This window comes from Anser anser (genome assembly GCF_964211835.1).
Source record: "Anser anser genome assembly, chromosome: 5".
NCBI classification, from domain to species: Eukaryota; Metazoa; Chordata; class Aves; order Anseriformes; family Anatidae; genus Anser; species Anser anser.
In genome coordinates, this window is record NC_139725.1 from 43,201,363 (window position 1) to 43,271,642 (window position 70,280).

Consider the following 70,280-nt stretch of genomic DNA (forward strand, 5'->3'; position numbering starts at 1 on the left):
AGCTAGGAGGCTAGCAAATGTCACACACTCTGAGGTGGCTCTCCGGGGGAAGGTTTGTTCTCAAGCTGAAAGAAGCTGCTCTCTATTTGAGCAGTGCTCCTGCAAAACTAGGAGCAAATATATGCTCCTGCCAACACTGATCCATGTTTCTATGGACGTCTTGACACCCAGTCGAGGTAAGACCCCTACCTCTGTGCAGGAGCCACTCGCGCACAGTCTCGGTGACATCGAAGGACAGCCACTCAGGGGAGCCCCGTGTCTGCACATTCCTGCCACTGAGGTAGCGCTGCTTTGCTATGTGCTCATCCGGCCGAAGGATCTGCGTTAGAAGGAGTGGTAGAGAGAATCAGCCAATGCCATGCATGAGGAAGGAACAGCTTTGTGTCTTTTTTTTCTTCCACAGCTTGCTACAAACAAATTCAGAAGGTGGGGCCCAACACATGAGACAGCAGGAATACCCTGGCACACGTGAGAGGAACGTGCTTCACAACCAACCTGAACTCCAGAGATCTACACAGCATCTATTTCTGTGTCCTAAGCAGCTCACCTCTTCCAGCCCATCCGTGCTTCGGGATACATATCCAGAGGCAGAAGCATACAGCAACAGATGTAACGGGTGGTTTTATTTTTGTATTAATGTGTGGGATGTGGGTCTGGATTTCAAAGTAGACCCAGCTGTGGGTAACAGAACACCTTGCCATGGGTCCCTTGCCCAGCAAGCCTGTTGAGTCCTACAAAGTGGTGTTTTCATGTGTCCTCCACTCTTCAGCTTCTACCAAAACACACCAGGGCTGATAAGGTTTGGAGAACTCCCCCCCTGCTCTGATATCCCCTGCCATTTCCAGACAGGCAACCACAGTCTGTGCAAGGTGCACCTTGCTGCAGCACCCTGGGTTCATTCCACAGGACACTGAACCCATGGAGAAGCTTGGGGCTTGCCTTCTTGTCAGCAGTCTCATCTGGTGGAGAACTGCTCTGACTTTTAAAGCTCAATTCCAGGAAGACCTGAAGAGCTAACAGCCAAAGACAATTTTAGCTGTATTCCTCCTACAAAGTGGACAGACAGCAGCCTGTGGGAATGTGCTGCCTGGATGCTAAACTGTACCGTTAGCTGGGCAGTTTGGCCTGGCCTGAGACCACTTCCAAACCTGAGCCAGGCCTTATTGTGCCAGGGGAGCCCAAGAGTTCAAACCAAACTCGAGATAAGCATCTACACTAAGGGTGCCAGGAATTGTGCCCCCAACTGCTGGTGAAAGGAACATTGAAAGTGAGCGTTTCTTTTCCGGTAAGCCTGTGACAAGTCAGAGAGCTCCACCCATTGGATTAGCACCAACTGCATTGTGCTGCGATAGTCAGGGGAACAAAACTGCCAAGGGACCTACGCGTGCAGATGTGACAGGAGGGTCAGGGATCCTCCACTGGTGAGGAGTGCCTCTTCCAACCCCCTTCTCAGTGCAGCAAAGAGCTGCAGCGAGCACCACACCGGGGTGCTCAGAGCAGCTGGGCAACGTGAGTGTGAAAAAGGACAGCACCACACTGTAACAGGGAGGAAAGGTGACTGTATCACCGCGTGTGCTGGAAGAAGCCGAGGGCAAGGCACGGGATTTCTTCTCTCTCTCTTCTGTGGCCTTGCACATGTCAATTGAGGCAGTGACTAAGGAGCCTCAGGCACTGGGGAAGGTGAGGAGGATACCCACCTGGAAGAGCTCAATGCGCTGCTCACTGCGTTTGGAGCTTGGGTTGGGCACACGCAGCACCCGGAACTCGGCCCGGAACAGGTTGGTGCTGTTCTTCTCTGCCGAGGACACGTTAAAGCGGAACACGTTGGAGGTGACACCTTTGGGGCAAATGCCCAACTCATCTAGGAGAAAGAAAGAGGGAAAGACTGAGAACTTCAGGCCAGAGGTGAGGGATCTCAAATAAACAGACTGAGAAAGAGCTTCCCAGCTGAGGCCTGCCACTCAAACATCTCACCACCTTTAAAGTATGATTATATGGTTAGAGGTAAGACAGGATGAATTCACTCAAATTTGCTCTACATTTGGAGTATTTTGCAAAATCTTCCCACTACTGCCACCATTATTTCAATGCTGCAAGCTGGAGAATCAGTGGAGATCAACAGTATTTTTAATTCTCTTCTAACTGTTCATTGCACATTGCTGGTACTCCTAAGTCTCCTGCATTCAAAGCAACAATCCCAGCGAAGGCAACGGGGCAGCCTCATTTGCAGCTAGTAGGACCCATTCTCAGTCGTCATGGTGGCGTCACTCTGACCCTGTGCTCATGCTGGAGAGATGAAGGTACATTGAAGGTGATCCTGTTACAAACCTTGACATTGTCTCCTAAAATGAAAGCCAGACAAGCGTCCACAAAGCATGAGGTGTGGAAGACTTCTTGGGAGCAGTGACTGTTCAGTGCGTACTTAAAGAACTGGGTCTTAAGGTCAGTTCTCACCCATGACCTGGAGGAGGAATTCATGGATAGTACCAGATACAGAGTTCTTCAAGGACAGAATAATAGTGCTGAGAGGCCTGCGGAGATCAGACACATGGGCAGGAAATAGCACAGCAAGTCTCTGCCTGGATGTGTGCCTGCTGAGCAGAAAAATCCACTTCGCAGATGCCCAGAAAGACAGTGGGTAAAAAACACAAAGTCCAAAAGAGTTCTCAAAAAAAAAAAAAAAAAAGCTTCTCTTCATTGGGACCATTTTGGTCCCATGGAGAAGGCTGTGATTCCTGTTGCTCCTCTCCTGTTGACCTGTTAGCCTTCAAGGCTCAGCATCATTAAGGCTTTAAGGTTTCCTGCAGATAAGGCACAGCAACTCCTGCTCTACACCCACATGCAGATCTGTTTGCAGTTCTACAAAGCTTCTCATATGACCTCTGGCTGTTGTCCAAGGCAACACGAGGCTCTCATGTCAGCTGATATTTGTGGTTTTTCTTTTCCTTTCTTGTTTTATATTAAAAAAGAAAAAAGAAAAACTATCACCTGTTCCCAGCCACAGTTCCACTCCGTGACAAATAGGCTGGAAGTCCTGGTAACCTTGAAGTTATATTCCTGGAGTTGGCCCCTCTCTTCACAGCACCACTGTCTCCCAAGGGAAATAGATTCTGAAGATGGACTAGTGTGGAACAGTGCCTGAGAGCAGAAGTTCACTTCCTGTGCCAAATTCTGCTTTGAGCAATGCTGATGCACTTCTGGAGTCATCTACATGAAGATGAACGTCTTCCTCTTGTGCTACACCCAGATTTGGCAAGCAGGAGCCTGACAGTTTACAAAGATGTGTTCTTAGGCTGCAAAAATTCTACTCAATAAGCTAATGACCAGATGCTCCCATTGAGGTTTGATTGGAGGTTTTTTTTGCCATTTCTACTGTTGAATGGAACAGCATTTCTGTACAGGAACATCTCTGCCTGCTATTAAAGACATGAATATTTGGTAGCCCCAGGAGACTGGACCCCATTGCAGTTGCAAGCTGGTATGCTCAGCCCAACAGCCCTGCAGCACAGAGAGTGCACCGAGCCACGAGAGGACACCCACTGTGGGGACTCCACCACTGTGACCACTTCTAGGTTTTGTGCCACAGAAAAGCACAGATCAGCAAGCTCTGATCTCATTAAATGCCCCAAAGCATCTTCGTAGCTGAAGCCTAACACTCATAACTGTTCTGAGTCATAGAGCTAGGTGGATACTGCGTTTTAATACCCCCTTAAGCTGTTTTGTAATCCTAGCCCTATTAATAGTGCTGCTGACAGCCTGCCCTTCCATTGCAGAGCCGCCTGCCTGTCCAGGAGGGGTGTCCCAGTAACCATCAAAATGCCTTTCTAGATCAGACCAGTGGTCAGGCTAGCCCATGATCTTTTTACATTGGCACTTTTATCTGATAATCTACTTAGAGACTGCAAATGTGGTCCTACAGCACAGTGCAGATGAGAGACAAAATGATTTATTGTTCATCAACTCCTTAAAATGTTTTGGCTAAGAGGTGAGGCAGCTGTGCTGGTAACAGATGGCCATCTCATGCACTTCCCTGGTATCTCCACACTGCCACCTACCTACTTCCTTCACCAGTAAGGCAGAGGTGTCTGTGGAGACCTTCCTAGTGGAAACGATAACGGCTATCTTGCCTTTCCTAAGGAGAAGCTGCCTGTTGCCTTCATACCCTGGGAACCAGCACTCTGCGATGGGGCAGTAGAGCTGCATTCTGTTTCATTCTCAGCACTGCAAGGTTGGAGCCTGCTTCTCACAGTCGGACGTCCAGAACACAGGTCTCACTCCCAGAAAGCTGTCTGCTTTGGGGAAAAGTCTTCATTTTAAGAGGTCACAGGCAAGTGCAGCTAGGTGATGTTTTCAGGGAATTTGGTCCAGTCCCAGCTCATGGTGTGTTAACCGTGCTGGAATCTCGACTTGTCCAGATACCAGCAAGGAACAAAGCCTAGAGGCAATATGCTTGCAAGTCTACAACAGTCAGTGGCTGTAACAAAGCCTAGAGGCAGGGAATCCGTGACACCTGTGTACCCATGCCACTCTGTGTCTGACACGACAGGATACATCCTCACGATAGGCCCTGCTATTACTGTGGAGCCCAGCCAGCCTCAGAGCTGTTGACGGAACAAACGATGAGACCAGCAGCCTCCTGGAGCACAGGGTAGGATGCAGGGAGCGTGTTCTTTGGGAAATCCCCTCTTCCTACAACTGCTCTCAGCAAGGTGCAGGTTCTCCATGTGCCACCAATCCCACACAGCTACTGTTTCTGGCCAGCCTCGAGGCAGCTGATCACTGTGTGGTTCCACCTGGATGTCAAGGAAGGGCAGGCTGGCTGCAGGCAGGTGCTGCTTCACTCTGTATCATAGCACCGGTACTTCAAGGTGCTTAATGCCAAAGCTGCAGAACTCAGGAGAAAAAAAAAATCCTTCTGGAACTCTGCAGGTGGTAGGTTTAGAGGGAAGGGGTGCTTGGCCCAAAGACCCATTGCTTTAATTGCCTTGTCTCTCCTGCTGGCTTGGAAAATGGCATGGTTTTCCTTGGGAAGGAAAGCAAAGCTTTTTGCAGGACCATTGCAGATGCTTTCTGAGCTTGAATCTAACCAGCAATCAGTGCTCAAGGGGGCCTGAACCCCCATGAGTTTTAGGAGATCCTTGAAGTGAATGGTTGATCAAGAGGGAGCTATTCTCTCAAAGAATATTCCTTATAATTTAGACAACGTGCCTGAGAGGCACAGCAGCAGGAGGACCATTCTCTGAATCACCAAACAGCTCAGAGTGGGGACAGGGACCTGCTCCTGAAAATCCTTCCTTCCTAGAAGGATCAGGCTCTCCCTGCTGCTATTTTTGCTCCTCAACTTTCCTCACTGTTGGGCCTTAAGTCTTGGAGAAGGATGACTTCTCTGAGCCAACAAACTGCTCGACTAATACTTTGGATCTAGAACAGTTTGTGCGCGCGCACATTTGAGCCTTGCCTGTATCATCTTCACAGTTCCCTCAATGGAGCCGTGCTCCCCTTCCCCCCCGGAGGAGACGGGCTTTGGCTCTGAACGTGCTCTGAGATCACTGCCTGGCACAGTGACAGAGTCATGGGAAAGTTGAACATCAGCCACTTTTGAAGACACGGGGCCAAATTCAGCCATGGTGTACGAGATGAAACTCCCCAGGTCTGAAAAGGAGCATGTCTCTTGACACCACAGCCCGTCTGCAGCTCTTCTCTCCTGCTGGGACCCAACTCTAAAGTTCCCCCTTTCTCTTTCCTCTGCCCACTCCCAGGAATTTAATCTCAGCACAGCTTGGTCTTGCCGTGGTGTCCTAGAGGGACATGGGGCAGGTTCGTTCATTTCCATAGGCATGGAGATGTTACTCTGCACGTGGTGGACAGTGGCTGAGCCTGTGGGACTTTCCTTATAGCAATGTCCGTGCCCACCTGCAGCACCCACTTCTATTGCCCCGAGCTCTCCTTGCACTCACTCACAGACCCTCCCCACTGCCTCCCCGCTCCTTCCCATGCGCATCTTCCTTCACCTTACCCCTCCACTTTATCCAAATCCACTCCTCCGACTTCATTTCCCACTGTTATGCTTTCCCAGTATCCTTCTCCAAAACACACCAGTTCGTAGTGCGGCTGTATTATTTTGCACAGACACTTGGTTTCCCCACATATTTTTAGAATTTCACTTTAGTAGGTCAAAAATGTTGAAATCTGGGTAAGCTGCTAGTACTCTGTGCACTTTCTGTTCCTCGAGTCTTGGTGCCTCCTGAACTAAGAGCTAATCATATAACCATATGGAGTGCCGTCTGCTAGAGATTAAGTGAAATTTGTTGCATTACCACATTGTAGCTCTTATTCCAGCTCATCATATGTCAAGATTAACATAAACCTGGCAGAGTAACTGCATTCTGAGGCTGCCTGCACCGAGTCACAGCTCCTCCCCAGAACTGCAGGCGTTCAAGCAGTGTCCCCAGCACCGCACTACATCACGGGAGGACACCCTGGATGGGGGTATGACTGCATGCCCACCAACATCTTCCAACCCTAAAGAATCCAAAGCACAGACCGAAAGCATTGCTTGTGCCTACATCTGCTCAGCATCTGCAGTCTACTCGGGGTTCATGTCTGCTCACTCTGTCTTTGCATCTGCATCTGCTCAGCTTCTGCACCTGAATCTGCTTAGTGTCTGCATCTGGGCCTGCTCATCATCTGCTCTGCACCTGCTCAACATCTGTCACGTTTCCTCAGTGCCTGTGTTCCCTAGGGGGTCCCCTGTGCATCACTGTCTGCTTTGCACCTGCTCGGCATCCCTGCTATCTTCTCGCTCTCCGATCCCTCGCCGCTGTCAGCGTAACATCCTCCACGGCCGTCCTCCATGCGGGAGCCTTCCCAGCGAGTGCCTCGCCACCCTCCCTGGAGCCGGCTCGGGTGCCGGCTGACCGAACAGGTTGCCTGGATCTGCGGCAGGGACGAGCCCGGCCACCTGCCCGGCACCAGGGACTGGCCTCTTTTCCCTAACCCCATGTGCCGCACACACCCCAAGCCCCCTCTGCATCCACTCCTGCCGCCTCCCCACCTCGCCCTCCCTCCCCTCCCGGCCTTCCCTTGCAGCTCCCCGGCCGGGGACCCCTCTGGCTGCCCCGCCGGCTGCCAGCGCCCAGCCTCCTCCACCTGCGGGGGGCCGAGCCCCGCGCCCCCCGGCCCCTTTCAGCCCTGCACCCCAGCGCGCAGCCGGGCGGGGACGCCCCCCAGCCCCGCCGGGACCCCGGCCCCGGCCCCGAGCTCCCCGATCCCCGGCGGCCGCCGCTCCTCGGCTCCCGGTGCGGCGGGCAGGCTGCCCCCGGGTGCGGCACCCCGCGCCGGGCCGGCGCGCACGGGAGCCCGGCACTTACTGTGCTCGGGGAGGCCCTGGATCATGTCAAATTTATGGATCTCTTTGGCATAGTATTCGGACTCGGTGTTGTCCTGCGAGCAGCTCTCCTCCTTCTCCTCCTCCATCTCCTCCAGCAGCTCCCGGGTGCTGTTGTAGAGGGCCAGGATCTGGTAGGGCACATGAGCCGGCCCCACAGTCTCCGGGGGGCTGGTGAGCCGCAGCTTGCTCAGGATCTGCCCCCGAATGGCTTCCACCCGCTTCTTCTTGATGTGGTCGAGGTCCAAGGTGGTGCAGGAGGACAGCGCGAGGCTCACGGTGGCGAAGCTCAGCAGCGAGAGCAGCACCAGAGCCCTTTGCACGTACATCTTCATGTGCGAGGGGGCGGCGGAGGCCCCCGGGAGAGCCCCCCGGGCAGCGGCGAGCGGGCGCGGGGGACCGGGCGGTGCTCCGGCGGCAGCCTCCCCAGATCCCGCGGGCTGAGGCTTGGCGAGGAGGTGCATGAACTCACCGCGCCGCGCGCCGCTCACGACTTCCAGGAAGAGCTGGCAGCGCTCCGCGGGGAGAAGCGGCGGCGGGCGCCGTGCCTCGCCGCGCCGGGCTCCTTCCCCATGCGCCGCCCCGCGCCCCGCGGAGCCGGGAGCGCCCCGCCGCGCCGCGCCGCCGCACGTGTCAGCAGCGGGCCGCGCCGCCCCGCCGCCGCCGCCGCGGGGGGAGCGCGGCGCCCGCCCCTCTCGCTGCACCATTCATGCCCCCGCCGCCACCGGCATCGCCCCGCCGCCGCCGCCGCCGGCGGCACCGGCACCAGCAGCAGCTGCAGCCGGGCTGCCCCGCTGTCCCCCGGCCTGCCCTCCGCCGCGCACTGCCCCTCCGCCGGCCTCGCCGCCGCGATTTTATACCTCCCTCCCATGACGTCCCCGGGACGGGGCTCGGCCGGGGGGGGGACGGCACCGGGGGGGGGAGCTCCAAGCCCGGCCTTCGCCCGCAGCACCGCGGCTACTGCGGTCGCCGCCCGCCCGCCCTCCGCCACCCCCCCCCCCCGCCACCACCACCCGCCGGGTCCCGCCGCCGCCGCCCCCCGCACGGCCGGCGGCACCGGACACCCCCCGAGCCCCGCGGCCGGGCCCCCCGGCGGCGGGGCGGCACCGGGCGCCCTCCGACGTGGCCGCCGCAGCCTCCGCGGCGGCGGAGCTCGGGCGCCCCCCGCTGGAGCCGGGCGGGCAGCGGCAGGGCCGGGCCGGACCCTTCGCGGTGGTCCGCGGGGGCGCCCCGCCCGGTAACCGCTGCCGGACCGCGGTAAAAGCGGCCGAAAGCGCCCCGCGGAGCCCCCCGGTGCGGCGTCCGGCCCAAGGGGGAAGGTGGCCGCGGGGCCCCGGCGGTGGCAGCCCCCAGCACCTGCCCCGCTCCGCCCGCCGCCCTCCGAAGGGGGCCAGGAGACAAAATGTCGGCCCCCGGCCCGCCCGGAGCTGCCTGGGGCTGCCCGGAGTCAGCGCCCGTCCCCTGCCCGCACCCCGCTCCTGCCACGGCTCCACGGGGCCTCTCCGGGAGGTGGGACGTGCCCCGAGCCCCCCGCCGGGCCTTGCTCTGCGGACATGCTGGGGGCAGCTGGAGAGGGTCCTGGAGAATTGGGGTGGGCTGGGGGCTTCGTGCACGCTGGCCGCCTTCCCAAAGAAACTGGGGGGTGAGTTGCGAAGGTGCGGGGCTGGAAACACCAGGGCATGCCTGGGGTCCTGCTGTGGGGTGAGCACAGCCAGCTCCCGGTGAAGACGCCGAGTGTGGAAGAGGTGCAGTGGAAGTCCACGGGGCAGCTGGGAGCGTTGGACACAAGGAGCGCTCCCTGGGGAACACAGGCTGTGTGACCCTTCAGAGAGGAGACCAAAGGGTGAGCTGGCCACAGCTTGTGTGTGCTTTGCTTGGGAAGAGCACTTTGGGAAGATGGTTCCTCAGAAGGCTGCGCAGACAAAGGTGGAACAAGGTCTGGTGGCTCTAAGATGACTTCAGGCAAACTAAGACTGCAAATTCTGAGCACTGCTGTTAACTGTCTGCGGGATGGGGATGGGGACGGATGTTTCTAATGCTCATGAGGTGCTTCTGAGATGAATTCTGGATCCTTTTCCACTCTGGGAACTCCTCTAAGCAACGCGTTACATTGCTAAATGCGGTAGAACTGATTGCTTTGGACTGCAGCAATCCATTTGCTCCAGTGCCACATGGTGAGTTATTAGTTAAGATGGAGATAAGTGCAGGAATTATAAGAGATTATGAAATGAGTTCCCCAATGGCTGGTCCTGGGCCCAGTTTTCATTAATGATCTTGGCATGCTGAAGTGAATGTGCTAATGAAATTGGCTGCTTGTCCAAAGTCGGGAGGCTTTGTCAATACAGGGGAGGACTGCGATGTCCTATAGGAGGGGGTGGGTAATTCTGATGGCTGAGATGGAAAAAATGGGATGAAATTCAATAGCAGAAAATGCGCGATTTTGCTGCTAATGGCTGCGAGCTGACTTTGCTGTTGCGAATGGACAATGGGATCTTAGCGCTTGGGAGTAGTAGCACAGGAGAAGGATGTGGGAACGGTGCCGGTTGCAGTATCGGGCCGCTCACTTCCCGCTCGGCATGTTGCTCTGTCTAGGTTGTAAAGAGGAGGAGAAGAAGCTCCATGGTCTGACACGCGCTGGAACCGCTGCTGGTGGCTGCAAACAGCAATCGCTAACAGGTTGCACATCTTGGATGTGCTGGAATCCAGCTGGTCTGAGGGAGAGCCTGACAGGGCTACCGAGCATGTGAGTATTGGAGGAAATATTTCACACTTGGCAACCCTGCCTGGGTTTTGTCGGTCTGAGCTGGGGCTGATGTAACTCGAACAGCGGCTGTTCTCGTGGAGATCAAGACAGGCGAAAGCGTGGGCCTTTTCTCTCTACCAAAGGCCCTGCCTCCTTTCAGAGGGAGGAATCTTGTGTTTGAAGCTTCACAATGGTTAGGAGGTACTGGCCCAGAACCTCTGTGAATAACAATATTTGTAGTTTTTCTCCTCCACCAAAAACCCTTAGAGATGGAGCACGTATTTTCAAGTGCTTGGAGAAAAAATTGCAAAAAAAATCAAAGTGAGGTGCTTGGAGCTGCTAGGGTGGTGCTAGGGTGGAGCAGGTCTGGCAGCTACCGTTTGCTCGGCGCTTTGCTTCCCAGTGGGAGCTTAACATTTACAGTGAACTGTCCTGTGCCAAAATCAGGAGTCTGGCTGGCTGCCTCATGCGAGGGGTGAGGAAGAAAGGTGCAGTGCTCTGTGTCACTGCTTGCTACTGGAGGTGCCCCACATCCCATAAATTCTGCAGCTGACTGTGAGCTGCTCGACAAAACCTTTAGCTGCTCTGAATAAGGTTGTCATTGTTCTCTCCCACTGTAGTGCTACCATGTGAGCTTTCCACCACGGCTCTAGCTTTAACTGCATGTGTGTGCACTTGCTTTAAAGGTGGTCTAGGACCAGAAGCATGTGGGAATGCTCAAGCGTGATTGCTTTCCCAGACTCTCCAGGCTTTCTCTTAGGCAGAAGGAGGACTAGACACAAGCTCTATTCATAGGCCCAGTCAAGAAGTAATCAACAGCAAACAGTGCTAGCGGGGGACTTTGTTAGTCCTATTCTGTGTGATTGGATTTGGGTTGAAACCAGATGGATGGAGTCCATGCTTAGGTGTGAGAACTTGTGTGTGAAAGGAATGCTTACGTAGTTCTTACTTGCTGTTCAGAGGAGAGGGGGTGGCAGTACTTTGATTTATAGTGGGGACAAAACCGAACAAGTAAGGCAGGGTGAGAGTTGAGAATACACTGGAAAAGAGAAACCCAGCCACCACAGACCTAAGCTGAACAAAAAGCAAGTGCAGAAGGTGGTTTTAGACAGCCACAGAAGGAACAGAAGTTTGTCCTGTTCATTCTTTCTCCTTCTTGGTTGAGTAGGGGCTGGTCTAGGTCCAGGATCAAACACAGAGGAGAATTACGCTGTTCAGAATGAGTGACATCGACGTTTAAAGCAAGCAAGATACATTTTAACCACAACACAGAACGAGGGATGAAAACTCTTTCTCCTCTGTTGTCTCCCCCAAGCAGGCAAAAACATAGCGCGGGTGACAAAGCCCATTCTGAGGAGTGGATGCATCTGTGTGGGAACACAGAGAGAAGCAGGGCAGGACAGATTTTAGGCTTCATTCTTTCTACATATCTGCTCTTCTCTCCCAGGGAGAATTTCTGAAGTCACAAGTCAAAGTTCTGGGGCAAGGCTCAGTTCCGCAACTGCTCAACTGTTTTCTTTCCCGCGTGTGGACTGCTTCCATCACCTCCTTCAGTCAGCCTGAGACTGGTGCCCCTGCAGTGGGCAGCACCCCACGTCTCTGGGAAGGGCTGGGATGTGCTGGTGGGGTTGTGCCTGGGGTGAGGACCGGGGAGAGATCACGAGGAGAGGGCTGGGAAGGGACAATTCAGGATGAGCGAACCCATGGGTCCTGCTGTTTTGTGATCTGTCAGCTCGAGGTGGCACCCTTTACTGTTCCTGCCCTTCCTCCAGTAGCAACACCCCACCAGATACTTGTTTGGGGTCACAACTGCCCAGGGAATGCCACTTAAACAGATATTGCTGTGGATACAGTCACACTCCTCTTTGGGTGCCATTTTCTGAGCAAGAAGCCAGTGGTGATGGCACACTTGTACTCGGACATCCTGCAGTCGCTAATGCAACCCGGGGGCTGCAGTCCCTTCCCTCTCCTCGTGTCTGCACAGCCGCAGCTCGTCAGAGGAGTGGATGGGAAGTGCAGGGCCATATTCCTGCCTGGTGGAACACGGGGCTGGGTGAGAAGTGCCTGCTCTACCTGATGGGTACCCGAATCTGTAATCAAAAGAGAAGAGCCAAATATCTGGAAGATGATGACTTCACAGAGCCTAACCAGCCTGGCTTCAAAAAAGGAAAATAACCTCTCACTTATTGAATTCTTTGAACATGTCAAGGTTTGTAAAGAGAGATAATATCTTTTATTAGACCAATTGATACAGCTGGAAAAAACAGACAAGCTTTCAGGCACAGAAACACTTCTTGTATGTTTTTTCCCTGGTTATATCTAATAAAAAGTTACTACCTCTGCCTACAGATCTTACTTCACTTAATCCTTAGATCATCACAGTCACCGCATGACTACTTGAAAATGCCGGTGAGGAATGGAAAAGGGGAGAATTATTTGTCACAATTTGTTCCGACTTCTTAAATTCTTCGGCCAGACCACGAGCCCCAGCTGAAGTTGAGCAGGTGTACGGGGCGTGTTGCATTGCCTCCAGCACGAAGTATTCCCGCAGGGCTTAAAGCTGTAGGGCTACGCCGTCGCTCTTTGTCGCTGCTAACAGTACAGCCAGGAGCAGCCCTGTCTGCGGGGAGCGGCGGCCGCGGGCCGCCTCCTCCCCGCCCCGGCAGCGAAACTCCGGGCAGGGAGCCCGGCTCCGGGGCTCCGGCCGCGGCCCGGTGCCGGTTGGAGGCCGGTTGGAGGCCGGCGGGGCGGGCCGTGTGCCGGAAGCACCGGCGGCGGCGGCGGCGGATGGAGGCCGAGCGGCAGCGGGCGGCGGCGCCGCGCCGGGCGGGGGTGAGCGGGGCCGGGAGCGGCCGCGGGAGGGGAGCGGCCGCCCCTTCGTGCCGTGCCCGGCTCCCGAAGCTGTCCCTGTCGGTAACCGTGTGCTCTTCCCGCTCCGCCACAGGTGCCGAGGATGGGCCGCCGGGCACGCCAGGACCTCCTTCGGGACGAGAATGTCAGCAGGAAGAGCTCCTCTTCTGCGTCTGCCGGAGAGGTGGGTGTCCTCCCGGGGGAACCGGCGGCGTCTGCGGTCCTGCTCCTGTCCCCCCGGGAGGGTCCCCGTGCCGGCCGAGAGCTGTTCCCTCACGGGGGGCTTTCCCTGTTGAAGTCTGTCCTAAGAGCCAGTACCCAAGTGGCTGCCCTGCCCCTTTCCCCGTGTTGCCTTCCGCAGGATGTGTGGTTTTCACACAGGCTCTTCCCTGCGGCTGTGGTTTCTCAGATCCATGGAGAGTTGTATCAAGCAGCCTTGGGGCCTCTCCCTCCCATACATGCGTATCCCCATGGGTATCAAATATGAACAGGGTCATCATTTTGTTGCCAGTTTTGCCACCATCCACGGTAGCGAGGCAGAGTACAGGTAAGCAGATGCCTTTCCTTTGAACTTTGCTTTTGTTAGAGCCAGAGTACAGCTTCTGGTGGTCAGTATCAGGTTTGTGCAGCAACATTACTTTTACTTTCGTCCACACACAGCCACAAAGGTCATGCTAGGAGCCAACTTCGCAGCATGAGACTCTGTCTCATGGGCAGTCATGTGCAAACTCAGTTCCCACTTGGCTCTGGAGAAAGACTTTTGTTCAGGTTCTGTTCTGTCGATACCTCTTTGAAATACAGAAGACTGTATAGAACCCCTCTTTCACAGGAGGGTGAAGCAACATCCCGGAATACCCAGAAAGATAAGATCTGAACCCTTTAGATTCACTCTCTTGCTTACTGCTGCAGAATCCTGAAATCCTGGAGGTTTGCTCTCTGTTGCTCCCCACAGGCATCTCCTGCTGAAAGGAGCATCTATCTGTCAGGAAATGACATACAGACAGTTCTCCCTTACACCTTCAAATGGATAAAAGGGTCATCAGACTTCCAGCACGTTGACAGTGGCATTTGTTTATATGAGATAATACTTAGCTTTTTGCAGTACCAGTAGTGTTCTCCAACATACTGCATTCTTGGTTTCTTTGAACTGCAAAACCACTTTGCCCTGCTGACTACCCTGGCACCAACTGTACTTGAAGCTTCTGTGCTCCCAGCCGTGGGACGGTCTGTCTGAGGAGTGGCTACTTTGATACTCTGTGTCATGACAAAACTCTCACGTGGAGTAGCTGTGTCCCAGTCATCTGTGCCAAAATGTGTTTCTAGGGGTTGTTTCCCTGGAGTCCCTGCTATGCTGTTGAAAACACACTGTTACAGCTCCTCTTACAATTACACTTCATGTAGCTTTTTTTTTATTCCCCACTGGAGAGAGTATGCTGTTTTCTCTTTTAATAGGCATAACAGAGAATCATCTCCTCCCACCCATGCACTCTTCCTTCCCTGGTTGTATTAGGAGCTCAGGAGGAATCCTGTGAGGGAGTTTCTGGAAGGAGCAAAAGGCCCATGCTCAGAGGTCACCTAAACTCTGCAGAGTTCATCCTCTTTGATGTAGCAGTACTTCTCTGCCACGTTAGCCAAAATGGAGTGCTCTGGTCTCTAGGGTTAAATCCCTTTCTACAGGCAAATCAAACCAACTCCTTTTGGCACAGTTGTGGGTACTAGAGAATGAGGAAGAGCATTTACAGTAAGTGGAGTAACTGATACTTGCCTAGATGTGATGCCCAGCCTGTTTAATGTGACTGGCAGAAATTATACTGAAATTTTAGCTCCTGCATAGTAAGAAGTTGAATATACATTTGAAGAAGTTCAGGAGATCTGAGGTGATCCCCCAGGCTGGCTCTGTGCCTCATCAGTGAGCCCTGTGAAACTCCTGTGAAGCAAGGGACACAGGGACACTGACATCAGATGGTTTTGCCTTTGCTTTCTTCCATCCGTCCTTGCAGCACTGGAAAGACCTGATAGGAAATACCAGGTCTGTGCAAAGCAAATGGAGCTCTTTATCCACATCCAGTAGTAGGATCTTTTGTAATTTAAGCAATCAAATTAACAGTGGGGCCCATAGGTAAAGAAAGCCTTGAAAAAAACAGCCGGTGCTGCACGTGGGTGTTAACCTTGGTTAACCTCCAGATGAAGGCGGCTCACTGTCAGATTGTTCTCTGCTGGAACTGCCCATCCTCATTTATGGACCGAGTCCCTGGTTAGAAAGCGACCAAAGCATGTTGTAGGGGTACCGACTGACTGTACCTTACTGCAGTTGTACTTGGTGCGTCTCACATCACAGCCATCCTAATAGCTGTGAAGAGATCATAAAGGTTCCAGTCCTTGGGCATCCCTGGAGAGGCCTAAGAAATAGTTAGAATCTTCTGACTGAAGGCAGTGAGCTTTTCAGCAGCAGAAGGGTGAGGCCTTCCACGCCTTAAACGATTCAAATATGTTATTACTGGATCTTAACCACCAGGAAGAAATGTTTGTGTCAATATTCTCCCTTCAGACAGTTCTTTGTTGCTAAGTGTTGCTGTTAACTGGAAACCTTGGAGCTACTGGAGAAGAGACAAAATCTACTATGTATAAGCCTCAGCCTTTTCCTTTGCTTCAGAATCAGAGGCCTTTCATACACGGTCATATTTGATACCAAAATGAGCATTTAATAGATCTAAGCTTGCATTTTCCTTCACCATGGGTTGGCAGCCACCTTTTACTTTTCTGGAAGCTTGGCCTTGGCTTGCCTCCATGGTGGGGTCAGCCGTTACAATGGATGTCTCATGCAACCATCTGGTCATCCTGAAACCCTTTCAAGGAACCTTCCCCAAAGAAACTCAAAATAAAATAACTACATAAAAACCATACTTTTACTAGAACTGGCCATAGTGGCCAGTAATTAATTTCATCACAAGAGGGTTTATTCCTACTAGTGATTTTGAAGACAAAGAGATTTGTCCTAAACCTTTGCCTATTGACACCTTCATGGGCAGTTTCACATTCAGGATACGAATTCAGTTCTTGGTTGTTCCTCAAGGTTTTAAAACTGTTATAAGATTCATCTTGACTTCTTATTTTTTTATATTTCCATGTCAATCCACCCAGCTTCCGCTTAGCTCAAGCTTTTGATGTGAACATCTCATTTGTCTTAATGTTCTGGTCTTTTCTTGACAGTGAGAACCATCCTGGATGTGTTTTCCAGTCAGAGCAGCTTGCTTGAAGGAAGCAGAAAGTACCTGTCTGTCTATCTGTGTTTCAACATTTGGGCTTATTACAAGGAAATCACTTTGAGATGTGAACAACTCATTTAACATAATTAAAAAGATCTTTGTTTTCAAGTCAATATGCAAATCTTCTGACTTGGAGCGTAGATCTTATCAGATTACTGCTGATTTCTTGTTGACCTGGACTCTGTCTTCCAAAAGAGACCCCAAACAATGGTACATCTCATCACCTGTCTGTCTTCTTTCACAATTGTGTTGTGAAAACCTTTTTCCTAGGGCACAGCTGCAATCTCTTGTGCCTTGTAGCAGGCTATATGTCCCTCAAGCTCTATAAAAATATAGTATTTTAGTGTCTTTTGAGTGTCTGTTGTATATATATATGGTGTTCACTCTCCCACAATAAATTCCTTAACTCTATTCCCATTCCTGTGTGAAAGCATCTGCATTACCTTCAAATTCAGACCTCTGGCTCCTCAAAGAGCTCAGTGTCAAAAAGCTCGTAGCCTGCCATTGACACGCAGAGCATTCCTGCCTTTTCAGAAGTACAAGTACTAACAAACAACATTGCAGCTAGGTATTATTTCAAGAGGCAAGAAGGAACATGATTATTTGCTGTAATTGGTACAGTCAGCATCCTTCTGCAACAATGGCTGTGTGCGTTCCTGGCCTTTAGAGCTCCTTGGCAAATTAGCAGGCACTTCTCGGGCACCCTGGGGAATATGCCGTAAATGGGAATTCCTAGAGATAAATCTGCTAGCAGCATGCCAGAACTCTGCATTTCAAACATTCATTTTCAGAGGGGTAATATAGCCATTTTTCCATTGGGAGGCCTTTCCCATCCCTTGGCTTGCTGTGTTACTTTTCACTCATCTTGATGCTATCAGGTTTCTGACAAAATCAGACAGACTCAAGCTGGCCATGTTATTTGTATAATGGGAGGGGCAGATCACATGATGAGATCTATTGAAGATCTTTGCTCTCGCATTCTACCAGGACTTCTGGACGCTTGTCTAGAATAAAAGTCAAACCTTTTTCCTGGCTCTAGCATTGCTATGTCCAACAGCCTGGATGCTGGCTTGATGACATCCACCAAAAGAAGTTGTTCAGCCAGGTTTGGAGCTCTTGATGGGATTAATTTGGAAAGCTGAGTGGAAAACCCTTTCATTTAGATATATCAGCAGTTTTTTCCTTTTCTGTGTCTCCTCTCAGCAAGAGTGAACTATTTGTTGTTCCATAAGAAATTAGTATGCAAAAGGATTTTCATGTTATTCTGCTTCCAGTCAGTTTTCTTTTTATCCTACAGTGACGGGATTCTCTTGGGACTTTGTCCAAGACTTCGTTGGGTTTCTGCCTCTTATGAATTCAACATGGTGTTGTTGATGTCCCTCTGGCAGCACTTTGTAGATCCTCTGCTTTTAACAGGCAATGTATCAGCCTAAAGGATGAGGGTTTTCCAGGCTATGCTGAGGATATCTCCATACGGGTAGGAGAGGGTCTCTTTTACTTCATGTCACGGTTTGTTCAAAATCATTTAAGATCCCTGATGGGCTTCTTCCACATGTTTCACCAAGGCCTGCGGAAAGTCTCTGTGCTCTCACTTCTGAAAGTATGTTCTTCGCTTATTGTCCTACCTAATATCTATAAGCCTGCTTATACAGTTCTGGTCCATGGGTGATACTTAAAAATGATTATTTCTTTGCTGCAAAAATATAGGCAAGGTTCATGCAGACAGACAAAAGCTCGAGGTGATTCCACTGCACGTTGGAAGGATGTTCCCGCAGGTAGCTTTTGCAGAGCAGCTATTTGGATTTCTACCACCCAGCTTACAGATACTCATGGTAGTGACTTTTGGCCACGTTCCTGAGGCTGACATCCAAGCTGCATTTAAATGTTACTCTGGTTATCTAACCCAAGTGAACAAACAACTGCACAGCAGTTGCTGAGGGTGAAATCCAGATGGAAGATTGCTCAAAGAGGTGGTTATTTAAATGCTTTTATTTAAATGCTTTTTCAACACGCGTTGTCCAGCTGGATTTCCTTCAGTGCGACTGTGAGTCCTGTACTGCCTGGGATCTGTACGTCCAGAGAAGTTTAGGTCATGTTGGGCCCTGCAGAAGCCTTTTTGCTCTCAGGTGGGAGAACGAGGGGCCCCTGGTTGACAGATACACAGTTCTGACAGATTTTACGAGTTAGGTGAATCCGATTTCATTTACACTGCTCACTGATACGGACACTTCAGTATGCCTGCTGCCCTAACCTGCATGTAGCCTCCCTCTGTTCTTGTCACAGTAAGACCATAAGGCCAAATGACAGCACAGAGACCAGGTGAACTCAAATACCAAAACACTTTAATCAGAGATACAAGGAATTTGTAAATTACATGACTTCCCTGTTCCAGAGGAGAGAAGATGCAGTCCAGAAGAAAGGTAGGTTAGCATAGTGGTTCCAGCTGTGCTGTGCTTAGTTCTGGTGCAGGGTTGTGGGATACATTATAGTCTCTCCCTGAATGATGTGAATGCTGTTATTCTAGGACTGTGTAGAGATTACCAGATTCTTAATTGCCTCCTCCTCGTATTTGGTGCCTAACAAGTGGTTGCTGCTGGTTCTGGCAGTCTGCTCGTCAGAAGGTTCTCAACCAGCTCACAAGTTTCGCAGTGATTAAGAGGCTGCTTTACTGCAGTTACTCATCTGCCCCATAACTAAGCTGCTCCCTTATACAATGGGGTTAACTGAAGTTCGTGCACTTACACAACACTATCGTCAGCTAAGGCTAACTTATGCTAGCGGCTACAGCTCCTGCTCCCAGTGGAGGATCTGAATTTGGTCTGAGAAACAGTGGCTTCTGAAAATAGAGGTGCAACCTGCTATGGTGTATAACCCCCAGCATGACTGGTCTGGCATCCTTTGTGGGCTCTGGCACGGTTGCAGTGTCTGTCCGTTCAAACCTTTCTAGCATCCTATGTGACTGAAAAATCTGGGTTTTCTCATGCTACTAGAACTAAGTTTATTCTCCTCTCACTTTCATTTGTAGTTGTTTTTTTTTTTTTTTCCTGTTAGTATTCCTTTCAAGGATATGACTGCTGGCAGACTTTCCTGTCTCTGCAGTCAAACAGGCATGCTTTGTAGTATTACAGTTTGTATACGCATAGATGACTGTGGATATAAAATCTTACAACAATGGGATCAACTTTGTACTTCATTCAAGCGATGAAGGTTGCAAAGTGTGTGCTGTGGAACAGCCATTCACATCGATCTTCCACACTATTTTGCATAGAGTTATGTAGCTTTTCCTTTTAACTTCTTTCTCTCTTTTTCCCTCCTTATCCTTCTAGGATGAAGACCCTGAGGAAAAGGTTGACCATGTAAGACTAGAGGCTTTCTAGATAGATGCTGGCTCCTCTGGAGGGGACTAGTAGGACCAACCTATCCATGTGTCTGGAGACTACCTTAGGAGGGGACTCTAGCACTGGAGAATAAGAAAAAATCATGCCTGAGATGCAGTACCTCTCCTGCATCCTCTGTTCCTATTATTGACAGTTTTGTTGTTGTTATTTTTGTTTTTAATTGTCTTTCTAACAGCTGCTGTTATCAGCTGCTGCATCTTGTACTGGGGTCACAGACCTACACGTGGCCACTGGAAAGATGTTCTATTTTCATTTTAAAAGTCAGGGCAACAATTAGCTAATGAAGTACAGAACCTATCTGAGCCTACCTAGATGCCTGTCCACTATGTTTAGCTTGCTCCCATAACATGAAAACTTGTCTTAAGGGATTATGGAGTCCTGCTGGTGCCCCAGAAGAGAAGGCCAGCTGGTAGTAATAGGGATGTGTGCTTGTCTGTTTCCTGTGAGCCCTTCCTCTTTACTGTACCTGCTCTGGAATGTTTATACCTGTGGTTAACGGGATGGCATAATGCTTCTTACTACCTCCCGCTACACAGAGGAAAGGAATACACTTATCCTTTCTTGTCATGCCGCAAAGCTAAAATACATCTCGGCATTCATTTGGCATTAGGAGACAAGCTGGTGCTGTTCAGAACAAACTACGAACTAGTGCCTGTTTCTGTTAAAGTCTCCGTGCTAGTAGTCTTGCACTCTTCTGAGGGATGGAATTGGTGTTGCTGACTTTTCCTGGCTGGAGTAGCTCTCTGTATAAGTTAGATAATTAAAACATCCTTTCCCACACACTGATTCGTTCTGCTGAAGCACCAGCCCTGTAGTGGTAGTGTACTAGGTCCATTTGTGAAGTTTAAAGCCCAGAAAAGAAACCTGTATCGACCATCTCATTATTTCTGGCCTTGGTGGGGTATACTTATCACAAGGAGTTAAGACTATTCAGATACGCTCAGTTTTCTCTCGGTAGTGCCGGAGATGATACTGTAAGAAAGATCCACTGAGTTTATTAATCAGTGACGGATGGTTCACAACTATATCTAGCGCACTTTTCCATTTATCAGACAAACAGATCTGTGGATGGGTCTAGTTGGGGGACTGGTCACCCAACAGATTTTTTTCCTCATTTTTTCCTAATTTTGACCTAAGCCTTTTTTTTTATTTTTTTATTTTTTTACCTCGCTGTAACCAGTCCTTACAGTCATTTCATTGGAACTAATTCCGCCTCCTTGCCTTGTCCTAATTCTTTGATTCCCAAAGTCTGCTGTACTGAGTGGTGGCTGGTCACATGTTGCAGGTGTCTTCTTGCTCCTGGCTGCTGAATTTCTTCAAAACAATTAAACTGATGTGACTTCTGCATGAGCAATTGTTGTTGCTTCACGGATGTTGTGCAATGGTCCCTGGGAAGGAGATTTTCCTTGGTATGAAGTGATCTCCTCTTTGAAACCCCTCCTGTCTGAATAATTCCTGCACCCTTTATTCAGGCTTATGCTCTTAAGCAGCACAGTCACCCTTGAAAGTATTTTTCCACTTGGACATGCCTGTGAAGGGTAACAAAATGGTTAATGGAACACTGAGAAATCTGACTTGTAACTTTTAATACTTATGACTTTAAAATGCTTCCTAACTTCTATTAATTGTATCGCAAGCCCCTTCTGAACCAATTATTAGTGGAACTTTATAATAAAAAGTGTGATCCAAAACTTGTTTAGTTGCAGTATATCCCTCCCTTAGTCATTGCCTGGTCAAGCTGAAATACTTGGCTTCTTGAATCATCTGTCCGAGGTTGGCCCCTCTGTCCCCCTGATGGCTCATGCAACCCTTTTCTGAACTCCCTTTGGGCTGTGCTGAGTGTTACAATCTGAACTCTTCCTGGATTTGGTCCCTTTCCTCTTGCTGCTGTGCAGATAGTTTGTGGCTGCCCGAATAGTAGCACGCAGCCCCATCTGTGCTGTTGATGTGAACGTACCTGCTGAAGTCCTGCCCTCCAGCCATCTGCCTGCTCTGAGACTCATTTTGCATCCCCTGGCAAACCACTCATCTTGCATCTGAATTTTTGCCAGCTGAATCACTCATTTGGCTGCACCTTCCAAAGGCTGTAAGGCTGATCAATGGTATAATAAAGGGTGTATCCTAATATCTCAGTTAATTTGCAGAGGCAGAATAAGCAGGAGGAGTATGAACGTGGCTGGGAGCCAAGATTTTTGCTGGGTTCTCTTCCTGGCTTTGCCACAGATTTGCTCTGGGGCCTTGGAGAAGTTCTTTCTCCAGTTTACTTTAGCTCCTGCCTGAAAGGAGGGATAGAACTTGGTGCAGGAAAACAGTGGGGATTCCCTAAACACAGATCCACGGAGGGATTTAGATCCCTTACCCTAACAGCAAGATCCACTATTTTATCCCGTTTAGGTCCCCAAACTGTGTGGTATGTAGACTATCAGGATGGGACCATGGATCTGTTAAGGTGGTAAAGAGTGACTGGGGACTGCAGTGTGGCTGAAACCCTGCTCTTCTGCGGAGTCCTGGCATCTCTGTGAGAGCTATAGGAGAGCAAGTCCTTGCACTAGCAAGGAGGGATCCTGGTCCCCATCCTGGTGCTTTGTAGCCATCAGCAGTGGAGCAGGACCTTTTTCTTCAGGGAGCACCAGGGATGGAGGTGTTGATTTTGACATTGAAGCCACATGTTTTATGCATAAACTCAAAGATCAAACCCACCATCTCCTTTCCAGGCTGGAAGATACTGATTTTATTCCCCTCTTTCTCCTCCTGACAGATGTATCAAGTCATGTTTCCCACTTCCCTAGAGAATATTATGTCTAATGACAAACCTGTGAGCTGTTCTGGTCTGAGAAGGCTCTCAGTCCCTTCTCTTGAAGCTGCTCTGCTTTGCAGAAGGGAACTGAAAGAAGTTCTGGGCCGCAGGGAAGGACTTTCTTATCTCAAGATAACAACATTTGAGCAGGAAGACATCTGGTTTAGTCCTAGTGAATCCAGCTGGGACTTTGCTCTATAGTTCTTTTCTGGCAGGCATGCCATAGGTAGCCTTGAGGTGTTTCATGGGCTATAGCAGGGAGAACACCTGATTTCTGCCCCGTAACTAGGTGGATGCTGACATCTATGCCTCTTTATCACTCAAAGTTTGAGCGATGACATGCTTTAAAGTGACAATTGCAAAGAGAATTTGAGGATCTGACCTTTCCAGAGGGGCAGTGAAGTCCTTCTGGAGCTCTAGGTCCCAGTGGTTGCTTTTTAGGTTAAGAAGACATGTCAGGAGCAAATGCTTTCAGTGAGTGGTTGTTGGAAGAACAGTTATCAGATGTTTAAGTCCCTGAAATGTGAAGCCAGTGGTGGGCTTATTTGGCGAGGTTTGTGTGTTTGCATTGTAAAACACAGCGTAGATGACACGGATCCCCCGGTGAGAAGCAACCTGCACCAGCTGGGCAGTGCTGTGGGGTGGTACAAGCGTGGTTACCAGAAGCAACTCAAGCCAGAGCCTTTCCAGACTCGAGCTGACTCACAGGGATCCTGCTTGCAGGTGTGTCTGCACCTGTGGTGTAGACATGGCCTTGGGCTTTGTATGATCAGGGCCTTTAATCAGAGCGGTATTTTCCTGACCCAGTTCTTACCCTCGCACAGCGGTTGGCACCCAGCTCCAAACTCTCATTGCTTTGTCTGGTCTGGTCTCAATCTGCCTAGCAGCCGCTCCCCAGGTGATCTTCCCCACGTTTCCTGCCTGTGGCTCAGAGATGTGGGACGGAGGAACCCAACACTGGATGCACTCAGCTGTGTGTTCACTGGGGGACATTATTTAGGCCAAAATAGGCACTGTCCAGCCACTCTAGTTAGAGAGTTCGTTACCTAAGAAGACCTAAAAGGACCTGTATAATAATAACACAGTCTCTTGTAGCCCTTTTGGGATCTATAGCTTGCGTGGCAGTAAGATCTAGGGAATGGTGGACAAATAGTTCACATCCCAAAGACATTGCGGTCTTACTGTGTTTTCTCTAGCATCCTGTTTTCTCTTGTGATCTTCAGCTTGTGGAACAGCTCTCACCAGGGAATAGCTACTTTCTCTGTATGGTTTGTTGCCAGGGTTTGCCTTCTTAGGCATGCAGTTGGGAGTGGGGTGGACTGGCAGTAGGTAGCTCTTGAAGTGACAGGCCTTTCTGGGAACCTGGGAGGGCTCTCTGAGGCAGATTTTCCTGTAGCTGGTGCACGTTTTGAATGCCATTTTTGTGTGTTTGTCCTGGGCTCGGCTGAATTTGTCCCTCTGTGTCCAAGAGTCTCTGTCCTCTGTTTGGATTCTGTTAATAAACACCCTCCACTGATGGGAACCGGCATCCAAGGAAGCACTGGCTTTTTTACCTGCTTACTTTTTATAGGGATTGCGTCTTTTCTTTTTCATTTTTTTTTCCAGTGGTCTTCTGGTTGCTTGTAGAAATGCCGGACTCCGAGCCTGTTCCCGGGGACCGCTCAGCTGGAAGTTGGCCAGATTCTCCAGGAGGAATCTCAAAAATGCAGCTGAACTTTTGTTCCCTAATTAGGCCAACTTCCCCAGTGTGAGCCCCAGCACTGTGTGGCCCGGAGCTCCCCAAGGCCTCGCGCTGCCTCTCTCCCGTGCACCCCAAGTGGCTGGCAGGCAGGGCAGTTATTTTCAGCTTTCTGAGGTTATCTGCTAGCCTTCTGATGACATCTACTGAAATAGCATTTCTGGTCAGCTGTGTTTCCCAGCCTTTCTAGTCGTGTCCTTCCTGCTTGGCTACCTTGATGTGGATTAGGGACAGACCCTGACACTCGCATAGGAAATAATTTTATTGAAAGCTTTTCCTTTTCTTTCCACACATCTTTTTCATGCTTTGAATTCTCCCAGACCCAACTGAAGGAAGTAAAAGAACTGTAGAAGTGGTGTAGATGGATGGGAACGCTTCTGTTAGTAGGTAGCACAAGGTAGGAGCAAATTGGGTGAGAGATGTTTACATCTAGGGGGGATAGAAGGGGCATAGCCCTGTAACCGTGGGTTTTGAGGGATTTCCACCTGGTAATGCCCTGCTCACGGAATCAGGTTGTTGTGTGATGCTGTGGTGGTTTCATGCACGAAAGAGCAATAACTCTTGCGGCAGGTTAAGGTGTCGGATGTTGCAATGTGCCAACTTCTCAGCAGGTACACACGTAAAAGGACTAGTTAGATGGAGCTGACCATTGTTTTAGGGAAGAAACTCTTGACAACTGTTTAACAATGAGCTCCTCCATTACCTGCTGTGGTGGATAATGGAGAATATTTGAAGCCCCCCCAAGAAATGTTTCCGTCTCAGTAGCAGTTTCCCTTATAAAGGAAGGTCAGTGACTATGAAGAATGACACATCATGAAAGAAATGAAAATCCAGTCTTTTCTACTAGGCATTTAAGACATGCAGAAGTCCTTGGAGGGGATTCATCACAATCAGATGTGTTATTTCTACTGTCTATGGAAGTGATAAAGAGGGCTAGCAGAGATGGGCTGCTCTTTGCAAAAAAAACTGGGCTTGCCTAGATCTGGAAATTGAACCCTTTTTGATATCATTTGTGCTCTGAGATCTGTGTGGATTGTGAGTGTTATGTAGCTGCTTAGAAGCTATTTGACTTACAGCTCCTTAACTGGCAACAGTCAAAACTAATTAATCAGGCTTGTTTGTGAACATTTGCTTTTCCTCAGTCAGGGGAAACTGTGGCAACCTACTGGAGAAAAGGAAGCTCTAGTCTGGACATACTCCTTTCTTTCTTTCTGCTCCATGGTCATGACTAGGTGAAAACAGGACACAAACCACACACAAATCTCACCATGTTTTCATATGGGGCAGACCACAGATCCTACACATTTTAAGGAGATGTACAGCATGACAGAAAGATTGTATGTCCTCTGTTGCATACTGTCAATGTCATTTGAGTCCCTGCTTCCCTGCACAGGGTGCTTGCTGTTACAAAGGAGTTGTCATGTTGATGAAGGTAAATTAATTCACATTTCCAGACCCTCCTGAGAATCTGAGGGACCCAACGTGTCCGTAATCTGCCTGCGTTGTGGTGGGTCTTAACAGAAACTTTGCTGGATCCTCAGGACCCACAGAGACACGGGTTAGTTGCTTCCGTGAGGGAAGCGATATCCAACTAGCACCTTCAAAACAGCAGACATGATCTGACAAGTATGTTGGAAATTTCTGTCTTAATGAGGAAGCCAAATTAGAATCGAACACCTGTCTGATAAGAAGGGGCCTGACTACAGATAAAGAAGAAGGTAGCGTTTCTGCATTAATGCAAGAGAGATGGAATTCAGGCTCACCGAGCAAGGCCAGTCATTTTTCAAAGGGAGAGATAAAATCCTGATTACGGTGGTAGTATGAAAGTGTTGGGAAGAAGGCTTGGGAAATCCTGCCTTCATGAAAATGGCACTGAACTGAATTTCTGAGAAGAAATAAAATAAGACCATGGCAACATGCCCATACAAGCAGACAATCTGCAGAAACTAAGGTACGGAAAATCTTCTGGAGATAACTGGAAAACTTAAGCAGAAAAGCAAACCACAGCAAACAAGTGGTTAGTTAGTGGTGTGGTTGAGAGAGGACATGAGAGGACACTGTTGTCAGGAGCTGGTGGAGTCTCAGTGTTTTGAATGCTAAATTCCTTTGGGTTCATAGCTTTATATAATAAAACTCTTGCCCAAGATATAGCACATAGTACCAACAGGTGCTAATCATTTAAAGCCCACAGTCTTTTTCATCAGAAAAGTGTGTTCAGGAGCCTGTTTGCTCCATTACAGAAGAACTACATCTGCCATTTCTGCCCTGCTCCCTCTGGGCTTGACATTCTTCTCACTTTCTCCCTCAAGCTCTTGCTTGCAGCTGCAAGGTCCCTAACCATGACCACATTATCGCCATGCACGACGTTGCATTCTCAATTGTAAATTACATTTTAGAAACGGGAAGGCATATGAAGGTAAGTTTATTTACTTGACAAAAGTGCATGTGGCGTGTGACCTTATTATGGCACTTTACAGGCAACCGACGAAGAAAAACTATTTATCCTCGGCTGACAGTTAACATTGCCTTTCCTGTTGCTAGTGCTCCTGTGGGCAGTTCGAAAAGAATTGCCTGATTTATTGCAAGAGGAATAGAAGGCCTGTAGGTATATGTGAGCTGTTTGTCAGGGTCTGACAGACATTCGCGGTTGCCTGATGCGTATGATCGTTGGGAAAACTTTATAAAATTGGGCGGATGCTGGAATCAAGCCCCTAATCACAATGGAGCCATGTCCTGCGCAAGCACTGGGGCAGTCATTCTCAGCACCCTTTCATCTGGAGTGCCCAGCTTGACTTATCTTGGAGTTAAAGACTAGTTTTGGGGATGGGGTTTTTGAATTTGCAAGTACATGGGAATGCTCTGGAGATGCTGTTTTCCCTCAGCCTTCTGCCCAAGCTCTTTGGCAGCACGTGTGTACCTCGGTGTGCCTTTGCGAGGAGTTGTAAGGGAACGTGGGCCGCTGCTGATCTGGGGGATGGCGTGCGGGGAGGAGGGAGAAGAGTTGTTTGCATGGGAAGGATCAGCGTGGGAGGGAGTGTGTTTTTGAGGTAGGGGTGTGTGTAATGGGAATAGGGATGTTTATGTGGGCACGCACGCCCATATGTGGTGTGTTTTTCCCCTTTTTCCTGGGCTCTGGGTGTGTCCAGATCAACCGAATTCAAAATGCTCCTTTTTTGGCACTGCAGCCTCTTCTCTGGTTTGGCATCTTAAGAATCTGGGGGAATCATTTAAAGATCAGAAAACTCCATTCACTTGGGCCCCCGAAGGCTTCACATTCTGTGACATGGCCATTCCAGTCGGCTGAGCTCTGTCCCCTGCGGATGAGCCCATATAAGGAGGCTGTTTCCTGCGTTTCACGCTCCCTGCCTGTCCCTCTGCCCTCCTGTGCTCCCTTTGCCGAAGAAAGCTGGTATTTTGGGACTGCGGCTCCTGCCTCATTCCTGCTCCCTGTTTATTTTTGGAGAATGACTATTTTTGCTCCTATCAGGGAGCTATGCAGGGTCGTGCCCCTTCCCTGCAGCAGGCAGCGGCTGCCCCTGGCAGGCTCTCTTCATTTCCCACACTCACAAACAATGCTTCTGCTTCAAGAAATAAACACGGGAGACCCCTACCATCAGGGGTTAGCTCAGCCCCTTCCTCATCTGTGGCAAGAGACAATTTGGCTTTGGCTCGGGGCTGACCCCACCACACATGCAAGCTCCCCTCTGTGAAGTCAGAAACCCTCAGGAGTCACCCAGTCCGTTCCCTTTCTTAAAAGCTGTGGGAGCCACATGTCCCCTCTCCATTTCTCTAGCTTAGACACCTTTGCATTGACCATGTTTTCCTCACTTTCAGACATCACTTTTACCCAATTATCCCTTCTTCCAATGGTCCTTTCACAGGTCTGTGCAGCTGGGCACCATCAACTGGAAGCTACATAAACTTAAGTTCATCCACGGGGTTCACCTTGCTCCCCTGCTTTCACCACTGCCTGCCACACAAAACACTGAAGACACTGCTGTACGAGGTGCTTCAGGCAGGGGGCTGAGCCCCAGACTACAGAAGACGATGGGCAGCTCCCACACGGTGCGCCCAGTCTTTGAAAATTCCCATCGTAAGCCCCAAGCTGAATGCTTGTCTTCTCTTGCCATGTGGCGGAGTGCCACACAAGACAGTGCAAGAACATAGCAGGGAGTGTCTTTAAGCTCCAAATGAACTTTCCCTTTAGCGTTTCAGAAGTGGTGGTGGTGTTAGGGTTCGTCTCCCCTAATTTTAGAGGTCTTTGGTGTGTCTGTCCATATCTGAACTTGTCTAACTTCCTATTCTAGCCCATGGAGAAAAGCAGACACTTTGAGGGAACAATTCCTCATCTAAAATGAGTTGTCTAAAAGGTGTGCTGCCTGACCTGTGCCCTAGCAAACATGTAAAATGCGATGCTCCCAGCTGAAATGTGAATATAGGTAATGAAGGTGTTCCCCGTGAAACGTGCCTTGAACAGCGCGTCCTCTGCAGATCAAATCTCCTTTGTGTCTTGGGCAAGTCAAAGACACACAGACCTGCAACTTGGCAAGATGTTGACAAGTGGTACATCTTTTGCTTACAAAGACACTTAAAAAACTGTCCTGCAATATATCTCTTCCTTTTATTTATGATTAAACAGCATCTTAAACATTGTCTCTCAGTTTGGTAAGTTGTTACTTTAGTATGTGCGAACCTGGTGTCAGAAATGGCTTGACTTCGGCTTGACTGGAGCTGGCTGTAACGTGTCTCTCCTCTTTTAAAGGATCCACCACCCAAACCCCCACGCCGGCAAGGAGGCTGGGCAGATGATCCTGTACTGGCACCTACCAAGTGAGTACTCACCTCTTTTTTTATTAAGAGCTTAGGCATGGATTAACTGAACATCACTGGTTGGGCTTTACTGCCGCAGGCATTGGAAAAAAATATTCTGAATCTTGCAGATGGCCTGTATCTCCGCTATCCTTGTAACTCCTTGAAACCATTTGAAGTGTTGCTCCTGCACGGTTCCACTAGCAAATGCTCTTTATAATTTGACACTTCTGGCTGGGCTCAGAAGTGTGTACACGCCTATGTCTGTGGGAGTCGGTGTGTTCCTCACCTGGTGTAGTAACTGAAAGGAGCCCAAGAACATAATGAGCATGTTAAATACAGGAGCTGGTGGGGTGGGATTTGACTGCCTGCATCCTTTCCAGGAGAGTGACACATGACAGTGTCCCACTGACAAGCGTGCAATGAACAGTTCGGGATTTAGTGATTAGCCTTGACAGTAAAGGTCAAATTTGTCAATGTGTATGTGTGTATGGGGTTGTGCTATAATGGAGATGGATGGAGATGGTCAGAGAGAAGAGATGAAAGAAAAAACTGTACAAATGGTGTAATGTATGTTGAGAAGCCTGATGCTTATGAAGGACATCTAATAGAAAGGAAATATTCAGACATGCTAATAGAATGGGTATCAAAACCAAAAGATAGTTCAGACTAGGAGGAGATTTCAATCTATTAATTATTTTTTAAGCTGTGAAGTTATGCTGGTGTTATATTTTCTATTCACTGAACTGAAGGCCTCTGCCATGGAGCGGTATGAGATCGCTTGTATACATTAAGGCCTATAGTAAGAGTGTATATGTCTGGACATGTGCTTTGGAGGCACTCAGATTTCTGGAAAAGTCATATATTTTCTTTCCTGGAACCCTGAGAATGGGACAGAGCATCCAGAGACCTGTTACGTAGTCAGTATTTCTTAGGAGGTGAGAAAGGTTGTCGATATTCTGGAAAACAGTACTTTTCTGGGAAAATTATCGCTCTTTGTTTGTCTCCGAAGAATAAATCAGCTCTTTGTAGAACCAAGTAGAAGCTTTATGGAAATGTGATAGCAGAGAACAAGGGTGAATTGCATTGCTTAGGAAAAATAAATCATGTAATTGGTGGCTACGTGAGGGACTGGATAGGAGCTAATATAGTTATTCAAGACTGAGCCTAATGTGCCCTGAAGGACAGTGTGTGGGTTCCTAATGTAATGACACTGTGCTGTGTGCTACTCTAGGATGTTTTCCATGGTTTAACTTCAGCCTCATCTGATAGATTGCAGTAGCTGTCAGTGATACCTCTCTAGCATCCCAATTGCACGGTTTATAGATACAGCAGGTGCTTGGAGTAAACGCTCCTACGAGGTTGGACACAATTCAGCTGAAGAAGCAGAACAGGAGCTAGGGGGCTGCAGACCTTTCTACCTGTATGACCCTGCCCAGTGGGATGTGAGATGAAGACGTGCCCCTTGCTCTTTCACGCATACAGTATCATGCCTTATCTGACAGCATTCTCTTCCTTTGTATTAAGAGCTTTTATGGAATGCATTTTATGATGGCAAGTCTTGTTCTGACTTTCTTTAGGCATAGGAGGGATGAGACTTGTACAACTGTTTCCCTGACAGTTCTTTCCTTCAGCGGCGGATTCTCAACAGGGTGATCTCTCTCCCTCTCTCCTTCTCTTCCTCAGAAAAGTCTGAGATGCTGGCCTGTGCGGCTGTCTTTGTGACATATCCCAGAGTAAAGCCCTCATGTGAAAAGTCTGAGTCATCGGCTGATGTCATACCAATGTTGCTGCAGCTTTCTTGTTTCTGTTTTCTCAGGCTTTATCTCCCCACAGCTTTTCTACCAATTTGACTCAGTTTGGAAGCCCATCGTGTTGACTTGCTCCAATTTCACTAGGGGAGATGTAATTACACTAGAATAACATGCTTCTTTTGATATATCTGGTGCAGCTATAAGGACTCCTGTGCCAGTGTAACTGAGCCTACGCTTGGGAAGCATACTGCTTTCAGTAATTTTAAGTAATTTCAAACTGACAGTATTGAAATCCGTGATCTTTTGCTTAGAAAGAAAGGGTGAGCAGAGTGGCTGCAGTTCAATTTTCTATGTTGTGTGAATATGTTGTAGGTCAGATGGGATACTGCAGCCACTTGTGAAGTACTCTTGTCACTGTCTGTGTGTTCTCTTCCCTATTTGAGGTCTAAGCTTTTAGTTCTGTTTCTGACAGATTCAGCCAGTTGCAACTGCATACTTGTTGCTTTCCCTGCAGGGATACTTAAACTCTTTTCTGTTGTATTTCTAGTTCAAAGTCTTATCAGTGTGAAATGATGATTTGAAATTGTATTTCCATTTGGGACGTGTTAGAGTAGAATTTCATTTGCAATGTGGTTTTCTGTTTTTTCTACCTTTGCTGCTCCTTTCTAGTCCCTTACCTGCCCAGATCTTGTCATACCTAGGTAAACTTGCAGATATTCTCACCATCTTGCTGGTTCCTTCCATCAGACTAGTGCTGTCTCAGACTATTCCAAGATAAGAAGAGACGGAGACCCCTTAAAGTTTTCCAGCCTGTAACTGGTTTTAAAATTAATTTGCACAGATTGTGTGGAAGTAGGATAAAGTAATTTTATCACAAGTCCCCATAGCATAGTGTCAGATATTTAAATTCCCAACTATTGAACTATTGAAATGGTGTCTTTTTTTTTTTTTTGGATAAATTTTCAAAAGTCAAGCATGGGGAGATTTCTTTGAACTTCCAGAACCTCTGTAAAACATCTGTCATTACTAGGAGTTCCATTTTGTAAATATGGGTAATAATGAGCGCTGCAGATAAGCGTCTGAGCAAACCCTCAGACTTGGCCTCTGCTATCAGCAAATAAATGGTGCAAAATAGTGACAGAAGAATTTTTATTCCTTGCTGAGAGGGCCCTCTGCAACTGAAGCTGCTGTACTTATTTTAATTTGTACAGAGAGACAACAGCTCTCTGTGAGAAGAGGCAGTCCCCTTGCTGCCCCAGCAATATTGTAGCCGCAGTGTTACAGGAAAGGGGATCAGCCAAGAACCTAGGCAGCCACTTGGGTCCTAGTACCCTGCTGAGATTATATAAATAACAGTAATTACATCAGATTTTTTCTAGAGAAGCAGCTCTCCAACCACTGGATGGAGCCCAAGTGCCATTCTGAAGGCTGTGCTGATGTCCTTAATGACATCAGTGTTGACACTTGTGACAAGCAAAGCAGAGGTTTTATTGTCGAGTTATCTCCTGCATCAGAAGGAAGAAACACAAAGTGCCTGCCAATGGGAAAAGGAAATGGGAACTCAGTTTTGCACACTAGTGAGGATTTGACAAAGGAGAGGTGCTTCCAAGATCCGTTTAATTCCAGCTTGTGCTGATCTCATCTATCAGACTTTACTTATAGCTGATTATCCTTGCAGAATTTCTTCCATTTTTGTCCCTGTTAGTATGTTTCTTTCTTTTCTTTTTCTTTTCTTTTTTTTTTTTCTTCTTTCTTTTCTTCTAGGAACACTTCCAGTTTACCTGGGTCCTTGTTCCCTTTGGTCTTGAAACCTCCCTGTGGTGAGCCCCTTAAATTTCATGCAGTTCTCCAGGCAGCAGCTGGGGTTGTTGTGGAATAAACACAGCTCATTTCAGGTGGCCCTCCAAGCAAAAAGCAAGTGCTGCTTTCAGGAGGAAATCCCTTCCAGCGCCTGCACGTGTATCTCCTCTCTTCTATAGGGATCCTGGCATTTTAGCAACAGGTGCTCCAGCCACAGCTGAAATCTCTCCCTTCTGAGGGGTAGGTCATACCGAGTTGGAATAATCAAGGCTTGTTTAGGAGAATGACCAGAACAATTTGGAACGTGTGTTGGTACAGTGTCCAGGAATGCATTTCACAGGATATCAAGGCCCTGTCAGAAGGAAGTGGATGCAGTTGGGGTGACCTTTAGAGCGGAACAGTTTTGGTAACCCAAGCAATGTGTAGACATAATTTAGGGCTCTGGAGGGTGGGCAGTGGTGAGATTGCACCCTGGAGCTGGAGGAAAGTTATTTAAGAGATTAAGGTTTTTTATGATTCAAGGTCTCTAGAGGTAGCTAAAGTTAAAAACCTCCTGTTTCAAAAAGATGGGCTTAAACTATCCTGAGTTGTATCTATATGAAATGATCCTCAAGAGTGTCTGGTTTATAGAACCTCTGGCCATCCCTGTCTTGCAAGTGGGAGTAGTAAAGTGCTCATGAGTTTCTCTATCTGGCATGGCAGGGGAAAGCTCGTGTCATTGCGTCTGCCCTCTACTCCCAGTCCAGCAATGTTGAGATAAATCTCAGGCTGGGCTTCCTTGTGACGCTGCCATGTTAGGAGCAGAGCCAGGCTTCTGGCTGTGGGGAAGACAGCAGCTTCCCTCTGCATCCTGCAGCCATCTGTGGATGTCCTCAGAGATGAGCACAGTAGAGGTACAAAGGACTGAGGCTACCAAGTGAGGGGGCACAACTTAGAAGGAGACGAAAGAAAAGGAAGTCTGATTAAGTTTTGTCTTGAAGTGTCTGTTTTTGGGTTTGTCCCTGCATTGATCTGCAAGGGAATGAGGCAAGTAATGGCCCCTTGGGGACCTTCAGGACTTTCCTCTCAATGTCAGCCGTCATTTTCAATCACCCTCTCCCTCCCAGCCATTAATTTTGGCCCAGGATCATGGGGACTTGTCCATCTATCACTCCTAATTGACACTAAATGATCTGTCAGTTTATTGATGAACGGCAGGAGTGGAATTGTCACAATATATTTTACTTTCTAACAACTCCTCCTGACAATTTTACCTTGTCCATCTCACTCTCCTCACATAAATCTCCATTGGCCTCTCATTCCTTCTCTTGGGCTGTTCTGGTGCCAGCCGCCTCCACACCATCGGCACGCATCAAGGACATCAAGATGGCGGTAAGCTGCAGGCCCAGGGTGGGTTTTTTCCTCTCCTTCTCTCTCCCTCCTTTTTTTTTTTTTTTTTTTTTTAATAAGCTGGATGTTCCAGGAATGCTAACAGGCTCTTGTCCTCTTGTCCCTCCATGTCATTGCTGGGGTGAGCTCTCCTTGGTGTTTCTGTTTAGACTCAGTAAAGATAACTGGCAGAAAAATGAAACTCCCTAAAAGACAAAAGAGTCACCTGAGAATCCCTCAGTAGCATGGCTGTGATGGGGGATTTTTTTTCCTTTTAATCCTGCACAGTGTGACTTGCAAGGGTTTCCTGCAAAGGGAAAATGCTAGGCTTATGCCCATACTTGTGTCTTTGCAATGCTCAGAGGAACCTCGAAAAAGAGTTGGGCTTTTTTCTTCTTTTTTTTTTTTAAGCTATATTTCTGCTGATGTTTTTCTTTATTAGTGAAGTTTTCTTTGGCTTTTTCCTGAAAGATACTAAGCAGCTGAAGAACTAATAAGGTTGTAAAGTCTACCTACCCTAGACAATGGAATTTGCATGACAAAACTGGGAGTCTGACATTTTGGTAACAGTCCAGGTAAGCTGCTGAGGTGGCAAAGTGTGCTCACGGTGAAGTCTCTCTGATTTTCCTTCCTTAGTTCTTTGCATCTCCAAGGAATTTACCAGCACATCCACGGGAGACCATTCTTGCTCTCCCAAATATTTTGAGTTTAAAAAACCAAAATCCTCTTGAAGACAACTTGCAACCAACCCTTTTGTATACATCAAAGCCAAGGCTAAAAACTTGTTTGGCCTTTGTAGGTCACCTTTAAATTGACTGTGAAGTCTGACTTAATGCAGTGTACCTGTGGAAAGAGACCTAAGATGATCTGATCTGCTGCTTTGACCCTATTTCCCTCTCTGTCCTCCCCTATCCCCATATCACCCCTCTACTATTCTGAAGTCCTTAACCCAAGTTCTTAAAATGCCTTCTTCCAGAACTGTGGCTCTCAGATGATAGCACAAGGTGGCACTTGGTAACAAATGCCTAGTTCTTTGGATTTTTTTTTAATTTAAATGTTTTCAGTGAGGCCAATCACAAATAAAAGGACTTTGGCCAGGTCCTACAGACTGAAGAGTTTGTTTTCTGTTGTGGGATTTGGAAAAAAAAAAAAAAAGGCAAGCAAGCTTGGGTTCTTTTTCTTTCCTTTCTAGTTCTGTCCCCTTTAGCAGTCAGTTTTTCTGTGTAACCATGGGGATCAGCAGTGTATGTTTCCCTTTAAATGGAAACTGCAATGCTCCTGTAACCTCAGGAGCCATTTGGTGTGAGAGTTGGCCCTGGTGGTTACTGGAGACCGAAGACGTGATCTCTTGGACAGGAGCCCCTGTTCTCAGGGAACGAAGATGTGTGGTGGATACCTCCAGAAACTGCAGCGCTGTTTTCCCACACAGCAGGAATTTGTATTGAGTGTTGTTGTTTTTTCTGTTGCTCGGTGGGAGCTCTGAGCAGCTCTGCTGGTCAGCTCTTTACCAGTGAGCGAGTTGGGGAGCCCTGGGAACATCTGTTACGGGGCCGCTGCACTGAGTAGGCTGAGGTTCAGTGACCCCTGTGAACTCCGTCTGTCCGCTTGTTCCCTTGTGCCAGTTCCTAAAGTCCTGCTTGCCAGAGCTTTCCTCCTTACTTGCTTCTGTTAAGCAAGCCTGTGTATTAGGACATGAGGAGAAAGAACATTTTTTGTTACAGTTTGAATAATGAGTGCCTCATAAGCTCGTTTCAGCTCGAGCTGGTTAGCCACAGCATCTATCGGGTCCTTCTTCCTCCCATGCAGTGCTCTGGGCAGTGTGCTCAACATGTGGGCCAGGCACCCCAGGGAGCCTGTGAGGTGCTGGAAAGTCATCTGTGGGACCATTGCAGGTTCCACACACGTGTGTCTGCCCAAAACCCCACTGAGGAGATGCAGACATACATCCGTGTGTCCCAGTGTCTGGAAGCAGAGGGCTGTGAGGTGCCACGCAGTGACAGAAATAAAGGCTCCTTGTAGTCCTGGCTCTGCTGAAATTGACGGCAAAGCCTGCCTTGATTTTAGGAGATGTAGAGATTTAACTCCCTGATTTTATCATGACAAACCTGCCTTTTCCAGGCTGCCACAGGAGAGGGGATAGAAACTTGAACAACTGAAGGGAGCCCCAAGGAAGGTGAAATGGAATAGGGGAGAAGATGGGCTGTGGTACTCCTTTCCAGCATGGGCTGTGGTTCTGTACAGCTCTGATGAGTGTTTTTCACTCCCTGTGCCTCAGCAAACAAACAGTGGCCGAGGCCCACACTTGGAGAGCTGGGAGAGCCGATCAGTTCACGCCTGTGCGTCACTGTGGATGTGTAACTAGCTGTGCCTTAGGCTATTGAACAAGCTGCAACTCGTGGCTCACCACCCAGTCGCTGTGGTGATGGGCACTAAAAAAATACTTGAGCAAGAGCGTACAATGTCCTTTTCTTTTTTTTTTTAAATCATGTTTTTCCCCTCCCTCAGGCCTAGACCTGAATTACAGTCAGTGCCCCAGAGGCAAAAGGCTTCGTGTCTCCCTGCAGATCAAGCCAAGCCATACCGGTGGGTATGGTTTGGGACGGAAGCACGCAGGCAGAACGCTGCCCAGAACACAGCCCCTCTCTGCTCTCCCTTTGATCACCCTGCTCTCTCAAAACAAGACACATCTCCAACACCAGGACATTCCCCCCCCCCCCCCCTTTTTTTTTCCTTTTAGCAAGAGGGCAGCTTGAAGCACTTTTCTGGCTCCGCGTGATTCACGCCGAGAAGCGGTTCAGACACGCCAGGCCCTGTGAAACACCCGCACCCTCCGCCCTCGGCACGCCCGCCCCACGGCAACAAGTCCCCTCACGGCCCCGGCAGCCGCCGCCGACGCCCGGCAGAGGGCGGCCGCGGCCCGCCTGAGGCCTCCGCCGCCCCCCGCCGCCTCACGGGGCTCAGCCCCGAGCGGCCGCGGCCCGGTTCTCGCCCCTCCCCGGGGCCCCGCTGCCTCCAGGCCCCGGGGCGGAGCTGGGGGGAACCCTATGCGGTGAGGTGCCGGTCTCCGGCCCCCCTCAGCCAGCCGCGGCCCCCGCGAGCTGTGGGCATTAGGAGGTTTCAAGGACGTTTCCCCCCATTCATCCCAGTTATGTCCCCTGCTTAAAATAGGTTAACGGTGTGTAATTAAGGACTGCACATTGTCATGCCGCATAAAGATAGCATCCTGGCTGTTCTCTGAGCCCTGCTACTTTATCTCCATTTAGATCTCCGTGGTAGGCCATTAAATGAGAAAGAAACAGTTTAACGGAGATCATGTCTACATTAGACCTGCCTTTCACCCTTCAGCACGGCTCTAGGAAGCTCCCAGCCGGCTGAGCTGGGTGCTGGGGTGCCGCTGGGGGAAAGCCTCGTTTTTGAGACTCAGCCCCCTGGCATTAACACGGAGGGAGGATTCCTGCTGGCCACAACTGAGCTAACTCAGCGCTCGAGAGTGAGATCGGATTTGTATCTTCTGCCGCAGCACACAGCTTGGAGAGAAATAGGTGCTGCGTAGTAGGAGTTGTATAGCAAGGTGAACTGGGGTCTGTCGGGGGTCTTCTGCCCAGTTTCTCAGCCGTCCGACACCCTGAAACAGAGAGGGGATCAGCAGCTGGCCAAAGCCTGAGGGAATACTCTAGGATTTTGGTTCTGTTTGGGAGCACAGACAGCCCTGAAATGAAACAAAGTTTAAAGATGACAGGGTCAGTCCATGTTCTTTGGCCATCCAGAAGCAGTGGGCCTATCAGAAGGAATGAGAGAAACAGAGGTATCACTCTCGCAAAAACTGATGGTCGTTGGTATATAATATATACCGGACAATGCATTTCTGAGCACTGCTCGCAAGATTGCTTTATTTTGTTTGCCCTTACGTGAATGGATGTATCTATACACACAAAGCCCTGCCATGGGAAGTTCAGGCTGGATGTAAGAAAAAGTTTGTTACCATAAGGGTGGTCAAACACTGGACAGGCTGCCTAGTGAGGTGGTTGATGCCCCATGCCTGTCAGTGTTCAAGAGGCACTTGGAGAATGCCCTTAATAATCTGCTTTAACTTTGGTTAGCCCTGAAGTGGTCAGGCAGTTGGACTCAATGATCTCTGGAGGTCCCTTCCAGCGGAACTGTTGTATTGTGTTGTATTCTATAGTTCTTACACAATTGTTCATTTTGTGGATGCTTGTTGCTGCCTTCCCTGTGCTGTGCCTCCTGCTGGAGAAAACAGACCAGGGCAAGCGCACTTGCTGCTGAGAGCACAAGAAAAAGGTAGGAAATCTATCGATATTGGCTTGAGTTTACAGTCTGGATTCTTCAGTGCCTGCTTCCACTCATCACTAGAAAGCTGTGCCCTTGTGGTGGATGGGGAGGATGCTGTGTAGCCAGGCATGGTATTCCTACAGGATGAAATGTTGGTCTCAGCATGTTGCAGTTGGCATTGATAAGCTGAGACACTTCTCAGGACTGGGTACCCCACTATACTTAAAGCAGCATGGTAACTTCACAAAGAATGCCTGCAGGGCTTTCAACAGCACCTGGAGACCAAAGGGACAGGCAGGTGGCTGGTTCTGCCAGAACAGTATCTCCATCTATTGCTTAGCCCTCAGCTAAGCTTATGAAGTCCACAGGGTTGGAGGCAGAGCACATTTTAAGGGTCTGTTAACACCTTTCTTTCCTTACTGCCTTGAAGGTTTTTAACTTTAAGACATCGGGCAAAGCTTGTGTTTTCTCTCAGGGTCACTTTGTTAGGTAGATTTAGATAATGCAGTAGGGTCAAAAAAGCAAAACATTAGTCAGGAACAAATCAAAAATATTTTGTAATTGTTTTCCAGCCTGAAACAAGGAATTAAGTAGTAACATGTCATTAAACAAAACAAAAGGAAGACTCTGTGTTTAAGGCTCCATAAAAAAAAAAGAAAGGAAATAGTAAGCTGGTTGGTATCTTCTTTACCTAGTAGCTTGGTCATCAAGGCCACATAGGGTTTCCTGCAATTTCTGCCAGCACTCCAGAAATTTCATACCATAAATCCCAGATAGTTCTCTACCTGTGAGCTGGTTTGAAATGCCAGTTTCATCAATTGATGCTGTTCCAAGTCATATATTAACAAACCTCTGTAGTGCAGGTGACTGAAAGCAGATGTCTCTCCTAAACAGAACAGCAGTCATTTCTAGCTCCTGCTCTACTTCCCCTGGTAGTTAAATGCTCTGTGTAAACCACGGTACTGTCAACACGAGAGGCTGGCATCATCCACTGCCACCTTTGTGCCCTGAAGCATGGGGGCTGGGGTATTCCCCTGGAGGGGCTGACAGTGGGGCTTTAGCGTGCCCAGGAGAGAACTGTCCTGTTTGATGGGAGAGAGTCCTAACACCCAGACTCTAGCATTAAAGTGGGCAGTACTCTTGTCCTCTCCTTGCTTATGACTTTATTCCCCAAATTACCATTTTCTCCAGTACAGTGCAGCTATCTCATAATGAAGTAAAGCTATCTGGCAAATCTGCAGATAGTTTTGGGAATGCTGAAACTACACTACTTGAAATGTGTAGAAGTCTGAGTGTATTGTACAAAATATGAAAATGTGAGTGAGAGCAGAAGATTAAACCTAAGCAAGGGCATTGGGACCTGCAGCAAAGCTGCCCAGATTTGGAGTCATCTCGAACAGTAAGGTGAATTCTCACTGTGTATGTTTGCCTATTGCCCTCGATGAATCCTTTTCTAACATAACCAGGAAAAGCTGGGAACGTTTTAAGTCTGAGAATGAGCGTAATAGTCTCTGCCTCTAGGACTAACTTACAACTGCCTTCCCATTGGGCCACCTGGATTTCTGCCATGACAGGGAGCTCAGGAAAAAGAAACAGAAATTGCTTACGATAGCAAGGCCCTCTCCTGGGAAGTAGAAGCATCTGGAGTGTTGCACTCTTGCCTGGGGACAGGCAATGAGCAAGGATGTAAGAAGTGTGAGTACTGATGGAAAGAAAAGGGTTATTTGGGGCTGGACAATTATCAAGAGTATGGGATCATGCTAAGAAGAGGCTAGATTGAACCTCCAGGAAATGATCCCACTGTGAGGGCAAGGGTCCGAAGACAGGGTGTGGGAAGCAGTTCTGTGAAGGCAGAAGGGGGAGAGATAAGATAAATCTTGCATCATCTTTTCATATCTGTCTTTTCAGATACCATACACCAGCATGAGCTGGCAGTGGGCTCTCTAGAGCCATTCCTTCCTGTCTCCATAGTATCAGGGGCTTCACAAAACTGGGGAAAAGGATGCAACTGGACAATTGCTTCTCACTGAAAGAACGCTCCTGAATTCCCCAACTCCATTGTACTTCTGCTTTGTCGTGAACCGAAGTGTGCAGATGTAGCTGAAAGCTTGGGTGCAGATGTCACTTATATGGCTGCAGTTCTGACCATAGCAGTGGATGTTATAGAGCTCACATCACTGATTTGGTCTCATTTTTAGCTTCTCACAGACTGCAAGCTCCAAGGAGAGCAGTGGAGACAAAGGGCTTTCTCCTTCTCATAGCTAGATATCCTCTGTATCCTGCTCCTTGCTCTTACAAGAGCAGACTGTTCACAGGAGAACTAGATGAGGATGGTGGCCTGCCAGAACAGAGAACTGATAAAAAGTCTGCCCCATATCACGCAACTGCTTTGAAAGGAGCTGTGCAAGGCAATGAAGCAGCTTCTCTTGCATCTTGGTGTGTCTTGGGACAGTGCATGTGGTAGGGGAGAGCCCCATGTATCCCTTGTCATGGTGCCCTGACTTAAGGGAGGGGAGAATATTTATTCCCAACACATAGAGATGAAACTTCACTCTGCAAAATGGCCAAAGCAATCAGCGAGTGATGGAGTATCTGCTAAAAAGAAACCTGGCATTTAATTAACTTTTCAAAGTGCTGGTTCAGCAACCTCCATGTTTTACATTTTGAATATTGAACAAGCGTCCCTAATTGGAACTGAATTACTTCTGGGCTTGCTGGGGTGGAGAGCAAGGGAGCTGCCATTTGCCAGTGCCTTCCCCCCTCAACGTTATTATTATGAACTCCTGTTAACTCAGCTGGATCAACCCTGATTTACTGCAGCGACAGCGTGTCTGACCTGAACTTGGCCAGCTCAAGTGGGGCTCCTAACCTGCAAAGGCAACCAGATAATCTTTAAGCACAACCAGGGGCAGGAAGAACCTGTCGATCTCTCGGGGGTAGATAGACAAAGTATGCCTTCTTCTTCACTCCTAATATGCTGACCTCCGTACTCAGGTAAGGCAAGCTTTACCCACAGCTGATGGCAGAGAGGATGAAAAAGGATCTGAGAAACTCAAAAAAAAAAAATAAAAAGACAACAAAAAAACAGTGTGTGTTGCTCTCACTGTACCCGTGTCTGGCTGTCTTTGGGATCTAAATGATTCAGCTTTAACCTGATGCATTCAGGGACTTTGGTTCAGTGATTACTCAGAACTACTTTTTAAAGGAGCATTGTGTGGTATCAGACCCAGGTGCAGGAACTGTTTTGCACATTAAGAGTGATATAGGGAAAGGTGTGCTTTTTTAAAAAGTTTTTCTAGCCTTTTCTAAACATAAGCCTTTCCTTGTCTTACAGGTCAGGAAAAAAGCATGTGGAAGAAGTAGAAGAGTAAGTTCCCCTTGTTGCTAAGACTTCTTTTACAACTTTATATCTGTTTTCATGGAGAAGGGGCATGCAACTCTAAATTCATGTACACCAAGATCTGGAACATGGGAAGGATGCAGAACCTGGCATGAATTCATGTCGTGTGTCCCAGTATGGGTCAGGACTGGTCACTCTGTAGTTCCCTGGGTGTGGAGTAAGATGACGGCTCTGTCACTCCCATATAATGGAAAGAGGGAGAAGCATCTGCTTTCCCAGCAGATTCACACCAGCCACTGCTGTCTAAGCCATTGTGATAACCTAGGGGTTTGTCTCAGGTACAAGGCTTGTGGGGAAAAAGGGGTCACAGGATGCTTTTCTGGCCTTGCATTTGAAATTATTTCCTTCTTGTGTTTTGCTGCAGCCATCGTCTCAGACAGCAGAGCCTGGAGGTATCAAGTGATGGAGGAGGTAAGGATTACCTACTTGACTGCAAGAATTGCCTTCATGCATGTCTGGGGGTTCTCCAGTAAAGTGATCAGAGGCATCTGGTTAGAAATGGCAAGGGAATGAACCACCCTGGAGGGAAACAAATGTGGTAGCTGCTTAAGTTTCCCAGCTGCTGAAATGGGGAGAGAGAGCAAAGGAGATAGAGAGGAGGAGGAGGAAGTGAGCCTGCAGTCTAAGTCTGGCTCTTCATTAAAACAGAATAACAAAAAGCCTTGGGGAAGAAGGAAAGCGTCAAGGGGACACTTTTCTCTGTGATTACTTCCATATGGAGAATAGTGCACTGGGGTAAGAAGAGAGCTAAAAGACCAATAAAAGGGTAAGAGCAGGCATAGAAAGCACTGCTGTCCCCTAGTTTAGGTGAGAGCAGGCTCTACTTAAAGCCCCTCTTGTGTTTTATGATAACACCCCAGTCTTGTGCCAGTCAGGACGAGTGCCTGCACAGTTCTCTTGGGGCCTCTGTCATGAGAGAATTCTTCATTTAAAGAATCCACTTGCCAAATGCAATATCTGAGGGCATAAGCTAAACATATGTACTGGTAGGTTATCCCACCCCATCCCTCTACAGGCTGCTGTGTAATCTACTGGACTCCTGACTTACCACTAGTTTTCTTTATAGTTTATATCACTTACTCTTCTAGCACTGGATAAACCAAGAAAATGCTCAGGAAAAATCCACAGTATGAAGTACTATAAGACTATGGACATAGAAATTCTTTAAAGTCTCTAGGAGCTTCCTAAATTTTCAAGGGCTAAGAATTTTATACTGTGTATAAAATGTTGCGTCTGTAAAATATCTTCAAGTATTTGAAGAATTAGTAGGAGTCACAAAGGATCAGACATCAGTATGGTTAATGAGACTGAGTAGAAGGCTTATTTGGGTCTTCCAGACAAATTAAGCATTACAACATATGACTGCCAGAAGTGGCACCTTCACAACACTGGCATCATCAGAATAGACTTAATTTCCCCTCTGGGAAGTTTCTTGGGCTTCATAGACTTCAGCATACATCAGTGAGGCTGATAGCCTGTTCCGAATAGCCCTTTGACTGTTTGCATATGTGCTGTCCTTCTCACTGAAACTTGGGCTTATATGCAGAGTATAACTTTCTTTGCTAACTAAGTGTAAAAATGCTTGCCACATGTTAGCAGCATGTGACTTTTAGTGCTCCCACACCTCAGGTAATAAGTACAGACTAGAATTGATACAGAATGTGCCATGAAGACATGGTAAGTCATAATACACTTATTTATCTGTACATAACCTATGGTTAATAGTTGATTTTGGATTGTTTGCTATTCAGAATTCATTTTTAGATTATATGTATGTGTTAGAAGGATCCTGCTAATCTTGCTGTGGTTCCTACCCAGGCAGTTTCTAGTACAGTCAGGTACGCTGGGTTGTAGATCTAATTTCCAGATGGAAAATCTCTAAACGATCAGTGCATTGCATGCTTGCGGTCCTATTTCTACAGGGAGTGCAAACAGGCTAATTCTGGGAGAGCTGCTTTCTGTGTGGGCTTAGTAATTGCAGTCAAGAAAACTGATGTACAAACAAACTCCAGAACCTAATTAAAATTAATTTTGTGAATAAGCTGAGAGATATAAATAATTGCCCAGTGTAGAAGGCAGGGAGCAGCACTGCGCAGTTGTGCTGTAAATTGAGCCATATAGGCCTGCCTTCACGCAGACCTTCCTGGTGTGGGGGTCCTCAAGGATGGGTCATGGTTATTTTGTGCTGCATAATGTGTTAGCTTGTACGCCTTAATATGAACAGGTGTGGTTGCCTGCTGATTGCTGCTGTCAACCAAGACGTTTGGATTGCCTTCCTTTAACCTGTTAGAAAGGTTAGCTCTACCATTCCATTAACATTGCTTGTCCCCCGTCCAACCTTTTATTGAAAGAATGAAAGACAAAACTGTGTGCACTTAAAATGATAGCGCTATGTATCTGAAGTGTGCTCAGTTTTGATCATTTGTATGGCACTAATGACCAGAGGCTCAGAATTTGGAGTCTATTGGAGGAAGCATTAAAAAAGCATAGGCCCTGGACAGAGCCTACGGTTCGGCATGTGGAGAACGGAGGGAAGGTGTCACAACCAAGTGGAGACTTTAGGTTTTATTACGCCTTGTAGTTTCAGAAGTAAAACTAGAATTCTCTCACTACCATTCGTACTGTGCATGAAATAGCATCTGATTACTCATCTCCATGGGATTTTGGGAGAGGACAGTTGCTTCACAGACTGTGGGAAGGCTGAGGAAAGACCAAAATAACCTGGAAGGTCGTAAGTGGGTGGTCCAGACAGGGACGTGCATGGAACCATCAGCAGTTCTAGCCACTCCTTGCAGGTGCACAGGGAAACCCAGAAGGTGCAAGTCATCCATAATGCACAATACAGACTGTCAAAATCCTACAAGTGCAGTAAGTACCTTGGCTCAGGCTTTGCTCAGAATTCATTTTCTTTAATCCATATTTTTTCTTCACATAGGAAGATAGGAATTCATATAGGAATTCTTCTTATCCAGGCCAAGAGAGCCATTTTAAAAAGGAGCCAGTTTTGAGTTTATAGGAAGCAAATAAATGTGTTTTACTAAAAGCACCATTTGCTCCTGTAAAACTCCAAGCTGGAAAGACTGATTTGAAAAAGTCTCTCCAGCAATAGTTCTGGTGTGTCCAGTTGACGGGTTTTTGGGTTTCCTACAGCACCTGCTCTGAGCTCAGCACCCATCCTCCTGAACAGACACTGGGACCTGTTAGTACATAGGCATAGAAAATGGACAACATATTTTTGCTAGGCTGATGCGTGTCCAACTGAACCCTGGCATGGTGGGGCCCAGCTCCTCGGCACCATGGGCTCCTGCTTTAACAGGATTTAATGCAGCACAACTTGAGGAATAATAAACCTTCATAAGCAACAAAAAGGTGTTTAATTCCTAGAGGACAGGCCTAGTTGAGTCACTTTTGGCCAGGGGCAATTGGGGGCTTAATGCTATGTATGTAGCAATCTGGGCAATCTGAGAGAGAGGAGTTTAAGGGTAATTGCTCAATTTTCTGTCCATGTCAACAGGGAAAATGGGCAGCAGTGACTGAGCGCTGCGCAGCAGGGAAACTGCGTGAGATGGGAGATGGGAGACTATCAGCAGAGTTTAAGAAGTGCTGTCTGCAGAGCGCTATTTCCTTCTCTGCAGCATTCAAGATCTGCTTCTCCCCAGTACAGACTGTTTGTCATAAAGTGGGAGAACAGACAATTGAGTTCACGTTGAAGGGCTTTCCCTTTCCTTTGCTCCTTTCTCCAGCAGGACAGTAGAGTCTCTGCTTCTGCTTTGCTTGGGTATTTCATTTGGCTTTACTCGGTTTGTGTGTCTCATTCTGACATGCAGCTACAACGGGCTGTTTCCTGTTGGGGTGAGAAGTACTGGCATTTCTCTCTGCCTCTCCGCCAGCTACGTCATCATGCTGGCTAAAAGCTTCCCCTTTGTTCCTTTCTTGTCCACCTGTTCTGCACTGCTGGGTTGCACTCCCCCAATGCCTGTATCTTCAATACATTGCCCTTGGACTTTTCCCCTCAGCACTGCAGTGGGGGCTTGTTAGCTGAGATCGGCACCTCTCTGCAAGCTCTCCTTCCTGCACAGACTGTTTCCCCGTCTTCAGAAGTCCCTTCCCCTTTTCTGTCTGTTACTCAGGGGATGCACAGCTCCTAGTACAGGGCTTCTCTCGGAGGACTGGGCTGTGACACGTGCGATTCTCTGTCTGTGGGAACAACGGCTTGTTATTTTAAAGCAGATAGTGTGTGTGAATGAGAGAGCTGATTGAAATGAAAGCCTGACTATGCTATGCAGACAACCTGAACCTGACCTGCAGGTGAGGAAAGCTGCAGGGAGACAGTCACTAGATCTGTGCCCTCAAGGCAAAACCCCTTCCTGCCTGCTGGGAAGCCTCCTCAAGGAAGCAGAGCTAACGGTGAGACCTCTCTATACAATGTCAAACTTTTAGAAGGACTTCTTACCCTTCTAGCATGTGGCAGTAGCTCCTTTGCATTTGAACAGAATGAAAAAAAAAAAAAAAAAGGAAGAGAGAGAGAGAGAGGGAGAGAGAGAGAAAGAAATGGGCACATGCCATGGTCCCTGCATCCTCCTGGGGAGTGACATCTGCCTGTCAGGTGGGAGGCAGCCCTTACGGGATATCTGGCACTTGGAATAAATAGAGCCATAAAACACCAAACACCTCACAAACTGCATGCAGGTATGCACCAATGATGAAATTGCTCCAAACAGAGCTGAGAGTAAGAGCAGGGTGTGGGTTATTGCTGCCTGCATCATTCCTGACAAAGTTTGCTGGTTGCTTCCCCGGAGAGCTGCTGTTTTTACAGAACGCACCAAGTGCTGGTGGATTCCAGGGACTGTGACTGCAAGGAGTTTGTGACAGAGAAAGCAGCTCTACTGGCCAAGCATTAGGCAGAAGGGTAAGAGGAACTGCAGGAACTGTCAGGGAGATGGTGAGTGGGAGCTTCAGACGCTCGGGAGACAGCACTGGGAACAGTTTGAGCAGAGCTAAATGGACTCAAAGCACTGTGCATCAGTGCAATGGAGATCGAGAGGAAAACAAGGTGTTTGGGACGTTGTGTGAGTGGGCTGAGAGGAGCCTGGGGCAGGGTGACAGAAACTGCTGGGTTTCTTGGATTCTGCACTGTGACTCTGTGTGTGGCGCTGTCAGCACACCAGCACCCTCCCCTTGGCTGCTCCCATACAGCACTGCCCTGAATCTCTGTGCAAGGGCAGTGAAGGGCAAACTCAGACCAACCTGAAGGTTTCCCCTCTGCTGCTGGTCCAGGCCAGCCTGAACTCCTCCAGGGACTGCTGACAACATTGGGATCTAGAGCCTCTGGTGTTCGGGGAAGTCTCTGCCTTGGCAGGCACAGTGAATGGGGTGGAGCAGATAACATATCCCAAGAGATGTGGCTGAAGTGCTGTTTGGAGTGGCTAACCACTTGTCAGGGGGGCAGTGGGCAGTTTAATTGCAAGGGAGCAAGCACAGCTTGTTTGGGGCTGAAAAAGGTGGTCTGGGTGAGCATCTTCCACCACTAATTTTGCGACATGGTAGATACAGAGCCATATTGGTCCTGTGATTGCTGAGTCCATAAGTGTAGTTGACGGACTAGGTTTACCTAAAACACCCTTTAAGAAAAAGCTCTTGAAAGATGATTACAGAATTGAGACACCATCATTTAAAACTGCCTAGGGCAAACTTCTTTGAAAATTGCAGCAGTGGAGGGACAGAGAGAGAACCGCGTAGCCCTTGATTGTAGTGTCGTTCCCTCAGGACCCGTTCCCCCTCCCCCTTAGTTTCTCATCTGATATGAGAGAGAGCAGCAGTAAGATTCCTCATCTGTCTTATGAAAATCCGATTCTGAGTGGCTCTGATCAAACCCAGCTGGCTGTCAGCAGCGGTGGCCTTCTGTGGAGGGAGGGAGGCTTCTGAGGAGTTGCTGGATGTGGAAATGTCATGGGTGCTGCCGATCAAAGAGGCATTTTTTAATAAATATATATAAGAAAAAATAAAAAAAACCTAAGGATTTAGCATAAAAGAAATGTAGTTTGTCTTGTTTTTCCAGCGTTACATGAAGAGGATGAAATAGAATCAGATACGGCTGCTCCTGAACATACTTCCACGGGAGCATTTGAGAAGCTTCTTTCTCTGCCACACTAATGCTCTAACACAAAATCACTCATCTCCAGTGTTATTGGGGAGGATTTTGTGCTCCTGAGTCCACCAGACCCTCCCTCGGTACCTCATGCCTTCTCATCTGCTGCCCCACCACCTCCTAAGTGTGTTCCAGCGGGGGAATACTGCAAAGGAGCTGGGAACAGCTTTGAAAAGAGGAAAGCAGATGTTACTGGAAAGGAGGGCAGGGACAGTACTCTGTCAGTGGGCTGTTGGTAAGGCTGGGCGGTGTCTGGGCACTGCAGATGCTGATAACCTCAGGAATATGTTGGACTCTGGGTCCTGAGCCTGGCCTCCACTCCATCTGTCCTATGCTGCTGGTGAAAAACCCGTGCATTAAGAGGTTCCTCGTCTTTTAAAGCTGCCAGTGCCTGGTCTTCTTGCACAATACAGCACAGGCTACTGCCTGTTGAAGCCCAGCACAGAGCTCAGGGACTCATCTGCCACGGCTCCTTGGTTTGCATTGTAGCGAACCATTCCTCGGTTTGCTCCTGGCATTGCAGCAGTGTATCTCTGCATCTCTCTTCGTGCTTCCCAGGGGCTGAAACCGAGCAGAGGCTTTGTGGCAGTAGCAAATGTGCCTGCCGCCTGTCCCAGCAAAGTGTCACATGAGGCAGAAGTCATACTGTGCTGGGCAGTCTGAGAAAGCAAGGCGCTTCATCAAAGCAAGTCGGATGTCTCAGTGAACCACCCGACCTCCCAGGCAGTCCTCCATCTAGCTAGCAATATCCTCAGAGCGTTGTGGCTGAATTAAAAATGATTTTGTCTGATGCCTCTGTAAGGCAAGGCTGGACGGTCATCACTGCATCTACTGCATGACCCACATACGTCCTGTGAGTCCCCTGACAACTGCCCACTGGGTGACTTTTCCCTTCAGCTGCCTAGGTTGTGCTGTTACTGTTCTCTTCTCAAAAGGGTGTTTTGGGGCATGGGACAGTCAGGTTATCCTCTGCTTGTCTCAGCTTTTAAGGCAGCGCCGTGGCAGCTGTGGTACCGCCTGCTTTTTTACCCTGCTGTTTTCATCTCCCTGCTGGCTGATCAGGCACGTACACCATTCAGTATCAGCTCGCTGCTAGGGCAGTTTCAATCAGGGAAAGGTATCCCCGTGAAATTAATGTCCCAGCGTCCAAAGATGTATTCTTTATCCTCTCCATTTGCCTGCTGCTCTCTTGAGAAAGCTTCCAAGAGGCTTCAAGCTTGTTTGTGTGTTCAGCAGAAGCTGTATGTGTCCCTTGTTCCTTATGTTTTTTTGAAGATTTTTTTGCCTGTTGCTTTTCACTTTTTTCTTTAAAAAATCCTTTTTGTTTTTTTAAATTCTCCATTTTTCCACTTAGAGAGAAAAATTATTTCTTGCATTGAGATGCGCTAATTAAAGCCATTTTCTGGTATTTGGTTACTGAAGTGTTTGATGTCTCTCTGACAAGACCATGAAATGCACGGAGTGTCCACAGGGACAGAATTTGCTGAACACGGTGCTTTGTAAATGAGGGGACACAGTGTCGCAGCAGCTCATGAATATGAAACGCCCATGATGCTACCTCAGTGGACTTGAGAACACAGATGAATCCTGTCATGTGCTAAATGAGACCAATTTCTTTCACTTAACTTCATCTTCAATCAGACCTTCTTCCATTTGCCTGTTTAAAATTCCCCAAACGTGATGCAGAAGGTAACAGCGTTCAGTAAAACAAAGTTTTGCAGCAGCAGAGATATTGTAATTATCTCGTTTTTACATTTTAGGAGCAAGTAACTTAAACTAAAGTTAGTTTCGTTCTCATGCCTGCTTAGCGGCAGGGGACTGCCAGCTCCAGAAGCCGCTGCCCTTTTTGTTCTCTGGAGGTGGCAATGTGCAGACAGAGAGGACAGCTCAGTCCCCGCTGCAGGAATGCCTGCTCTGAGCTGGCCTCTGGAAGACGCACACGGCTGGAAGAAGTGGATCAGACGAAGTGCGATGGAGGCATTCTTTTGGAGGCATTTTGAGGTGTGTCAGGGTTTTGGCTCAGGTGACTCTTAAAGCAGCTCGGTGAGCAAGTAAGTGGCAGCCACACAGCTGAATAACTGCAGGCCTGACCCGGGACTTGCTTTTTACGTACACCGATTTATTGCCTGACCTTGAACAGATTCCGTCTGCCCCCGCTTTGTCTCTAACAAAGAATTCGGTTCTGTGGGGCTAGGACCAGATCTTACCGTGAGCTTGCAGCACTTTGAGGGACCCAGCCTGCAGGTGTTGCTACTAAACCAAAAATCAGCTCGACCTGGGAGGGGAAGTGCAACTCCACAACCTGCAGGAGCAACTGGGCTGTAGGGTGGTACAGGCTCTTCCATCTCCTGCTCATCACTTCCTGCCGTTGTTGTCCTCGGCTGTCAGTAAGTCGTTTGCCAAGGGGCAAAAAGGTGATGGTGCTGGCACTGTATGCACTCTAGCATGAACACACAGAGCCCTGCTTTAAAAATGTGGCTTTAAAAATGGCTATTCCTTGTTTATTGTTTCGCCACCCATTTACAGCATGGATCACCCTCACTTTTTTCCCTCCATCTTTTCCTCCTTCCATTTGTACACTTCTGCCTTATGCTATTAATGTCTTGCCGTAACTTAGCCATGAAGTTTTTGGGTAAGATCTACCTCAGTCTAGCTATTGTAATAAAAATACTACTTTTAATTATACCCTGGGATTTAGGTGTTTGGAGACAGTATATTACAACTCCCCTGTTAGCCAATAATTGGTCCTGGTGTCTCCTACCCCACCATAACGCTTCGTGGATGCACTGATTTTGGTTTCATTTCTTGATAGTTTACTCTTGTTCAACATATCTAGGGGACAGAGGGGAGTCTGCAATGGTCATCCAGCATTTGGTGCTCAGTATTTTACATCTCTACCACGAGCTGTTTCTGAAGCTAATATCTTGTTTCTTTTTGGGCTGAGAAGTCTGTGGGGGAAGGCTTTGTTTTATTGTGTTCACAGTCATTTTGAGCAATAAGGAGAAGCCTCATCCATTTCTCTCTAAGGTCACTGTACACACTGAGTTTTTTGTTACCCCCTTCACCTTCTATTACATACACATCTCTTCTGCTTCTAAAGCACTACCTGGCAGGTGTGCCCACCAGTTCTCCCCTCCCTTCAACTAAAATGAAATTAGGATACTCAGGGGGAGTTGAGTGCTATTTTTAGGAGCATTCTCTCTGTTATCTGCCATATGAAATTGGGATTCACAGTTCTGTCTGGGGAAGACCGTCTGAGGGAGGCTGCATAGGAAGAAGCATTCCCCTATAGCACAGGGCTCATAGGCCAGCTGGAAGACCAAGGTCAGTAATGTGGTTTGTACCCAGTTTGTTTCCCTATTTTAAATTCTTTACTAGTAACTCAAGTTTTATTTTAATGTTTCTTACTATTATTATCATATCAGTTTGTTCTGATTTCAAAGTCTGCAGGAAAGAATGTGGAAGTGAGAGAAGAAAAGCTGAAGCTGTAAGATTTTCATGTGGTTTCTGAGATTTGCCTACAGTTTTGATAAAAAAAATAGTTGTTTAAAATGATATGGGGTCTTCTCTCTTCTCCAAATGCAGCCAAATTACGCAGAAAGAAATAGGAAAAAGAAAAACCTAAAGCTAGTCTGCAGAGAATCACCTTTCCTTTCCAGGTTTTGAAGCTATCCCTTCTTTTCAAGTTCAAAACATTTTGTTTTCGTAATGCCCAGGCCATTTGTTCACTTGCTTGCAGTGATGTGGTAGCCATGAAGGTGTTCCCTTTTGCACACAGGCAGCTCCTTAACATGTAGGTATGTTGTGAAATCATTTCTAAAGCTTATGGGGACTTACACGGGGACTGAATCCAGGCACGGGAGCCTGGCAGTAAATTATGTGGTAAGATTCCTCACCAGAAACACAGGCTTGTCAGTGTTTTGGAGAAGGAGCAGAAACCCACATACTCAATAGGAGGGAGAACAGTGGGTCACAGGGCAAAGTACACAGAATGGGAGTTTGTAATGGAGCCTTGTTGTTGGAAAAAGCTAAAGCCTTTTCCAGCTGAATGCATGCTGCACTGCAAGACTGGGAGAACATGGTCCCGTGAACGTTTCTGTAGGTACTACTATTACATTTAAGTAGTCTCACTACACCTAATGGGAATATTACAATAAAGAATATACATATATTCTTGCAGCACTGTCGCCCATGTGGTACAGTTGACATAGTGCCATGACTTGGCTGCATTACCAGAAAAAGCTTACTGGAAAAAAAAAAAAGAAGAGATGTAAACCCTAAGAAGAGTAACGAGAGCGATCAGGGGGCTGGAGACTGAGTGAGGGGGAAGGTTGGCTACTTGTTGATAAAGTGAAAAAGGAGACATTTTGAGAACTGTAAGGAGAGAGAAAGGAGAGGAATTGTGGAGACGTGGCACCACAGGAATTGGCAGAGGGAAGGGGAGGTTATGAGTAACAAGTGAAATTAAGACCCAGATATTTCAGGCCTGATTTGCTATTGATAGCAGTTAGCTTATGGAGCTGATATTTTCTTATAATTTGCCATGTTTTTGTTCTGTTTCCTGTCAGTCTCTGTCAGTCCTAAAGGGCATTGCCTCAGCCTAGAAATGGACAAAATCGCCTGCACTTTGCAGTAAGAACAATCGTGCAGTTGCCTTTGTTGGAGGGGCTGGAAGGAGCCCCCAGAGCATTTCTACTTTTTCTGTCTGTAGTATTTTCAAAGAGTCTATAAAACATTGGAGCCTTGAATTTCTTTTGGAAAGAATTTCTATGTGATTGCCTGCATTTTGGTAATACAGAGCAGAGGATACTGGGCAAAGAGTTTGGGAATCTCTCCATGGAATTCAGCGGCAATGAGATAAAGTCAGCACTGGCAAATCCAGGACTCTTCAGGAACCTGCAAAAATGGAGGGTGCATCACTGATCAGGACACACTAACTTTACGGTTTTCTCTAGTTCAAAAAGAGATCAACAAAAGGAAAAAAAAAAAAAAACAGGAAGAAGGGACCCCAAAAAGAGCACTGAGTGAAGAAATTCAGTTTGCTGTGAACACCTTCCACAGCTGTGCTGCCAAAAGAGGATAAGGATCTGACCCTCTCCTTTTACAGGAAATGCTGCCCGGTGGTTGAGAGTAGCTCGGCTCCCAGGTTGCTCTTCATTTACTTTTGTTTGCTGAGCACCCTTCACAGTCTCCCGATGAAAGGGGTGAAATAGATCTGGAGAGATTAGGGTGTTTCTCACCCCCATGCTCATTTGCCCGCCCCTAGCAGGGCACGTAGGCACAGTGCTTGCTTCCTGCCCTTGGGCCAGCCTCACCGGTCTGTACCCCCCTTGGTCTTTATTGCTTGTATACAGGGACTTTCTCCCACATTATCTCAGAGCAGCTTCTTTCACAGGTCAGTCTCTCAGACAATGGAGATACTTTTATCCTGTAACTGCATTTTGTTACAAGTTTTACCCCGAGCTGGGAGCCCCTGCAGGGAAGAGCCGGCAGGACAGCAGCTTCTGCTGGGTATGTCCCTACATGCAGAGGGGGGCAGACGTATTGCAAAGGCACAGGGACACGCTGGCGAGGCATTTCTTGCACGCACCATCTAAGGGACAGCCTGCGGGCCTGTTGCTGCAGTTTTCCTTTAAACGTCTTTGGGAAGTTCGCCGTAGCCAGAAAGCCGCTTTGCAGACACCTGTTCCTCGGGTGGCTGGGGAGCTCGAAGGCACAGCTCTGCTGAGATCGTCCAAGCTGTCACCGCCGTTTGCCTCGGCCTGGCTCTCGCCGCAGCCGCTGTCCCGCTCAGCCCTTCCACCAGGCAGCCAATTAGTGAGAAATCCCACTGTGTGGCCGGTGCCGAACGGCCGCCGCGACGAAGCCCAGGCTGACCCGTGGCCCGTGCAGCTGGGCCACGGCTGCCTCCCACCCCGGCGGCCAGCGAGCCTGGGGGATGGAGAGGGGACGGCAGGCAGGAGAGGGCAGCTGAGAGCCTGCGGAGCTCTGACAGGCGGCCGGACAAGGGGCTCTTCAGAGAGACCCTGCCCAGAGCGCCACAGGTGGGGACGTCTCTCCAGCTCCTGAATATTCATCTCAGCCTGGGCTGCAGAACTGGGCAAAGTCAGGCCCGGCCGCTGCTGTGGCCCGGCAGTAACACGGCCCCGCGCTGCTGGCAGAGGCAGGAGCAGCCTGCCTGCCCCAGCGCTGGAGGGGCCAGCTTTGTCCCCACCATGTGTGAGGGAAACCTCTTCCCAGAGCTGACCACCAGCATCTCCATGGTCTGAGTGCTCAGGGACCATGGAGAACTTTAGTAGCCTTCAGTCTTGAAAGGAGCTCTGCGCTGGCATATTCTGTCCTTTGCTCCTCCAGTTACTTTCCTTTTTCTTCCTCTCTCTTTTTTTGCCCTCTCTATCTCCAAATGTTTACAGGACAGACCAAAAAGCATCCAGTGTTCCCTGAGCCTTGCTCTTTTGGCAGGATTCACTGTGCACCCAGTTTTTCCTGCTCTCCATCCTTCTTTTGTTTCTAGCATCCTTTTTTGGTGGAGCAGCTATGGTCCTCATGCTGGGAATATCTAGTGACCCTTATCAGCTATTCCCGATTCACACTGGAAAAAAATAAAAGATTTATGACATTACAACTCGGTGCATCTTCCCTAGGCTTTGTATCAGCTGGACCACCAGCACTTCCTTCCTCAATTATCATGAAGATCACAGGTCTCTGCACAGTCTGAGTCCCAGCCAGCATTTCTTTCAACATGTAGGTTCACATGGCTTCTCCCAGTTTCTGCCTCATGTCTCATTTCTAACTGATTCTAGGAAACTGGTGGCTGAGCTAAGCAAACGATAACGCATCTCATAGGAGGCAAGTTATTGCCAGTCTTAGGACAATGGCAGGTAGGCAGCCAGCTTTTTTCAGCTTCAAGGTTGTCTTCAAATTCAGTCCATGGCTATTGAGTGCTACCCAGCCTGAATCTGCTTCTCTTGTCAGATTCCTTTTGACTCCAAGCATTAAAGCTTTACCTTCCTTTAATATTAAACAATATATTTTTAATCATTGCTAAATAACTGCCTCATGTTTTCCTCTAATAAGAGACAGGCTGTTTCATATCTGTGAAGCAAGGGAGCCTTTGTCTCTAGCGAGAGGAGAGCACAACACTTCCCACTTACAGCTGCTGCTTTCTCTTGTTGCAGACATTCCTGTGATCCCTGACTTGGAGGAAGTCCAGGAGGAAGATCTGGCCATGCAAGTGGCAGCTCCCCCCAGGTAAAAGCACTGCCAGGTGCTCTGGAGGCTCTCATCTGCAGTGCAAAATGGCTGGTGAAATTAAACTCCATTTTATCTCGTGTGCTGTGGGTGTTGGTGGCAGTGCCATTCAGCAGCAACTGATGCTGTGTGTTGTGGCGGTGGGGCTCCAGGCTGAACAGGGGAAACTTGCTTCCTACTACACAGAGATAGAAATTACTGCATGTTCTCTCTATATATACAAAAAAATACATTAGAGCAACACATTTGATATTGCAAAATCTAACTGAAAAGTTATGAGTTGCTTGATTTAAGGTTGCATGTATAACAAATGCCTCCGGTACACACGTATTTTCACGAACATTTTGTTTACACACTGTTTTGCCCTCCACAGGATATCCTTCTCACTCAAGTGCCTGGTTAATTTGCAAAGTGCAATCCTGTTTGAAGGTGTTATTGAAGGTGTTATCACAGTAGTCTTGGGATTAGCTCTTAGGAGACCAGTCAGTTTAAAAAAAAAAAAAAAAAAGTTTGGGGTCTTTTATCTTAAAAGTATCAGAAAATTCTTCTTTCTGCTATTGGGCCTATGGCCAAGATCATGGCCTAGGATTTCTGTTGAGCTTTGTCTGGAAGAGGTGGATATCTTACTCCTGACAACATATGCCTCTCTTACAAGTATGGAGTGGGTATTGTAATTAAATAGCTGTTATTATCATTCTATGATTATTATAATTAAGTGGAACTTTACAGTAGTGAATCAAAAATTACTTTTTCTCTCACCGGAGTTCATTTATTTGTTTTCTCTTTGTATAATCCCATCTGCTCTTCCTGTATCCATAGTCACTCTGCAATAGAAGACAAGTAATTTTCACGGGCAAACATAAGCAGAAGATAAATTAATACAGGTCTTCTCAGCATTGCATAACCTGCAAAGGGAAGCATGGCATGCCAGTATATTGCCTTCCTACCCCCTGACTGTCTTTGGAGCCTACATTTTAAGAAATTGTATTTGATAGCTGTTACTCAGCTCAGACATGGAAATTTCAAAGTCCCTACTGTTCTATAGCTTGTATGGCGAGGCTCTTAGGGAATGCTTTACTTCCCAGCTAGGAGAGTCATTTTGGCTGTTTTGTGCTGAGTATGTATATTTGAATGTTCACTACCTTCCTATTTTCTTTCTGGCCCTTGCATCTAGTTTGTGGATTTTCTCTCTGGCATGCCAGCTTCTCCAAAGAAGTCCTTGGTTGCTCCACGTCCTGTTTTTATGCACGTGTACAACCCAGCACACAGATTTGTCAATGGCTGTTTGTTTGCTGAATGAGATGTGCTTCCGTCTGTGGACACCGACCTCAAGTGTCCATGTTGGGTGGTGAATTTGAGACGGGTGTCCCCAAGACTCCTGTTGAAGCCACCATTCTCCTCAGATGTGATTCCACACTTACCCAGGCTTGTGTTTTGCCTATATCTGGTTGCAGTGTGCAGGTGAACCGAGTGATGACCTACCATGACCTGGACAAAGATCTTATGAAGTTTGCTGCCTTTCAGACTCTGGTAAGTGGTTGTTGCTGTGGGGTGACCAGTGCAACTCCCTCTCCTTCAGTTCCCCTTCATCCTTGACAGTGATATTCAGCTGCATAAAATACACAGCCAATGATCCAAACACCTTCCGGTCTGCCTGCAAGTCTTTTCCTCTTAGTTTCTTAGTGTCTGCAGACGGTGTGGTTATAGTATCTGTTGCTTGTATGAGGTACCTGGTATGAGGTGCTGTTCTAGATAAGGCTTATATAACTTATGGGGCAAAATATTGTGTCTGTATCTCTAGCAACACCATCTCTGGTGAAATGATGCTTTCTCTGTGTCTGTAAAGCTATGACTGTGTGTGTTTTCATAGGATGGCGAGGTTGACCTGAAGCTTCTCACCAAAGTTTTGGCTCCAGAACATGAACTACGAGAGGTGAGACTTTTCTGGAAACACCAGTAAGATAAAAGCTTCTTATATGTCTCAGATTGTACGCTGAAATTAGTTTGGTTTTTTTTTGGTGCGATGGAGGAGGGAGATGTGAGGAGGAGCCTGTGAAGAGAAGCTTGTTAAAGCTGATGTAGGTCTGTATGTAGGAGATGACAAAATCTCTGTGTGAGATTATGGCATCACTGTGATTGACCTCCTTCAGTCTTAAAGAGGTAATAAGGAGCATGTGAAGAGCCTGGTACTGCCACAGATCCCTACAGAAACAGTGCTCTGTTGTATAGTCTTTTGGTAGCCACTATGCTCTCCAGGTGGTTCTTCAGAGTGGTACAGAAGAACCAGGCAGGCGGCATTTAGGGTTGGTGCAGAGGGCAGTTTTAAAGCAGAACAGAAGAACCTCAATACAAACGGACAGGCTTGGGACTTGAAACAAAGGATTTCTGCAGCCCAGAACTGCAGATGCTTAAGTAGCCATGTAAAAGGGTGGAAGATTTCTATGGCTTCTCCTTGTACTCTGCCTGAGAGTATCTAAGCTTAACGATATCAAAAACATATCCTTTACTGAATTTGAGAACATGAATCATTCTGTCAGAATCTTTAAATTGTAGCATGGACTCACCTTTCATTCTCACTAGGGTTCCTATCCTAGCCAACAAAATCTTTGCCTTCCATGGCAGGGGCATCATTCAGAGCGAGTCACTAGTTTGGGAGTCACCAGCAACATTACAGCATGTTTAATCTTTTTCCTCTTGGTAGGATGATGTCAGCTGGGATTGGGACCATCTCTTCACAGAGGTATCCTCAGAACTAGTGACTGAGTGGGAGCTGGGACAGTCTGAGAGAGAGGACCACCTCAGTCTGCCCTAGAGCATTGGCACACCAGACATCTCCTCATACACACATTCACTGTAAATATTTTATCACTTTAATTTTCTATTCATGTGTTTGTATTTGAGAATTAATTTCAGACTGGAAATAAATAGGAGCTTGCTCCATAGGAAAACTGGCTCGGGAGGAGTTGTGGATATTTTATAATGAGACTCTTTGTTCTCCAAAGAGATGAAGAATTCCAAACACAACAAAATATCTGCTTATGAGCAGTCACTTCCACCTCACTGCAGCACCTCTGCAGCTAACTGCAGCAGTCAATCTTTCTTCAACCAAAATTTCAGCCTCTCTGGGGGACCATCTTACAAAGCCACAGAATGGAGTGTGGTTTTCTGTGATAGCTATCAGAGGAGGTTAGGTTGATACAATTTGTTTGCCTAGGACATCAAGATTATCATCTGCCCACAACAGATGCCACAAGTTGTCAGGATATGTGCTTTACATTTCATCCAGCAGCCTCCAGCCATCCCTTGCTAGTTTAACCTTCCCCTGGGACATCACCTCTGTATTGACTTGAAGGAAACAGCATCACGGATTGAACTGCCACCACTGCTTCTTCTAGCACCTCTTTTTCCCTTGAGGAATCCCAGCCAAGGGCTGACCAGGCCTCACCTGCTTAGCTTTTGCAATCAGATGAGATCGCAGTTTTGAAAGGAGATGGCTCCAGGCAGTAGGTAGCTTGCAAAGAAAATACCGTTTATTCCACACGTGAAAGAATGAAGCCTGCTGCTCTGAAACAGGGTAACTCCCTGGTGTGTGTTTCCTTGGAACCAAGTAACCCACTCTCATTGTCACCTAAAAAAAAATCCATTTAGCTGTTAATGCCCTGTCCCCACAGAACTGTGGTCATTATTTGCAGGAAACAGTAATATTACTTCTAAGCCAATGTCCTTCAGAGCCTTGTCCCGCTGGAGGATATTGGTATATACTTCTGGGGGCAGTGCAGGTGCTGGGAGGAAGGCTTATTGTGTTGCTTTTCTTAGCTTGTTTGGTAGGTCGAATGGAGCACTGCATTCTTATTCTTGCACTGAGAGCAGGACAGCTCAGTACTCTGCAACATTTCAGATCGGAGTTGATAGGCCAAAAAAAATCTACCAGCAAGAGAGAAGCAACTGGGTCCCAGTCTGGGGCCACCAAAATAGAAGGATCATCTGTCTCAAGGAGATGCTAAGTTTGGTAAAACCAAGAAATCTCCCCTCTAACTAGAAAATTAGGTGAGAAAGATGCTTTGGGTCCACTGTGTGGATGATAGTCCTGAAATCTTTCTATGAGCAGAGAAATCTGTTTTGGTATTTATAGAAACTTCCCAGCTGGGCCAGTGTCTCTTTTTCTCTGATACCCATGGCCCTTGGCCAAAGAGAATTTCGGATTCTTCCTACATTCCTGGAAAACAAAACAAAACAAACAAACAAACAAAAACCAAAACACTAAGCTTAGGAAACTAAAGTAGCTTAGTAAATTAGACAAGCCCTACAAGCCTGTGTGAGAGGAAAAGAATGGTAAAGAGAGGGAGAAATGGGATGTAGATTTGTGCAGTTCCTATCTCAAGGATAACAGAGAAAGCAGAGTCTCTCTCCTCAGTTAAATGACAGACCATCGAGCGTGAGCTCTCTCCCTTCTACTTGAGCTGAGGCACTAATCCACACTGATCCTCTCAGCTGCTCGCCTGGTTTCACCATATTCAGTGCAAATCAGCCAGTTTTCAGTGACCACAAAAGCTGAGAGGATGCCCAGGCCTGAGTCACAAGAGTGGGTGAACTACGAATCCAACTCTCTGGCTGTCCAGCCTGAGACTGGGTCTGTGACATGTGGCATATTGTTTGTGGAGTTTTCTTTAGGGACTTGGCGAGGTGGCATTGCTGGCCACTCGGAGCATTAAGAGCGGAAAGCTGAGCAGCATTTAGGACGGCAGCCACTGATGTAGGCAGCACAAGTGCTCCAGGCAGGAGTCATGCCAAGCCCATTGCTCCTCCAGCAGCCGTGTGCGGCACCAACCATCCTGCCTCTCTCACCTTCTGCCTCTGAGAGCTGCTCTGAGCTTCCTGGGCGGGCAGAGCACCCCTGTGGGGCTGCTGCCCCAGGAGGGAGGGAGGAGAAGTGTAGCTGGGCTCTGCAGCGGTGCTCAGTCCCTCGGAGGGCACACGGGCCCTTCAGGAATCAAGAGGAAGAGGAAAGCACCCTTTGAAGCAAGAGCAGGATCGATATGGGACCCCCAGAGATCTTCCTGGTGAGAGGTAGGAGGGTGAGAGGGCATGGGGAGGGCCATCTGAGGCAGGGGGTGGGCAGGGGGGGCCTGGAGCAAAGGTAGAGGCAAGAGGAGTAAGGAGGGTGGGTGACTGGGAACACAGTTTGTGTAACGTTTGGAGGGGAGTGAGGGCAGAGCAGGTGCTGGTGAAGAGGCGGGAGAGAACAGAGCACAAGAGAAGCGTAGTGGGATTTAACGAGCCCTTTGCTGATGAGCTGTGGTGACTTCGTGCTGGAGGAACTGCTCTAAAGCTGCTCAAAATCTCCCAGAGGAGTGTGCCTGAGGCAGAGTCCTGTCAGCATCCCCCTGCCTCGGGGCCTTGGGGCGGGAGGGAGACAAGAGTGCGTGGGCCAGGCTGTGCCCAGGCTGGGACCTTGGGAGCCCGACACGTACCTGGGCAGAGTTTGAGAGTGGGGCCTGAAAAAAACCACAGCCTCATCTGTTTTAAGGGAAAATGAGTGGCTTTGATCATTTAGTCTGACCTGCTATAATACAGGCCATGGCAGAGTCCAGTGAGATGTGGCCGAGCTTTGCCTGCCTTTTAGAAAGACAGGCAGTATAGTTGAAAGTCTTCCCTGGTTCATTATTCCAGCAGGTAACTGCCCTTGTGATTGAAAATCTGCTTTACTTCTAGACTCAGTTTTTGTTTCATCTTCTGTTCCCCGAGTTGATTATGCTTTCACCTTCCCAGTTAAACCATGCTGTCAGGTATTTTCTACTTGCTCAAGTATTTATGTGCACCGTGATCAAGTTGTCTCTTTAATTTCCTTCAATAAACTCAGTAGACTGAGACTTGTTTCCGTGTCTTTTCATTTACTTCCCCAGTTGGAGGAAGGGAGGTGAGCTGTCTGGTTCCTCGCCTTTCTCCAGGAAGCCGTTCCCTCTTGCCTTCCTTCCGCAGTTGTGTTTTGGTTGCAGTGCTTGGGAAGTGACGGAGATCGTGCCTTCTCCCCTCTCAGGTCCTGGTGCAGTCAGGGGAGAACCCACTCCTGCTACTCTCCTTGCAGGAAAGAAACAAGGAGGTGCCTCTGCAAGCCCAGGCCAGCTCTTGGCGAAGCACCAGTGTGTGCAGGCTGCCACAAAGCTGCTCAGCATCTCTGAAAAGTCCTGTGGAAAGAGTGTGCAGAGGAGGAAATAGCAGGTGTAAATTTTTTTTCTAGGTGTAGCTCTGGTTGATCCTCAGGCATAGTGTGAAGTGAGGGCAGAGCCGTGTGCCCTGCTCACCTCAGCCATCTGGGCTGTGCCTAGCTGAGGAATAGAGCAGTAATCCTGGTTTTTACCACTTTTATCAAGGGAGATTCTCCGTGTTTCACAAGTGCTGATGAGTAAGGCTGCAGAGCCATCCTGTGAAGTTTGTCAGCCTCCGCAGACCTGCATCACAGAGGGTGAAGTGTGGTGTAGCAGTGTGCCCTTCAGTTCCTAATTCACACGTGCCTCTCCGAGACCTGGTGAGTGTTCCCCATCTTCCGTCTGAAGGTGGTAATTCACTGTGGAGGGCCTTGTGTCCTGTTTGCTCTTTGTTCTCCTCTGGTCCTACATTGCTGAGGGAGTGGTGCAAACCCGACGAAGTGCACCATCCACAGCAAGTCCTGCGTACTGAGCTGGTCTGCGTGTGTGCCAAGGGGTTTGCTGTACGTACCTGCCCCCAGAGAGCCCCTGAAAGGCCTGGAGCTCAGCGCTCTATTCAGGGCAGACAGTTAGCCTCATCATAGACAATGCAAAAGAAATGCACAAATAATAAAAAAAAAAAAAAAAAGAATTCTAGGTCCTATCATATTTAGGAATCTTTGGTTTTGTTTATAATAGATACAGTATTTATAGACTTTCTTAGTGGAGATGCCTTACTAGAGTACAGTTTGTTGGGGAGGGGTGAGGGGGTGTTGGGACAGTCTGCACACACAGCTCTGGAAGAAAGTGTAGAAAATAAAAGCTGAAAAAAGGCCAGACCTAGCAACTTTCCATTAGAGAGCCTGCCTGCCAGCCTGGAGCCTCTTAAAGGGACTCTGGCTGGTTGTTTTATTAAGTGTGACAAAGTGACGGGAGGTGGGGGGGCTCCTATGTTAATAAGCTGGAAAGGCGCTGCCGTTCCTCTCGCCGGAGCGTCTCAGGGAAAGCGGAATTAATTCATGGCATATGCTCCCAGCATCTGCTGCGGTGACCTGGAGTGGCAGGAGCGCGGAGCGAGGCGGCGCGAGCCAGAGCCCAATTCCCGCTCCTCGCTGGGGCCTTGCTCCCCACCAGCCCCGGCGGAGCAGGGGGGGCTCAGCCCATGGCCACAGTCTTCCTCTCTCTGACGAAGATGCTCTAGGCTTGGGGGTGAAAAGGGGATGCTTGAATTGAAGAGAGACCAAATTTGTCCCAAACAGCCTTAATTCCTCCCAGAGCGCTCCCTGAGCAAGCCCACCCTTCTCCAGCCATCTGGCCTTCTGCAGCTTGCTGTGAGGCGCCGATTCCTCATTCTCCCTCTTGTTTCCCATTTCTGCTGGGTATCCCAAAAGATGATTTGAGCCCCTCCCCAACAGAGAGGACAGAGACTGGATTTGCTGTTAGCAGGCTCTCATTCACTGTTTAATGGCTCCCGGGAAAGAACTTTGCCCACCGTATTTCCCCTCCGACGAGCAGCACCGTGGCCAGGACCTTCATCCAGCTGGTACAGGTGGGTGCATGTGCTGCCTTCAGGCTGCAGCAGTCTTTGCCTGTGCTTTGTGCCCTGCACGTGTGCTTTCCCTCGGGAAAGGACACCCAGAGCCAAACCTCCACTGGCCGCTCTTTCTCCAGCCACATCCCTCCACCTTTTTGGACAACCACAAGTGTGAACTAGGACACAGGCAGCCTGCGTATTGGGGATGTGCTGAGAGAGTATGGGGGGACTGCAAGAGCTGAGAGCAGAAATCCCTCACTGGGAAGGTCTCGTAGATACAAAGAGCTTGCTGTGTCTGCGGCACCTTCCAAAGCCCAGGGGTCGCTGAGCCCAGCCAGATGCTCCCAGTCTTTCCTGCACCTGGCAAGCATCCTGATGGATTCAGTATGAATGCTGCACAGCAAGGATGTCCAGAGCTCCCAAGCCCACTGATGTCTCTGCTGCAGTCCCCGGGGGGCTGAAACCATTCCTCTGGGTGTCTGCTCCCCGAGCTGGCCCCAACGGGATGCTCTGCAGCAAACCTCTCTGGGGCTCGAGCAGCTCCGGGCCACATGGCCCCTTATCGGGCTGCATCTCCTGTCACTTTCAGGACCACTTCATTATCCCTTTATTAGCCCTCTTCTCCTGCTTATCGTTATTAATAATCGCGCTGGATCGGCTGGAGTGCTGACAGCTGCCCCTTGTCTATTCTTTCTGTCTGTTTTAATCCTGCCTGCTTATCTGGAATAAACCTGATCCTTTTTCTTTTAATTAAAGAAATTTGGTCAGCCAGCCCCTCCTCCTCGCAGAGATAGGGCTGATCACAGCAGTGATATGTGGTGAGCAGGAAAAGGGGCAGATTACTGGGTGACAGCGTTTTCCACAGCCCGAAGATAGGGGATGTCGGGGGAGAGGCTGGAAGAGCTGCAAGCACCGGGCTGCACAGCGCTTCCTGGGCACTGCTCTGGGGCTGGCCTCTTAAAAATGCCTTGCTGGGCAGTTCGCTTGAGCTGAAATATTTGTGTTGTCTGAAGGGCCAGGTCACTCGAGGAAGGGCTGTGCAAATAGGCTGGGGGAAAAATTGTTGACTTAATTCATGCTTTTATGAACCCATAAACTCAAATCTGCATTCATTGCAACCTGTAAAGTGACCGGAGTGTGGGCTGAAATGCTTAGAAAGTGTTAATCAGGGGGCCGTAACGAAGCAAAATGCTCTGAAGTGCAGCAGCGGGAGCTTGGCTGGGAGCAGCAGGAGCATTCAACCTTAACGCAAGGAACGTGCATTCCTTGGTTCCCAGACGGTTCGTTTGGGATGCACACGCCGCAGTGTTGACTGAACGCGTATGTACCCTCTGCTACAGAGTATGGCACCTGGCTCAGATCTGTAGGGCTGCTCCACCCCTGAGAGGCTGCAGGCCCGTGAAGGGGACGGGGCAGAACTTGGTGCTCAGGTGGGAGCACAGCTCTGAAATGCTGTCAAGCAGAGCGGGCTGCTCTCTGTCCCTGCTCTTCTGTTGCTTTTCAGCGTCTCAGCTGACTGCGATGAGCGTTCACCTGCAGCTCAGGTGCTGGTTAGGAGCTGCAGCAGTACAGACCCACGTGTATGGCTAAGCCTTGAAAACACGGGGTTCATTACCAACGGCAGGCAGGAGCTGTGCATGGTGACAGTCATGCTGTAGCCTCCAGGTGAAATGTCCTCTTACTCCCAGGAAATCTTTTCCCTCGCTTTTCTTCCACCCAAGAAAATGTCGGGAAAATAAACTACAGAGTGTGGCTGTTTTATAGCCGGTTATTGATGGCAGACAACGAGTGACAATTACTGAACTGAACAAAATGTTTGAAAGACGAGAAGATGCGGAGTTCACTTGCCTAAACTAATAAGGCACTAATAGCTGGTCTGAGCTTTTATTATCTGACCCTGCTCCTCCAGCAAAAGTCATCCCGCTCCAGATCCAAGTAAGGGAAATTCTCAGGATGCTTTTTGGCACAGAAATGACAGGGGACACCTTTTTTGGTGCTGTGGGACATTCTGAAGCAGTGAAAAAGACGGACCTCCAGTCCGTGCGATAGGCCGGAGGCTTGCTTTGATCATCGCCCCGACCAGTGAAACTGCCCATGAAGCCAGGAAAGTGTCCTGGGAGGCTGCCAAAGGATCCGGTCCGAATCAAGCAACTTTCTCAGCGCTTCGAGCTCCAAAGCCAAAGTGGAGTTAAGCCCCATGGCCTGCAGGGTTATGTGTGCGGGTGGCTCGGTGAATCAACCCACTGAATAAACGGGTGGTAACAGTTCAGGCTGTTGTAGCCATACCTCAGCTAACAGAAAGCAAGCTCCATCTAACCCAGAGGGATGAGAACAGCCTGCACTTGCCCAGCTGAGCGCCGTGGCTCCTCTTCCTCAGGGATCTGAGCTGGCTCATTTAAAGCTAGGTCAGATGTAGCTCCTCTCAATTGCTCTGTGCCCCGTGGAGATACTCTTATTCATTTCCATGGCTTTCAAACCTGTGCTGCCTCAGAATTAAGATCCTGGCTGGTCTTCATTTCATACATGGGGACTAGAGCCATGGACTAATAATGCAATTTCAGGGTCCAACAGTGAGACTGTGACACAGCTGGGAGCTGAAGCCAGTCCCCCCGGGCTGCCATCCAGTGCCTCAGCCACCTTACTCCTCCAGCTGTGGGATGTGCAAGGCTGGTGCATTTGTTTATTTTGATTTTCAACCAAAAGCTGGTTTCGGGCTGTGAAGCTCCTTCCAGAACTGCAAACACAAAATAAAACTTCAAAACAAAATGCCTTCCCCAGGAGCAGCACAGCACACTGCCCACCTGGTGGTACCCTGGCTGAGACAGGAAACCACGCTCACCTCCTGCAAAAACAGCTGCCTGCCGTATGCCATTTCTTGTCCCCGAAATACCCAGGGAGAAGGATGAGTTGTCGAGGTGCCAAACGCTTCCAGTGCAAACTCTGGAAGCCCAAAGCCGGTAGGGCTCTTCAGCCTGCTTGTCTCCCTCTAAAAAGTCCCCAAGTCGAGCCTTTCTGCTGAGCCCAACCCTAGCAGGACCACAGAGCAGGGATGGGAGATCTCCATGCTGAGGGATGCGCAGGCCATTCAGAAAGGCTTTGGTAATTCTTTTTTGGGTAAGTAGCACATTCCTTAAGATTAACCAAGTAAATATAAATGTGCTTTCTTTTTTTTCCTTCTTTTTTCTTTTTTTCTTTTTCTTTCGTAAGTTGCGTGGTGATCAAGAGCATTTAATGCAGTTGCTGGGCCTGCCTGTCCCAGGGGCTCTCGTCACAGGGGTCCCAGTCCCAGCTCAGTTTTTGACCGAGTGGGACCAGTTGTGGCACAAAGTCCGTGGCAGCTTCTTGTGACATGAGACAGGCACAGAGAGGGCCCTGTAAGGCACCCATGACGCACACGATATGCAGTTGGGTATGGCCAGCTTTGAGAAAAATGTCACATTAGGCAAATGGCCCTGGAATATGTGTGTGGGTCTAAAACATCCACCTTTAACTTGCCCAATTAATGGTGTTTTTTGCTTACATAGAGTGGATGTGTGTCTGGTCCCACTGGGCACACTCCTTTCCCTGGCTGGGGGTGCCTGCACCATACAGAGCCTACCTGTACCCTGCCAGCTCCACGTTTCTGTCCTGTTGGGGCCAGGGCTCTGTTTGGCTGTCTGCACAACATGCGCACGCACCAGCGATGGCGGAGGCTGGAAGTATTTATGGCAATTAAAATGTTTTGCCTGGGAGCTGTTTTGGGGCTTTTTTGAAGTGAGGATTTTCAGACTTCAAGGTGTTAACAGCCCCTCTAAACGGTTTTGTTTTTTAATTGCAGCAAATGACTATGGAGCCATTAAACATTCGCCTCTCTGCAGTTGTTTCTAAGCCCTTTCAGTCCTTCTTCTATTTATTCTGTTTAATTCAGTCAGGTAGCTTCGGGGCAGTGAAGATCAATACTTTACTTTGATAGAAAAGAGTCAGGTTTGAAACATAGAGATAAAACTGACACATTTTGTATAAATTTAATTAAAAATGCACCTTTAGTGGCTTGTTGCAAGCACAAAGCTAGCCCTCCATCTAGCTATCTCTCTGTCTTTCTCTCTGTCTCTCTCTTCCCTTTCTTGTTCCTAACAGGAAGATCTCTGAATCTGCCTCGCCAACAAAGCGCCTCGTTTTATGATTTTTGTCTTGAAAGTTTAGCACTGAGGGAGAAGGATGGAAGGGATGTGAAATTCTAAACAGACCTTCTGCTCCCTCCCTGGGCCCGCTCCTTTTGGTGGCGGCGGCGGGGGGACGGGGAAGGAGCTGGCTCCGCGGTGGGGGAGGGAGGGGGATGAGGTAAAATGATTTTTTTAAACCCAGCAGATTGGACACCCTGGGGCACTTTCCATTTGGATCTGTAGCTTTCCTCCCCTCCCGCCCCCCTCTTCTTGCTTTGTTAGCCTGAGAATTATTTTTCTGACTACACGAGCATCCCCGATCCCACTAGGATAGCGCTGGCCACAAGGCACCGTCTTTATTCTCTTTCTTTTCCCTCCCCTGCCCCCCTCATTTCTTCCCTCTCCCTCTTTTCCCTAACCCTGCTGCCAGTGAGGACATTTGTCTTGTGTTTTATAATCTGGCCCCTTCGCCCCCTTCTCCTGCATGTCTCTCCCTCTCTCTCGTTCTCAATCCTGTTTGCCTTGGTTCATTTTTCACTTGAGTGCCTTTCCTCCCAGGCTCCCCTCTGCTCCGGCCTCCCTCTGCTCAACACCAATAAAACACGCACAACACGGGTAGAACAAGGTGCCAGGGCTCGGCGTGACAAACGGCTCCGCGACCGGGGCTGTAAATTGTCCCCTCCTCACCCCCTGACGGCTCCCGGGGACGGGGCTCGGGCGGCGCTTGCTGCCCCACGGCGCGGCACCGTGGGGTGGGGAAAACCAGGGGGTCTTTGGTTGCCAGCCATCAATGGGACAAAAGCTGTCCCAGCTGCATTCACAGGAAGCTGTGGGATTTAGCAACTCCTAATGAACCTCTAGAGAAGGGGAACTTAACTCCCCTTCTCTAGTGGCTTACCCTAAGGGGAACCCACTCAACTCCCTGCTGGGAGCCTGCTCGAAAATGGGCACCCGGGGGCCAGCTGCCTTCCTGACCCCACAGACCACTTACCTAAGCCTGGTTTTGGGTCCAGGAGCCTCAAGACTTGCTCCATGCATGCTCTGGGAGTATTTTGAAGGGCATGACAGCATCTTCCTGAGGGTCCCTCTGCTCCCTCTCCTCTGACTGGGCACTGTCCCCCCTCGGAGAGCTGGGCACAGGCAGAGGTACCAAAGCAGCAGCAAAAACGGGGTGATTGGGGCAACGGAGAGGAGTTACCTGACTCCTGCCTGGGGCTGCGGCCCTCTGGGGGTCAGCGCTCAGCTGGAGCCCTGGCTCAAGGCAGAGCCGGGCTCTCGTGCGGCTGCGGGGAGCCACACGCAGGGATGCGCGCTTCCAATTCCGCCGTCTGACTTGGGCTGTCAAAGCCACAGCCACTCTGAATTTTGCTGAGGATCAGGGTATGCCCTGCTGCTGGAGCTGCTGGTTTTGGAACACAATGTAAGGCTGGGTTCCTGCCCCATTGAGTCCCGGGGTCATCCCCATTGTTTTAAGCAATTGCCAACTCCAGCAAATGTGTGTGGCTCTGGTACCGGTATCAATGGGTATGGGGTTCCTCTTCACCTCTGCTTGTGCTAATCCGTGCCAGGAATATATGTGGCATTTCCTACCCTTCTACCTACAGGAGGCTGCATTGCCTGTGCAGGTGAGGAGAATGTGTTTTGTAAAGTGTTAAGTGCTTGAGATTGCCAGCGTAAAGGAAAAATACTCATCTTTCCACCGACCTGCTCCCCAGCCCGTACTGGCGCCTCTGCTCCGCCACTCAGGCTGCTTGCCTTTACCAGCATTGAAAGCACAGAGCTTGCTCGCTAAGTCAAGGCACGATGGGGTTAACGCCACCAGTCCCTCTGCATAACATCAGCTGCAACATCAGCTGAAGTCCTTCCTAGCAAGCAATTCAAGCGACTGGTGGAGGTGAGCGCTGAGGGTTGGTTTCTCAGGGACTTCACCGCGAAGGAGCGCTGCAGCCGACAGCACGCTGCTGCGTACAGACACCTCCCGCGCCTCCTGCCTTTAATCACAGCAAATGAAAGTTTCTAAACAGGCGGAAGATGCCAGGCTTTTGTGTTCTGCCACCCGAGCTGTCTCTGCGCTGCCGTCGGTGCCGGTAATTGCAGACAGAAGCCGCTTTGTGTTAAAATGGCATCGGTAATTGAAACGGAATTCAGAATCAGGACCCCGCAGGCACCACTTGGTGAAAGAAGAAATAAAGATCGCTTGGGTCACATCGTTTGTAATTTGCGTTTAATAATCGTACCGGGAGGTACGTACAAAGGGAGAGGAGACGTGAGGCAGCCCGCTCCCCCTCCTCGCCCGCGCTCTGCCTCGCAGCCTCCCCACGGAGGCCGGGAGCCCGTTGGGGACGCGGCCCCGCTCCGCTCCCTTGGGGTGGCACGGGTGGCAGCAGCGCTGCTGGCCCTGGGCTCCTTGTGTGGCCAAGCCGGTGCCGTACGCTGGCAGCCAGGAGGAGAGGACTACTGCTCGAGGCTGCACCCAAGTGGATGCCCAAGTTCTGTTTTTATGGGTAGGATGAGGATTTATAGGCCCAGGTGCTGGCTCCTGCTTGGTGGGTCCGGCTGTGCACTGAGGATCGGAGGGCATGTGCTGATTCATAGTTTCTGAGTTTCTCTTGAAATGGGGTTTGGTACCCTTTGATGGGCTTCTACAGTGCTGCCTATACGAGTAAATTCAAGCTGTGTGGCATGGCGCACACTGAAATGTCCCCACACCTCTTCCACCACAGAACAACGTGGCCCCATCTGTTCTCCTTTCGGTAGCAGTGTGCTCCCCTGCAAACCACGGTCGGGCAGGGCCGGGGGGACACTGGCTGGTGGGGGCCCACACCCCAACAGGAGCCGGCACACGTTCAGAGTGCCGGAGTTAGAGCCTGGTTTGTGTGCTCAAACCTGGCCGCATGCTCAGATCTGCTGACCTGCTCTATGGTCTCCCCTCGCTTTGCCTTTGTTGAGCCTTGCTGTAGAGCAAACATAATCCTGATTTCTTCTTCAGTAAAAAAAAAAAAAACAACCAACAAACACTTTTATTTCTTACACCAAACCCAAACACATCAACATAACCTAAGGACTGGCAATATCCATTCACATTCACTTTGCTCTTTGTAAAACCCAGTGATATTCTCAAATCCAGATCGGATGGCCACAAATGCAGGCAGGACCAGTCCGTTCCATCTCTGGATGGTGGCTCTCCTTACCCCACACTCTGAGCACATTTAGGGGAACAAACTCAGCCCTGGTTACCTTGGTTGGTGTCCTGTTAGCCTTGCTGAGAAGGAGCACAAGGCACTGCTTGGGCTTGTTTCACACAATGGGCACTTTCATTACCATTGGGTTTGACTCGGAGACAGAGGTTTCGTTGTCGCCTGTAGTCAGGATACAAGGGAGACGTCTCCATCATCCAGCAGTTCTCCTGTGCACTGCATA

The 70,280-nt window shown here is 48.7% G+C and overlaps 2 protein-coding genes across 3 annotated transcripts in view; one reads left to right on the forward strand and one right to left on the reverse strand.

Annotated features, from left to right (window-relative positions):
- TGFB3 (transforming growth factor beta 3) overlaps positions 1-8,212 on the reverse strand; it is a 13,891-nt gene extending 5,679 nt beyond the window's left edge. Inside the window, exons 1-3 of the mRNA XM_083837408.1 lie at positions 7,371-8,212; positions 1,698-1,861; positions 190-319 (exon numbers count right to left, since the gene is read on the reverse strand). Of these exons, the coding sequence (XP_083693534.1) occupies positions 190-319; positions 1,698-1,861; positions 7,371-8,094 (1,018 nt within the window). The 5' untranslated portion in view covers positions 8,095-8,212. The remainder of the gene's footprint in view (positions 1-189; positions 320-1,697; positions 1,862-7,370) is intronic.
- A 3,384-nt stretch (positions 8,213-11,596) lies between these two features.
- IFT43 (intraflagellar transport 43) lies at positions 11,597-57,950 on the forward strand. 2 transcript variants are annotated; one of them, XM_083837459.1, is made up of 10 exons: positions 11,597-12,962; positions 13,075-13,164; positions 19,573-19,602; positions 28,942-29,009; positions 41,535-41,567; positions 41,965-42,011; positions 54,927-54,999; positions 56,454-56,529; positions 56,870-56,932; positions 57,701-57,950. In XM_083837459.1, exons 1-10 carry the CDS (start codon positions 12,918-12,920, stop codon positions 57,809-57,811), a joined length of 636 nt encoding a protein of 211 aa, XP_083693585.1. In that variant the 5' UTR covers positions 11,597-12,917; the 3' UTR covers positions 57,812-57,950. The 2 variants fall into 2 exon arrangements, with proteins under 2 accessions (XP_083693585.1, XP_083693586.1); XM_083837460.1 differs by lacking the exon at positions 19,573-19,602 and having other exon boundaries at positions 12,697-12,962.
- The last annotated feature ends 12,330 nt before the right edge of the window (positions 57,951-70,280 follow it).

Bases quoted from the DNA above. Each gene is read 5' to 3' on its own strand.
- IFT43 (XM_083837459.1), top strand. From the start codon at position 12,918: ATGGAGGCCGAGCGGCAGCGGGCGGCGGCGCCGCGCCGGGCGGGG. The intron at 13,165-19,572 runs GTGGGTGTCCTC...TTATCCTTCTAG, and splicing joins CTTCTGCGTCTGCCGGAGAG to GATGAAGACCCTGAGGAAAA. The intron at 56,530-56,869 runs GTAAGTGGTTGT...GTGTTTTCATAG, and splicing joins TTGCTGCCTTTCAGACTCTG to GATGGCGAGGTTGACCTGAA.